Below are 72,089 nucleotides of genomic sequence, written 5' to 3' on the forward strand. Positions count from 1 at the left end.
TCATAGGTCAAACAAGGTCAAATGACCTTTTTGAAAAAAATTCAGAATTTTTGGACATTTAAAAATATTTTTAACCAATTAAAAACAAATGCAAAATCAATTAATTCATGAAAAATATTAATAAGGATCCAAAAAATAATTTTAATTCAGAATATGAAAGAGAAAAATATTTGAAATCTTTTGGTGAAAGTCCCATATTTTTTGGATCAATATTGAATTTAATATGAATTATTGAAAATAATGCAATTAAAATGAAAATTAAAATATAAAAAAACGTGGACCACTTGATCTCCCTCATTAATTAAGGTGGCAGATCAAGTGGCAAGAAACGCGCGTTCCACCGTGGTCTCAAGTCAGCGCGCAACAAGCATGGTATTTAAAATGCACGCTCCAGATTAAAACAAATTAACAAGATCATGTGGCTGGGAGACATGCCATCGCATGGTCGGAGTTGTAGCTCCGGTCATCTTCTCCGGTGGACCTCACCGGACTGGTCCACTATCAACCATCACCAAAATTAAAAACAAGGACATGATTTCAAAGTAAAAATGACATTGAGCTCGAATCTGGCCTCAATTCACTCTAACTCCAAGTATATTGAGAGATACATGGAGTTGAAATTTGAGGTACATGAACTGAGTTGCTTCGATTTGGCCTTAAAGCAACTCAATCTTCTTGACTACATTGGTAGGACTTCAGACAACCAAAGAATCAATAGAATTGAGCTAGAATTTGAGAGAATCGAAGAGTTCAAAATTTCTAGAAAATACCTTCAATGGAGGTCTGGATTCAACTGATCTTGATCTTGCTTGTGCTTGATCTCACCCCACTTGCTTGCAGAAGAAGGATTAGAAGCTTACAAGGCTGTGGATTCTTGGAGATTTGAATTTCAAAACAGTGGAAATTCAACCTCAAATTCAAAAGAATTTCTCAGGTTTATCCTTTGCAAAGTGAGGGTTTGAGATGGGGGATCAAAGCTGGCGCAAATGTCTGTGAAATTCTGAGCAATTGGAGCTCTATTTATAGCTGAAATCATCGATATTTGCACACTTGAAATCACTTTCCAAATTTGGTCATTGATGATGCATGGGTGCATGGGCGCGCATAGGCCCATAAAATCATTGCCATAAGTCCATAAATGAATGTTGGATAGTTTGAATTGAGCTTGGATTGCAAGGCAAGTGTGCATTTGGATTTGAAGTTTGATCCTTGCCAAGTGATGTCACCATGTTCATGCCATGCTCAGCCTATGCATTCCTTGTCCAAAATGAATTAATTTGAGCTCTTTGGAAAGGTGATATCAATAGGAGAAACTTTCATGTTCAACACTTTTTCATTTGGATCTTGGAACTTGAAGAAATTTGAGGTGGAAGTTTGGAAATTTTTGACATATCAAATTTTTTCTTAGTGTCAAGCCATATGTCTCAATATTCCACCTTGCTTAACTTTTTATATGAGCTTCAAATGAGAAACATGTCTTCATCAAAGTTGTAGCTCTCTAAAAGACCTTCAAAATTGTCACCAATTTCATGTCATTTGGAATTAAAATGATAGAGTTATGCATTTTTCGAAGTTTGGAAAAATCACTTGATCAATGGTATAGGTCAAAAGTGACCTATAATGTAACCTCATATCACATGCTCAAAAGAGTTGAATTATCTCCCACTCCAAACAAAAGTTTAAGTAGACATATTTAATTTTATTTTGAAACTTTTAAATCTTTCATCTCATAAAAATTGAACAAGTTATGGCTTTGGGAAGTTGACTCTCAAATTAGGGTTTAGACAAAATGACCTATAATGTTTCAATATAGAAAATGATTTTACAAGCAAAACTAGTTTTAGGTATCAACATGAAAGTTGTTTGAAATGTCATTTAGAGTAAGTTTTCTCTTAGAATTATTTTCATATGGTAAAAATTGTAGGAGATAGGGTCTCGGGAGACCCAGTTTTGATTAGATGAATCCATCTGGCCAACCACCATCAACCAACTTGCTAACTTCCAATTCTCTTGACTTTCTTGGCTCATGGTATATCATATATGCATAATATGATGAATTTTGAAGTGTCCCTTAAGAAATTTGATCAATTGGTGAGATAGCTTGTTGGAGAAGTTACTCAAGATACCTAGTCAAACTAGGGTTTCCAAGGCAAATCACCCTCAAACTCTTGAAGAAAACTTGATCAATATAACATGTATAGAACATTGGTACTCATATATTATGTTCATAACCATTCTTGAATCAATTCTTGGTTGTGCTCTTTGTTCATGAGGGTCTCAAACCCTAGATGTGAACTTGATGAATCAATGGAATCATGCCCTTCCTACAAAAGAGTTAGACAAATGCAAAGAAATATTTTTGGTATTTTGGTTAGTGAAATGATAAAATACAAGTATGATATAATCACAAAGTGGTTGGTGATCTCTCCCAAAGCAAACCCAATGAAAAGGGGTAAGGAGGATGCCAATGTATGATCCCAATGCTAATGCTTATGAGGAAATTGCATGAGGGATCTTAGGGTCAAAATTGGGGTCTTACACTGACCTTACAGTTGATGAACCTTTCAGGAATCCCAAATCGGTTCTGCCTCTGTTGTCGGAGACCTCTACCATGCGCCCCCACTGATCGACATTGCCTTCTTCCATAATCTTTTGAGCATCTTCCAACGAGGACATAGGTGCCCCAACTCTCTTTTCAGCAGCAATAGGTAAGGCTTGGAACAGAGTTCCAACCTCATCCTCAGCTTCTACGTAAGAGAAAGATGACAAGTGGCTAACCAACATCGCCTTCTCTCCTCCAACAATCACTAGCTTTCCATTCTTCAGAAATTTGAGTTTATGGTGTAATGTTGAAGTAACGGCTCCTGCCTCATGGATCCATGGCCTTCCCAGCAGACAACTGCAGGCCAGGTGGATATCCATTATTTGAAAAGTAATTTGAAAATCACTCGGACCTATCTTAACTAGAAGGTCCACTCCACCAATAACCATTTTGTGCGAACCATCAAAAGCTTTGACAATTACACCGCTATACCTCATGGGCGCTCCTTGGTAAGATAGCTTTGATAAAGTTGACTTTGGAAGCATATTCAGTGACGAACCGGTGTCAACAAGCACATTTAACAAAGCATCCTCTTTGCAATTCATCGAGATGTGCAAAGCCAAATTATGATTCCTGCTCTCCTCAGGGAGTTCTTCATCACAGAAGCTGAGATTATTGCAAGAAGTGATGTTAGCCACAATTTGATCGAATTGATGCACTGTAACATCATGTTCTACAAAAGCATGATCTAGAGCTCTCTGTGTGCTTCGAAATTCATGAGCAAAGACAATACTGAGATCTTTGAGGGGGTTTGGAGCAGCTGCTCCACCAGATTAAACTCACTTCTTTTAATTAACCGAAGTACCTCATCATCATCATTGGGTTTCAAGTTACTGGATTCACCAGACTTATCTTTTGAACAGCCAATTGGGTTTTCAACAGGCACTTCCAAGTTCTCACTCACAACTACTTCTTCTTTATCCTTTTGGAACACCGGCTCAAACACTCGACCACTGCGGGTTACCTTAGTAACATCAGCAATGCTCACCACTGAACTAGTGATAGGTAACGGGACCTCTTGACCATCATTCATCATTGTAGCATTATACTGATACGACACAGCTTTATCAGATGAATACGGGATTGGGCCCGCTAACCATATTACCAATGGAAATACTGATCTTTGACTGTTGTTGTTACTGGAGTCATACTGAATCACTAACTTCTCAGGCTGCTTGAAAACAACCACTATGACATTAACATCGTCATCTATATGACGGGATTGAAAAATTTAGATCATGCCTTCATCCATCAGTCGCTGGATGTCCTTTTTCATAACTTCACAACCCCTCGGGTTAACACTACAAACATCACAACCGTCATGGTCGTGCTCACACTCACTTACCAAACAAACATCCTTATGCATCTTCACTAAGGACCTCCTGATGAAATGCACATCAAAAACTTTAAATTCCCCAGGACAACCATCCACCATATTCACAGAAGAGTTCCCATGAGCGGGCAACGAGTTTGCTTTCACATTCAGTGCACGATCCTCAAAGGACACCATACCACTCTTCATCAATTTTTTAACCTCATACTTGAGCGGATAAAAATTTTCAATATCATGTCCGGGTGCTCCTTGATGAAAAGCACAACGGAGCTCAGGTTTATACCACCAAGGAAGTGGTTCTGGAATCTATGGCGGGTTTCTTGGTTGGATCAGGTTCTTGAGAACCAAGGATGGATAAAGCTCTGCGTAAGACATAGGAATCGGGTCAAAAGAGACCTTCTTCCTTTCAAAGTTTTGTTGCTGATGATTGTTGTTGGTATTTTTGTTGTTGTAGGTGTTCATTCATTGTTGCGGTTGTTGTTGTTGTTGACATTGGTGTTGTTGAACTGGTGTTGCTTGTTGATTCAAAAATACCTGGATAACAAAAAATACTTGATGATGATGATGTTGACGGGATGTTGGATTCCTTCTGATCTGAGGCCTCCTCTACCTCCCACTGCTGATTGCATTCGTCTCACTGTCTTTCTTCTTACCAAAGTTACTACCATACCTCTTGTTTGTTGATGCCTCATCTCTTGACAAACATCCCTCTCGGACTCCTTCCTCAAGCCTCATCCCCATGTTTACCATTTCAGTAAAGTCACCGGGGGCACTAGCAATCATTCGTTCATAGTAAAATGAACTCAGAGTTTTCAAGAAGATCTTTGTCATTTCTTTTTCCTCCAAAGGAGGAGTGATCTGGGAAACCACCTCCTTCCATCGCTCCACATACTCTTTGAATGTCTCTTTATCCTTCTAAGACATAGACCTCAACTGGTCTTTATCTGGCGCCATGTCCACATTATACTTATACTGCTTGACAAAAGCCTCCCCCAAGTCATTGAAAGTGCGAATGCTGGAACTGTCCAATCCCATGTACCAACGAAGCGCAACGCCGATCAGACTATCTTGGAAGTAGTGAATAAGCAATTGATCATTGTCAGTCTGAGTAGACATCTTGCGAGCATACATCACGAGATGACTGAGCGGACAAGAGTTCCCCTTATTCTTTTCAAAGTCAGGCACTTTGAATTTCACTGGGATCTTGATGTTGGGCACCAAACACAACTAGACAACACTCTTCCCAAATAAATCCTTACCTCTCAGCGTCTTCAATTCCTTGTGCAACTCAAGAAACTGATCCTTCATTTCATCCATTTTCGAATAGACATCCGGACCCTCAGACGGCTCGGAGTGATAGATGGTGTCCTCTACGCGAGGCAAGGTGTACACAACGGGAGGTGGCACGAACATGACCGGGCTAGATGCCAGCATGGAAGCAAAGGTAGGCGCAAAGCCTTCGGGCATAAAGTTGGACGACATTCCCCACGGGAATCCGACAGGCATAGTTGGCGCGAAATGGGCAGCAGCAGCAGGCACAGTAGAGGTAACCACCTCTAAAATAACAGTCCTCGCAGGAGGAGTTTCAGGCATTGGAGAAGATTGACTTTGAGTAGCAAGAACTGACTCCATCAAGGCAGTCAGGCGGGCGATCTCGTCCTTTAGCTCTCTGCTCTCTTGCTCTAGGTGCTCCATGATTCTCAGATGATTGGCTCGGGTATTGTACCAGTGAGTCAGCTTGGCTAAAGCACAGAAGAAACACCAATTAGACATCTGGCGAAAACCTGCTTATGCAAATGATGCATGAAATGCAATGCTTGGTTATTTTTATTTTTCAAGGCACTTACTATATTATTTGTAAATATATATATTTAAATGGCACTGGCAACAATTCGATATGACCAAAAATCTCTTTTTATTTATATAAATTGGAAGGATTACACTGAGTACAATTTCAGAAACCAAATGAAAAATACAAGAGAAGAGGAGACTAGTTATCCTAAGGATCCCTAACAACAATGTCAGAAGATCTGGATGTAGGCGTGTACTTCCTTCGAATGCGACAGATCTCGGTCTCAAAAGAAGCCTTCATCTGAGTCTTCTCGAGGACAAGATGGTCAACAATCTTCTTCCAAGCAACAAAAGGTTGAGGCATGCTAGAAGATGAAACCTCAGGCTCTCTCTATCTCTTCGTCACTCGGTCTTCTAGTAGCTCAATAAGTGCATATTTGTCCTTAGACTCCAACTGCAACTCTTCATGCTTCTTGCTCAAAGCACGGAAACACTCTTCCAACATATCCTTCTCCTGCTTCATCTTGATGAGTGTGTCTTCCAACTCCTCTAAATCTTGGTTAGGGAGAGTTAATGGCTCAACCACAACCATAGACATAGGTCTTTCACAAGGATAAGGCATCTTCAACTCCAAAGCTCTCTTCTTCACCCAACGAGTGTAAGCTTCCAAAGCTACACAATTATGCGGACCAAGCTCAGATCTTCCTTTCCTATGCACATTATGCCAAGCATGCACAATCTTCTGCTTCAAATGTTGGGTATCTTTCCCTCTTGATAGAAAAGACCTTCTAACAAAGTGTTATTAGGTTTGTCTCTCAATGGGAACCCAAGTTGACGACAACCCAAAGCAAGGTTGTAGTTAAGTCCTCCTTGTGTACCAATGAGATGCACATTAGAGAATTCACCACAACTATCAATAATCTCCAAACTGCTCAAAGACGGATCATACCAAAATATATCATCATCAGTGAGAGACATAAGTCTTTGAGACCACCGTAGACATTGTTTGTTCTCCACCAAAGCAGGTGTCTGAGGCAAGTGCGAAATAAACCACTTGTGCAGAAGAGAAATGCAACAGACAATCGTTCCACCACCTTTAGAATTCCTTAGATGCAAAGAGAAATACATATCACCCAATAAAGTAGGCACATGATTCCCAATCAAGAAAATTCTTATGGCGTTCACATCAACAAAACCATAAATGTTAGGGAACAAAGCTAATCCATAAATGAGCAACACAAAGATAGCTTCAAAAGCGTCCACACTACTGGCTTGAGCAAAAGCAGTAGCTTCCTTGATGAGGAAATCAGATGGCAACCCAAATAACCCTCCTTTCTTCACCCAATGAGCCTCTATCTCAGACTTCTTCAAGTGAAGAGCTTCAGCAATAATACTAGATCGGGGAATCTCCTCCAATCCACTAAAAGGCACTCTACTAGAAACAGGTATCCCCAAAAGATGAGAATACTCCTCCAATGTAGGCACAAGCTGAAAATCTGGGAAAGTGAAACAACGGTAGAGAGGATCGTAGAACTACACTAGCATACTCAAAAGTCATTCAACCACATCAGCAAACAAGATGGACAAAAGCTTCCCATGATGTTGTTTAAAGTCCAAGGGATCTAATACAAAAGATGCTAGCTTCCTTAACTCTTTCAAGTCGGGACATCTGAAAATATATTTCTTAGTGTTCCTCTGTCCATAGTCCATGGTCTGAAAATATTTGCAAATAATACCTCAGCTCCTTAAAATTTTGTGTGATGAATGTTATAATGCGCATGAATGCTTGAATGCAACAATCACAAATAAGGGATGAGTCAAGTCATTGTCAAGATCAATCATCCATTTTGGTGGATTATGGTTTACACCTTATCAACACCCATGTTCCATTAATATTGACAATACTTGATTGGATCAACCAAGAATCAAGGGTTTGTTGTAAGTCACGAGCATGGAGTCTGGGTAAGAACCATCCCAAAGGAGTCAACTAAGGATAAAAACCTGTAGATCATGTTCTAAAAATTTCCCAGAGTCTTAATTCCATCTATTAGATATTACAGGTTAAGATGACTGACTCATCGACCCATAATATTCTCAAGAGAAATTCGTCTGAGTGTAGTATCGCGTAACAACTGTTATCAAGTCTACACTTGAACAGTCTCCGCACTATGTCCTAAATAGGCCAAGAGGGGGTAAATGTTCTACGGTCCTCAGCTTTCAGACCCAAATTAGAGATATTAATGCCTAACCACAAATACTTGTGTGACATTTCCAAATCCAAAGGAGTCTCCACTGAGCGGATGGATCTCAAGCTAACTTGTTAAGGACTACTCCACACAAGTCGAACATGACTATACCATCATCCTATCTTAATTACACTTAAGTTCGGGTTAGAACTTATCTCACCACTCAGAGATCACCAAGCACAACAAGCATATTATATCACACATACATATATACAAACATCACATATATACAAATATATACACATAAAAAGTAGGCTAAACCCACTGGAGACTACTCCCCAGCAGAGTCGCCACTTAATTTCTGTAGTGGTAAATTCATGATCTTTAAGCTATGGATAAGCTAGAGATCAAATAACAAGAGTCGCCGCCGCGCTTTTATTGTTTCCAAAGAAAAAGGGAAAAAGTACGAACAAAACCCAAAAGTAAGAAGTTTTCAAATCAAAACTAATAAAAAGTCAGAGATCACAGGTAAGGGGGTTGGTTACACAGAGGTAAGGTGTTAGCACCCAAAGTGTCCTAGGGAGCCCTTTTTGTGTGCATATGTATTTGGTTCAAAGTGATGTTTACAAACAAATAGAATGAGGGGATGAGAAAAGAATTCATTAATTATATTTTTGTGTTTGGCAAGACCTTCGGTCTTGTGCCTACGTACCAACATAAAAAATGAGGGATCAAAACCTCGTAGTTTGTGATATAAATTTCAAAGTGGATGCATTACTTTTAACAAAAATTAAGTTTGAAAGGCACAAAGGCCAAAAAATGGTTTGAATGAGTTAGTTCTTTTTGGCTTTTTGAAAGTTTAAGTCAAGTATAGTTAAGTTTATTTACAAGTTTGATTTAGAAAAGAAGTTTGAAAATGCAATGGCATAAGGCCAAAGTTTCTATCTTTTTTTGCAAAAGTGGTCAAAGTTTAGAACAAAATAAGTTCAATCAAAGAAGGTTTTGAAAAAAGGAGGGAGATGCTTTGAAATTAAAGAAATGGGGAGAAGATGAAGAGACTAATCCTATGTACAAAATTAAAAGTTAAGAGTTGAAAAGATCTGACAAAATAGGTAGCAATCCAATACACAAGAATGTCAATAGAAACCCAGAATTCCCTTGGACTTTTAGAATTAAGCAACACACAAATGCACAATTATATTATCCTGAAGAGCAAGGCATCAAATAAATATGGCCATATCCAAGCTTATCCATTCCATGATCTTCTTCAAGGTACCCCATGTAACAGACGAATTCCACAAGTCATAGGTTCAAAATTACAGCTTCATAATGATCATGTTGCAGATGAACTTAGAGAGATCTTGAATGATGTATCATATGAAGTTTCAAATTGCAAGCACTTGGTTTCTGAATAAGTTGGCATTGGCCAAGTCCTTTAACATAGGAATTTTGCCTAAGTTCTAAGTCCATTTGTCCAAGATCAAGCCAACAGTCCACACAAAAGTTTTTTAGGGTTTTTGTTGTTATTATGTACATTAATGGTCAAAGACCACACAAACAAGCAAAGCACAAACAAAATATATCACGCAATATGGTCCAAGTGGACAAAGTGAAAATTGCATTAACATAAACAATTAGAATGATATGAACATTGGCAAATGTATAAAAGCTAGAATTAAATGACATTAAAGTAAAGGGCTTGAAATTAAAAGTTAGTAGTTAATAGGTTAGAAGTTAGTATTGTTTTGTTTTTGCTTTTCATTCTTAGACATTCTTTGGAGAACACTCAACCCACTTATCACAAGCATGGATCCTTGAACCAAGACATCTTCCAAAGGAAGAAAAAAAGGCCAAGTTTCCACACAATACCATGAAAGAGGGGAGACTTACAATCTCACTAACTAGAATGCTATGCCTTTTATGTCACAAATCTAGCGCTATGTTAAGCAATCGTAATTGGACTTATGCAGAAGCAACAATATTTGAGGTCGGGCAATAGAATTTTGGTGGTAATGCATGTTAGAGACATAGTATTATGAACTATGCTCATGAAACATACCATACACAAAGAGAATATGCAAAAGGTGTGGCCTAATCTCATTCATACTCATGTTAATTTTTTAATCAACTAGCTTTAGGACTTTGAGATATCATAGACCAAATGAGATGAATGCATAAAGAAGGGGAATGAGATGAAGAGGGAGGGGAATAGATGAAATCTCAAATTGATCGAAGGAGGACTTTTACCAAATTAATATCATTCATTCATTTTGGGAGATGAATGTACATTCCATCAATCCCCTAAATCCAATGATATTAATTTGACAAAGTCAAATCAACCTTGATCAAGGCCCAACAACAAGAGTCAAACATAAACAAGTCATCACAATTGGTCAACAAATTTATTTGGCATTTATTCCAATTAAAAGTACTAAAATAATGCATTTAAATTAAATATGGTTTGTCAAATTCCTAAAACCTCATCAAAACACCAAATAAATGGCCATCAGATTTATCATAGGTCAAACAAGGTCAAAGGACCTTGGAGAATTTTTTTTAGATTTTTTAAAGACTTAAAAGTATTTTTAAACAATTAAAAACAAATTAAAAATCAAATAAATCATGAAAAATATTAATAATGATCCAAAAAATAATTTTAATTCAGAATATGAAAGAGGAAAATATTTGAATTTTTTTGGTGAAACTCTCATATTTTTTGGATCAATATTAAAATTAATATGAATTAATGAAAATAAAGCAATTAAAATGAAATTCAAATAATCAGAAAAAATGTGGACCACTTGATCTCCCTCATTAATTGAGGTGGCAGATCAACTGGCCACCAACGCGCGTTCCATGGTGCGCCTGAGTCAAACGTCCACACGCTTGGTAATTAAAACGTACGCTCATGATTAATACAAATTGAACTCATCTAATGGCTCAGGACCACGCCACATCATTTTCGGAGCAAAGCGCCGATCGTCTTCTCAGGCGACCTTGGCCGGACTGGTCCATTCATCACCACATCATAAATGAAAAGGAGGGCATGATCTGAAAGGAAAAATGGTGTAGATAACGAATATCACCTAATTTTTAACTAACTCCTCACATATAGAAAGATATGAGGAGTTGAAATTTGAGGTATGTCAACTGAGTTGCTTCGATTTAACCTCTAAACAACTCAATCTTCTTGCCTACATTGGTAGGACTTCAGACAACCAAAGAATCAAGAGAATTGGGCAAGATTGAGAGAGAATCGAAGAGATGAAATTTTCTGGAAAATACCTTCAATGCAGGTTTGGATTCAATTGTTCTTGCCTTGGCTCGTGCTTGATCTCACTCAGAATGCTTGCAGGAGTAGAATGAAATGCACAAAAGGACTTGGATCCCTGGAGTTTTGAATCTTAAAACAGTGAGATTCAAACTCAATTTCAAGATGAAATTCTCAGGTTTATCCTCTCGAATGGAAGGGCTAGGGGTTTAGAATCAAAGATGGCGCGAATGTGTGTTCAATTCTGATGCTAGAGGTCTCTATTTATAGTTGTAGCTCATGATATTTGCACCTTCCAATTCACTTTCCAAAATTGGCAAATGATGATGCATGGGTGCATGGGCGTATACAGGCCCATGAGATAATTGCTTAAGGTCCACAAATGAATGTGAGAGATTCTGAAATCAACTTGGATTGCAAGGCAAGTGTGTGAAGATTTGAAGTTTGATCTTTGCCACATGATGATACCATGTTCATGCCATGCGCTACCCTAACAATTCTTGCCCAAAAATGGATGAACTTGGACTTTTTGGAAAGGTTAGATCAAGAGGAACAAATTTCATGTTCAACACTTTTCCATTTGGAGCTTGTATCATGATGAATATTGAGGTGGAAGTTTGGAAATTTCAACATGTTGAAATTTTTTCTAAGTGTCAAGCCATATATCTCAATATTCCACCTTGCTTAACTTTTTATGTGAGCATCAAATGAGAAAAGTGTCTTCATCAAAGTTGTAGTGCTTTCACAGACCTTCAAAATAGTCACCAATTTCATGTCATTTGGATTTGAAGTGATAGAGTTATGCATTTTTGAAGTTTGGAAAAATCACTTGTTCATTGGTATAGGTCAAAAGTGACCTATAATGTATCCTCATATCACATGCTCATAAAAGTTGAATTAGCTCTCACTCCCAACATCAAAGTTGAATTAGACATCTTGAATTGGATTGTGCAACTTGGATATCTTTCATCTCATAAAAATTGAGCAAGTTATGACCTTGGGAAGTTGACTTTCAAATTAGGGTTTAGACAAAATGACCTATAATGTTTCAACATATAAAATGATTTTCCAAGCAAAACTAGATCTAGGTCTCAACACGAAAGTTGTTTGTAATGTCATTTAGAGTAAGTTTTCTCTTGAAATCATTTTCATATGGTGAAAATTGTTGAAGATAGGGTCTACGGAGACTCAGCTTTGATCAAATGAATTCATCTGGCCAACCACCATCAACCAACTTTCTAACCTTCAATTCTCTTGACTTTATAGGCTCATGGTAGATCATATATGCATAAGATGATGAAATTTGAAGGGCTCCTTGAGAAATTTTATCAATTGGTGAGATAGCTTGTTGGAGAAGTTACTCAAGATAGCCAGTCAAACTAGGGTTTCCAAGGCAAATCACCCTCAAACTCTTGAAGAAAACTTGATCAATATGACATGTAGGAATCAATGGAACTCATATATGATTCCCATAACAATTCTTGTATCAATTCAATGGTTGTGCTCTTTGTCATGGGGGTCTCAAACCCTAGATGTGAACTTGATAAATCAATGGAGATCATGCCCCACCTACAAAAGAGTTAGGCAAATTGCAAAGACGTATTTTTGGTATTTTGGTTAGTAAAAATGATAATATACAAGTATGATACAATCACATAGTGCTTGGTGATCGCTCCTAAAACAAACCCAATGAAAGAAGGGTAAGGAGGATGCCAATGTATGATCCCAATGCTAATGCATATGATGAAATTGCATGAGGGATCTTAGGGTCAAAATTGGGGTCTTACAATGTGATATACCTATTATTTGAGCCAAAACGCTATATCTTTGTGCTCCATCTTGTACCCCTTTTTGTGAACCAAGAGAAGATTTGTTTGTCTTGTCATACCTTGTAGCTTAGACAAACATCTCCTTGCATACTTCGCAACCGTATTTAGGCAACCCTTTATTTTCGATTACTCCAATACAGTGATACCATGTCTTAGACTCCTCACTTGTTGGTTCATGCTAGTTTTACTCTTGGGTTCACATTTTTACCCCTTGTTGGAGTCCAAATCACATTATCCTTTGGTTTAAACCATATTCCTATCACAACTTATTTCCACCTCCTGCCTCTAGTTCCTTGAACTACGAAGCTCTGAGTTCCTTATTGCACTATGAGGATACGTAGGCATGAGGGCCCCAATCCTCACCGAGCACTCTATCTATTTCCTTTCCTTTCCCTTCATCCTTTTGCGAGTAATCTTTAGACATGACACCCATTCAAGCGAGAACAATCAAAACGGTTCCCATGGAGTACCATGGATGTTTGGAGTACCATGTATATCTCTTTCCCCGGGTTTTATCGATGTTTTCCCTTCCCTTTGGGGATAAATAAAGTTCGATGGTGACTATGTTGTATGTTCGAGCGTGTGATACGTTCGGGTATATTTCTGGTAGCTTCAGCTGACGACTCTGCTGGGGAGTACTTCGTTACTGGGAGTATTTTCCTAGTCTCTAAAAGGAGTCGAGCCTAGTTTAGGTTGTTCCCTCGCTAGTTTAGGTGCTTAACTCATAGTTATACTCGCTTTTATTTATCGAGTCCCTTATTCGCTTTATATTATGGATATATCTGTCATATTGTTGTTGGGATAGGTTAGACTACATGAGAGGAAAGCTCTATACCCGAGCTTAGTATACACATAGGTTAGACTCGTGGATAGTCGTGTACACATGCGTTTCACGCGTTGGGGGTCACGAGAACCACACCCAGACTAGATTCACTTGGAATTACTTTTGTCCTGTGAGTATTCACTACGGCAGGGTATTTTCATTTCGAGTCGATGACTCTGGGAGTCCTTCTAGGGACCACCTTGGAGCATAGTCCACACCTGTAAGGGGGATATGGGTTTTCATTGCTGGAAACCATAGACTCTACCTACCTTGACACTCATGCTACGTCGAACTTTGGAACTTGCAGCATGTGGCACTTACAGATTATCCAGAACTTGCTAGAATTCTGAGCCCATGTGACTTATTATCATCTTATCATGACCAATTTTTTTGCATATGCATGTCTTTTCCAGGAATCCGAGAGTCCAGTCTATTTACCAAGCAATTGAAGCGAAACATGAATCCCAAGAGAAAGAGCATCCACAATTACAAGTTTGTGGAACCTCCATTGGCTGTATTGAGAGGACTTGGGGCATGTTTGGACCTGACTCACAAAGACGCCTTCAAGGAAGCGTATGGTAACCTACTGGGTATTATGAACACCGAGGTCAACATCACCGCTATGCACACCTTGGTGCAGTTGTACGATCCACCACTAAGGTGCTTTACTTTCCAAGATTACCAGCTAGCGCCAACATTGGAAGAGTACTCTCATATTCTGGGTATTAGGATTAAGAACCAAGTGCCCTACATCCGCACTAAGGAACTTCCTGAATATCGAGAACTTGTCGAAGCTCTGCATATGGGAAAGAAGGAAATAGAATTGAACCTGAAACCAAAGGGTGGAATCCATGGCTTCACCTCTAAGTTTCTTGTAGACAAAGCTATCACCTTCGCCGAAGCTGGAAGCTGGACGACCTTCAACGCCCATCTAACTTTACTTATCTATGGGATTGTCTTGTTTCCGAATATGGAGGAGTTCGTAGACTTGGCTGCCATTCACATCTTCTTGACTCAGAACCCGATTCCTACTCTTCTTGCTGATACTTACTATTCCATCCACGTGAGAACCAAGAAGAAGAAAGGGAATATCGTCTGTTGCAACCCTTTACTGTATAGATGGTTTATTTCGCATCTACCCAGTGAAGGTCCCTTAGTTGAGAACAAAGATAACTTGAAATGGTCCTAGAGGATCATGTCCTTAAAAGCCGAAGACATTCCTTGGTATTCTCGAGTGTATGATGGTGTCAAGCTCATCCTCAATTGTGGGGATTTTCCTAATGTACCTCTTCTTGGTACAAAAGGAGGAACCAAATACAACCCAAGGTTAGCATTGCGATAACTTGGATATCCTATGGTGGACGAACCTGATCTCGAAAGTGTAGAGGGTTTTGTTTTATACGAAGGAGTCGAAGAGCCAGAGTTGATCAAGAAGATTGTTAAGGCTTAGGGGTCGATTTGTCCTCAAGGAAGAACAGAGATGGGTAAGAAGAACTGTATCGCCAAGAAAGCTTACACCAGTTGAGAGTTAGTGAGGTCCTGTTGCCGTTCCCGCCCGAACCATCCATGAACCTCCAACCTCCTGAGCCAGAGAACCAGTCAAATTCTGAGGTAGATGAATTGAAGAAGGTTATCAAGACTCTAGAGAAAGAAAATGCCGATCTCAAATCTAAGCTTGCTTAGATCTCATTGGAGAAAGAAACCTTGAAATTCAATCTGAATCATAAGAGAGACCGAGTTCGTCAAGAAGATGATGACGTACATACATAGGTTTTCAAAAGACTTAAAGTGGGTGACACCCTCAAAAGGACTTATGCCAGCCTGACAACCAAAAAGAAGCAGTTAGCTGAAGCCCAATACCGAGTTGGTAAAGTAGAACTAGAACACATGGAGCAAATGAAGAAACTTCAAAGCTTGCTAGAAGCTTCTAATAAAGAGTTGAAGGATGAGAAAAGCCGCAACAAGTAGCTAGAAGTCACCCTTCGCCAAAACCAGTACGAGCTGAATCAGAGACTAGAAGAGATCCAAGAGTTGAAGGAACAATCACATGGGAACCTGAAGGACATCACCATACAGTTGAACAAGCATCCTGAAGACCCCTCCGACCGAGGGAAGACAGTTTTGAACAACATTCCAAGCAAGCTATATCCTAATCCCCCACTTGAAGGGAGTGTAATGTTGCGAAAATGGGGCGCTTGCCTGTCCCCCAAATCTCAGGCTTACTACGAAAAGTTGTTATCCAATTACTTCTAGTCGCTTGTAATTCACTAGATTGAGGTCTGATAGGACTAATGTGATCTTCTTGTAGCTGATGGGCATTTCCATGATGTATTTGTATTCTGTTTTATTCACATTGAATGAAAGAGTTTCTCGATTATGGGCTTCATAAACTGTCTCTCTTTATCCGCTTCATAATTGCTTGTGTTAATTAAGCTCGTGGATTCCCTAGAATCGTTTCCTTTACAATAATAATAATAATAATGTTGAATGCACATATCAAATCTTTTTGCATACATACATGCATCCACGCATTTACTTGCCAAAAGCTGTCAGAAAACAAAATGCTTACACTCGCCGTTTGTTGCAGCAACAACGACGACTCGTCATCCGTACTACTCAAGTTCCAGCAAATCCAGAATCACAGCCGAATACGAAGCCGACAACGCTGCTGTCCGTGAATCCCTTGCCCAGGTGCAAGGAGAGATGAACCTGTTCAAGGGCAACATGGAGACCATCCTCGAGATCCTCCAGTCTCAGAGGAACCCTACCTCTGTTGCTGCCAACGTCACTCGTGCTGCTGGGGTGACCATTCTTGATACCGCTGCTGGCACTACCGTCGACCCTCCGGCGGAAGCTGTGGTGCCTAACTGTCAGGTGGTCCCCACTGACCCTGCTAGGCTTGCTGTTGCCCACCCGCGGGGCATGCCCCCGCACCTTGCTGCTAGTCTCGCTAGTGGGGGAGCTTTCTTCCCTCACCCGACTCTTGCTGCTGCTGCTGGAAATGCTGGTTAGGTCAGGTCAGGTTCCTGACGACCTCCCTAACGATGAAGAAGACTATCGAGGCCCGCGCCTCCACTTTCAACTTCCTAATCAGGCTTCTCAAGCTGCGAGCACTGGTCAGGTCCCAACCGTTCCTTTTGGCTACAAAGGGGAAAACTCTGTGCCCATGAAGACATACCCCGCATCTCAGTATGTGCAGACAGGGGAACCTCAGGCCCCCAATGCTCAGCCTGGAATGCAATACTTTCAACCTTCTACTGCCGCTTAGACCGTGCCATCGGATTTCTCCTACCCGCCAATGTGGTTCAACCCGAATATGCCCACACCGATCGCCCCCGAAGCCTCTCGACCGGCCAGTCAGGTTGCTCCTCCCACTGTTGATCCGGCTAGACCTACAGATTACCAGCTCTTGGACGACATAATAAGGGCCATTGAGGGCTTCTCTTCCTTTGGCATAGACGCTCGAGACCTCTGCTTGGTCCTGAACATGGTATTTCCCTAAAAATTCAAGGTGCCTGACTTACCCAAATACAAAGGCCTTAGCTGTCCCCGCAGTTACCTCACTATGTACTGCAGGAAGATGGCTTCGCACATTGATAACGACAACCTCTTGATTCATTGCTTCCAAGATAGCCTGACTAGGGCTTCCTTGGATTGGTACATGAGTTTGGAGCGCTCAAAGACTCGGTCATGGAGGGATCTCTCTGAGGAATTCTTGAAACAGTACAAGTACAACCTTGACATGGCTCCAACAAGGCTTCAATTACAGAACCATTCGTAAAGATCTAATGAAACCTTCAAGGAGTATGCCCAACGTTGGCACGAAATGGCGTCTAGGGTGCAACCAGCATTATCTGACAATGAGTTGGTCGACATCTTCATGGGTACGCTGTAAGGGCTGTATTTTGAAAAGATGATTGGCAGTTCATCAACAAATTTCGCTGACATGGTCACTATTGGGGAACGTGTTGAGAGTGGGCCGAAATCTGGGAAAATAACGGACACAACCACGCAACAGACAATCAACAAGAGGCCGCATGGGGGCTTCGCTAAAAAGAAGGAGGGGGAGGCAAACGCTGTAATGGCGAGGGCTCGCTCCCGATATCAGGTTCCGATGGCCCATATGACATACTATCCATATCCTTATGTCGCTGCAGCTCAATACCAACAACCACCTTTCCAGTATCAACCACATAGAAGTAATCAACAGTCAGTTCCTACTCAGAAAGATCAGAATCGACAATACAACGTGACAATAGAGGGCAGAGTCAGGGGCAGAATAACAGAGGAAATTATGGCAGACGCACTCAGTATGACAAGATCCCCGTACCATATACTAACTTGGTACCATATTTGATCCATGTGGGGGCTATTGTGCCAAAAGAAATCCCTCAGGCCATGCCACCTTACCATTATAAACATGATCCCAACGCCTCATGCGCCTACCATGTCGGACACGTGGGACATTCCACCGAAGACTGCTGGTCGTTAAAGAACAAAATACAAGACTTGATTGATAGAAAAATCTTGACCTTCTCGGAGGAAAAGTCGAATGTGAAGACAAACCCCCTACCTAATCATGATGGTCATACAGTCAATGTCGTCATTGAAGAAGAATCCGCAGAACCTGTGAAGTGGAATGATGAGGTGAAAACTCTGTTATCCATTGTGTTGAGAAAAATTGAAGAGTTTGGGTTTCTAGAAGGAGTGCATAACGATTGCTCAGTATGCGAGTCTGATCCGGATGGTTGCAAACAATTGAGAGAATGTGTGCAAGAATTGATGAATCAAGGGTTAATAGAATTCTCCAAGTCCAGGGCAGCAGAAGAGGTGGCAGTGATTGAACTGATAACAATTGTATATAGGAAGAAGAAGGTTGAAGCTCCCCCCAAGAGGATTCAACCGATTCATTTTCGTGTTCCAACTCTGTTTCCGTATCAGAATACTAGGGCATTGCCTTGGAATTATGAGACCACAACGTATTTGGGAGAAGGCAACTCCTACGCCAACTCCGCAGGCAGGGGCAACCATACTCGCCACTCCGACCGTGACGAATGCTCCAGTATTGATGAAAGTTATTGACAATGATAAAACTGCAGAGGCCGAAGCATCCAAGGGTAAAGGGGCGATGGTTGAAAAAGAACAGTCTGAGGATCACAAGAAGAGTATCACCTTTGAGGAAAGTCAAGAATTCCTCAAACCGATCAAGAAGAGTGACTTTAAGATTGTTGAACAGTTGAACCAAACGCCTTCCAAAATATCAATTTTGTCTTTGCTGTTGAGTTCTGAGGCTCACCACAAAGCATTGCTGAAAGTTCTAAATACCGCTCACCTGATGCAAGATATCACGGTCGATCAATTTGATGACGTGGTTGCCAACATCACCGCCAATAGGTATCTGGGATTTAATGAAGCAGAGTTACCTCCTTAGGGAAAGGCCCACAATAAAGCACTACATATTTAGGTCACATGTACTGACTCTCTCTTATCTTGAGTCCTTGTTAAAATTGGATCCTCGCTTAATGTACTGCCAAAGTCCACATTAAGTCAGTTACAGTTCAAGGGGCCTGAGATGAGGACCAGTGCTTTGATCGTTAGAGCTTTCGACGGTTCCCGAAGGCAGGTAATTCGGGAGGTCGATTTGCCTATCTGTGTTGGACCACACTAGTTCGATATCACATTCCAAGTCATGGACATCAACCCAACATACAGTTGTCTGTTGGGTAGACCATGGATTCATGCTATTGGGGCAGTCACTTCTACTTTGCACCAGAAGTTGAAGTACTTGACTGATGAAAAACTGGTAATTGTGTGTGGGGAAGAAGATTTGTTGGTCAGTGAATTCTCCTCCTTCAGATATGTTGAAACAGATGAGGGGATCATCGAGGTTCCGCTCCACTATTTAGAATTTGAAGACGTCAGTTTCGCCTCCGCCAACAACAATTAATCATCCGCTACCATCCTATCCTCAGCAAAGAGTCCCAAGCAGACATTGGAGAAGGGCCCGCTTCCCGGTTGGGGTAAGGTCGTCAATGTGGCAGAAAAGTGCGACAGGTTTGGTATCGGTTATCACCCGGCAACACACAAGGTGACTCCGAAGAAAAAGCAATTCAACCCGGTAAAGTTCAGCAGCATCGGCCATCAAAGTGAGCATACCGTGGCGGTCATTGGACGGCCACTGTGATCCCCATGGTGTACTCGGAAAAAACGTAATGCATTTTGTTTTCTCCGTCCCTCGTCCCTGCCCGAGACAAGAGGATAGCTTGTAAGGGCCCCCATGTTTAAAATTATTATGTGAATAAATAAAAAGTACTTTTTTTGCATGCAAAACTTGTGTTCCCTTTTCTTTCAGTTATTTTCCATTTTCACTAAAAACGACGAAATGGCAAAAGATTTCTTTTTCTTTTTTCCACTTTTTCTAAAAAAAAGAAGCATACTAATATAAGCTCATCATATGCAGAGCAAATAAAACCTTTGATTACGACATGGCTAAAATCAACTATGAATCTGGACTTCCAATCAACCAAGCTGAAGACGACAGTGAGGAAGATTGCGAATTACCAGCGGAACTAGCATAACTCCTTGAGCATGAAGAGAAAAAAATTCAGCCATACAAAGAACCAGTGAATGGCATTAACTTGGGTTCTGAAACTGACAAAAAAGAGGTAAAAGTTGGGGCATCTCTTGCCAAGCATGTACACTCCGAGTTGGTAGATTTGTTACATGAATATGTTGACGTCTTCGCTTGGTCGTATCAAGATATGCCAGGGTTAGACACCAGCATTGTTGAACATCACCTACCGCTAAAGCCCGAATGTCCTCCAGTAAAGCAGAAGCTCAGAAGGACCAGACCCGATATGGCACTCAAGATCAAGGAAGAGGTTAAAAAGCAGCTAGATGATGGCTTCTTAGCCATTTCTGAGTATCCACAGTGGGTTGCTAATATCGTTCCAGTTCCTAAGAAAGATGACAAAGTCATAATATGTGTAGACTATCGAGACCTCAATAGAGCCAGCCTAAAGGATGACTTCCATTTGCCTCATATTGATGTTTTGGTCGACAACACGACTCAATTCTCCGTCTTTTCTTTCATGGATGGGTTCTCCGATTACAATCAGATAAAGATGTCACCAGAGGATATGGAGAAGACAACCTTTATCATGCCTTGGGGAACTTACTGCTACAAAGTCATGCCATTTGTCATACCCTGATTTTGGTCCTGAAAAATGTTCCATCGATCATTCATTTTCTCTCCTCCTCATGACCATTTCATCTGGTCACAAATCTATCCACCTACACAGATTGTTTAGACATTGCCACTACTTGCCATTCCATGATCATTAGATTTTTTACCTCTCCATTTGGCTTCAGATGTTTGATACATTTTGATAGAATCAATTGGAATGTCATTCTCATGTCTAAATTCAATCCATGTTTTGTCTCTCATGGAACATCATTTTCCCTTTCAAGGAGATTTCCATCTATATACCATTTTTATTTTTATATATCATGTTCAAATTTGCATTCACATTTTTATTTTTATATTATAATGTTCAAATTTGCATTCACATTATTTCATTCACATTGTAAAGCTTCCATTCATCCGTACACATATTCATTCATATTTCAATTACGTCATTCATCCATTTACATGGCATGTGGATAAAGTATCTCATCACCAAAACACCGTTGAAGAAAAACACAATGAGTAAAGCAATGAAAACTTCTCTTCTTCTATCCTTTCTCATTATTTTCTCACACTTTGTGATTGGAATCCACGAAAAAACAAACAAGTTGGAACTCTTGACAGTCTTCACAAAGCAAAATACATAGGAAATTCAGAAATTGATAAGAGTGAATTTGAAGTACAAGAGATTGTGTAAGACATTGATGCCGTTGCTGATTCTCAAAAGGGTGTCAAAGAGAATGATAGAATCAAAAAGCTTTCCTGGTCAACCTTTTGTGAAATTCTCTCAATTTGAAGGATCCTGGAATATTTAATACATGGTGCAATATACTTAAACGTGTGCCCAACAGTGCACTTTGGCTCCTGAAATTTCCTGCAGCAGGAGAAATGAGACTGAGGGCATATGCTGCTGCACAAGGGGTGCAGCCCGATCAAATTATCTTCACAGATGTTGCGATGAAGAGCGAACACATTAGACGGAGTTCTTTAGCAGACCTATTTCTTGATACACCCTATCAATACTTTAATTTTTGATACCACATACTGCCATTCGTACTGTACAATTGGAAAAGGAAGGCTATCCTTGGAGGTTGCATGTTCGCTTCGCAAAAGAGGTTTACGTGGCTGTAGCCAAATCACGCCTTCTAAACGGTTCAAAATTTACTAAGAATGATATGCAGTGGTTTACTTCAAATGAGCATGGCAGCAGTATTCATGTTGTCCCTATGTGGACGCTCGCAAGCTGCAAAGGATTGGGGTTGGCGTGAATTTGTGACGCTTACTAGTCTATTTGATCAAGATTCAGGTTTTCTTGTCCAAGACACTGTCATTTTCCCAGCTGAAGTTCTTATATTGAAAGAGACATCAATAATGCAGGATTTTACTGAGTATGATTCTGAGTTAAACAGCAGCAGTTCCCTTCTTGATAGTTCTGGGAAGAGAAGTTCATTTTCATGGAAAGTGGAAAATTTCCTTTCTTTTAAGGAAATAATGGAGACTCGAAAAATCTACAGTAAATTCTTTCCGGCAAAATGGATGCAAATTCCAAGTTGTACAATGCCGTAATTTACCAATTCAGAAAAACACTTCCTCTCTCTGGTTATTACACTGCTGGATCTTTCTCATTGACCATCATCGTCAGCTTAAAAAAGGGTGCTTAAATGCTTCTTTATCTCCTGCAAAATCAGAGTATTACTTCTACACATTCATCATCTTCTAAGTTCTTAGAAGCGGAGATGACAAGTCGAGTAAAGGAAGATAAGAAAAAATGAACGAATCATTCAAGGTCTCCTCAAACTTACACAGAATCGAAGATGCATTCATTGCAATAGCTTGGGACCGCAATATGTATGCACAAATTTCTGGACGTTTGTTTGCACAAGCTGTAGTGGAATACACCGAGATTTTACTCATAGAATAAAATCAATTTCCATGTGTAGCGGTGTATTCGTCGCTATATGATTGATTGATTAAATCATAAGCAAAGCATACAATGAAATTTCGAGTCGCCACCGCACTTTTATTTATCCAAAGGATTGGCTAAAAAGCGAACAAAAGCCTAAGAAGTTTTACACGTAGAAAACTAATAAAAAGATCAGAGAATCTGGGTAAGGGGTAAATTACGCAATGGGAAGGTGTTAGGCACCCACTACGTCCTAGGTACTCCTAGGGAGCCCTTTTCACACTTGTTGTATAAGATTGTTATTTGTTATGACATAAATATTGTGCAAACATGATTGGGATGATGAGAAAAGAATATACAAGTTAGTTATTTTTGTGTTCGAACGGATGAACCCGCTGCCTACGTACCTTCCATCAAAGGTAAGGATCAAAACGCCGTAGTTCGGCTAAAAGATTTCCAAAAGTTGGTGGATTCAGTTTTAAACACAAGCACTGAGGCTTTTCATTATCAATGGGAGAACACTCGACCAAAACCAACATCCACCATGCGAGGATAGCTTCGACGTACTAGAGGGGTTAGCCCTGTTTTCAGTACGGAAGTCTTACTGTCGACTCACTAAGGATAGGCAAGATTTACATCAACCACAATGATAATTGAAACCTATGGCTAATGCATGAAAAGATTAACAATGGACAAAGCCAAAACAAGTGAATGAGTGAAGTTAATTGATTGTGATTATGAAAATGAAGTCAAAGTATGATTAAGATTGATTCGAAAGAAGTGTTATGAAATGGAGTTTGAAAAAAGTCAAGGACTTGAGTCCAGGTTTTTTAGTTAGAAAACATGAAGATGTTTGCACAATATCTATGTCAAGTTTGAAAGTAATGTGTGAAAAGGTTTAGGACACAATGAATGATGAATGGATGAAGGTGGAAAGTAAAACTTCTTAGAAGGTTCACTTCTTGAAATCATATAGAAGATGATTCAAGTGTGTCCTTTGGAATAAGCATTGGATAATAACAAACAAAGAAGAAAGTCAACAAAAGCGGATATCGGATGCCAATCACTGGGCTTATACCAATCTCCTAAAACAGAACTGGATATCAGAAGCCACTCAATGGTCTTACACTAATCTCCTCAAACAAAGAAATAAAAGGTGGATACCGGATACCAATAGATGGATTTACACCAGTCTCCTAAAACAGAAATGGATATCAGAGGCCACTCAATGGACTTACACTAATCTCCTAAAACAAAAAGAAACTTGGATACCGGATGCCAATCTGTCTGGGCTTACACCAATATCCAACATATGATCATAGGAAAGCAAATGCCAACTTGCAGGGACTTACAGTTGCAACCTCACATAAACAAAGAAAAACAAAACATGGAAGTCAGATGCCAATCTGTCTGGGCTTACTCTAACCTCCACAGTATGATCCTAGGAAAACAAATGCCGACTTGCAGGGACTTACAGTTGTATCCTCACATACAATCAAATGCATCAAGCAAAGATAAGATGAGTGGCCAAGGTGATGGTCTTATACTCACTTCCATATCATAGGAGCAATGGCCAATGAATGGTCTTACAATTGTCCTCAATGGGTAAACAACAATGATAATGTCATAAAGACAAATGAGATGGTTATGCATTAATGAGCAATAAATGATGATGAGTGCATACAGCAAATAAGCAAACATGTGCATATGAAGTAATCAATCAATCAATGAGAAACAAACAGCACACTCTATAGCCAAACAAGGAGGCTCATACAAGAGGGTTAGGCACTGAGGCCAACTGGAATAGGGTCAAAGAGTTGCTCTTAACCTTGCCATTGAGAGGCTAAGGTGAAGCAGATGAAAGGAGATGAGGGGTGTGCCTCATTGCTCTTATCCCTGATCAGGGAGAGCATTTCAGAAAGTGTGGGAGTTCAGAAAGTAGGAACTCTCTCCACATATTATTGACTCGATTGATCTTGGGTTTGGATCTCAATGCTACAACCATGTAATGGGAGCAAGGAGAAGACTCACTGAATAGTAGGGGATAGGTTGCTTATCCCTTTGATCTACCAATTGCCTTACTTGAAGGACTTTTCCTGCTTGGGACAAATATAAACACACACAAGCATTGCCTCTTAAGGAGGACTTCAGACAGTTTGCCCGGCCAAATAACAGGCCGGGTCTCCAGACTACATGAAGAAAGAGGGATTACCTCAAAGCAAATTGCTAAAAAGCAAAGCAAAGCAAGTTCAAAGAACTTAAGCAACTAAATGGTACCTGAAATAGTCAAACAAATCAGTACACAGTTCAACAGTTTAAATCAGAAGGAAACAGAAGTCAACAGTCAAACAGATAGACAAATGTGCAAAGCACAAGGCACAAGGCTTATGAGCCAAGCAACCTACAAAACAAAGGTTATCTCATGATATATAATCAAGCTCAATCAAATTTGTATGATCTTTGAGGCATTGTTGCTTAACCTGAAACATGAACTCAATCATAAGCCCAAAAGACCACTAGGACTAGCCTAGGGTCAAAAATAAATGAGAAAGTCAAAACAGCAAATGAAAGTCAACCAAAATCAAGTTTAAACATTCAAGAAGCAAACTCAATTGGTCCCACATGCATATCATTCATCATCATGATTTCATAAGCAAAGGAAGGCAAAGCATGGCAAATGAGGGCTTATAGAAGTCAACAGCAAGACTTGCATCAAAAGTCAACTCAAACATTTTCAAAAATCACCAAATAATTCATGATCAATCCTAACACTTATCATGGTAAGCATGTAAAATTTCATCACATTTGGACAAGTGGAAGGCAGTCAATGAAAATCATGAAGTCAAAGCAAATTTGAATATGCTCAATGAAGTCAACAGGAAGACTTAGCTCAAAAGCAATCATAATCAATTCCAAAAATTATCAAATAATTCAGGGTCAATCACAATCCATAGCATGGCATGCATATAAAATTTCAGCTCAATTGGATCATGGGAAGATGGTCAATTAAAATCAGGAAGTCAAAACAATTTCAAGCATGTACAAAGAAGTCAAACAAACATGTATCAACTTCAAAAAATCATAACTAAATGAAAACAGATGAGAAATGAATGGGATCAACACCAATGCAAAGCTTAAGATGTCTAGTATGCACATGTAAAATTTCATGATGATCCAATAAAATATGAGAATTTCACAAAGGCAACCAAATGTTTTGATTGGCTGATTCCCAATGGAACAGTAACAACACGCAGAAAATTCAAACCAACAGCAAATTGTGTTTCTGGAAAATGGATTAGGGTTTGTGAATAAAACAGTGCTCCATCTTCATCATCATCATCATAAAAACGAAATTCCAACAGCAATACACAAACAACATGGCAGTGATACTCATGCAACAACAGATAGCAACAAACCAAACATAATTTCATGCGAATTTTCTGGGCAGGTTTGAGGGTTTAAGCTACAGTACCCGTCATCATCAACAATCGATCATGAACAAATTCCCCAGAAAATAAAATCGAGCATGGCAATCGAATCTACAAACAACAAGCATCATATATCCAGCAAGCATAATCATTAAAACACACCAACATCCAAGAATCGAGCAAAGAACTCATGCATCCATAAACTTTAAAACAGCATATCTCAAGGAATACTTGACCATTTCATGCAATCCAAAGCTCATTAAAATCAGCATAACAAGAGCTATCTAAAACATAGCATGGCATAGTAAATGGTTAAGGTCGAAACCTTACTTGTTTTTGAAGAAAAATGAAAACAGTGATGGATTGATGTTGTTGTGCTGAAACAGCTGCAGGTCCAAGCTTGTAATGATGAATGGAGAGTGGCTTGTAGCTCAATAACCCTTGGAAATACTCAGATCGAGTTTTGCCATTGTTGGAGCTTGGTGAAAACAGAACATGAGATGTTGTTACAGCAGGAAAATGAAGCTTGGAAATGGCTCACAAGCGATGATATGTTGAGGGAATAGCAAAGCAGCTCGTGGTCCTTTGAGAGAGTATGAGAGAATTCTGTCTTGGTTGATGGCTGCTAGGGTTGAGAATGACAGAAAAATCACTTTATATTTGCTGTTTATCCTTGCTTAATGAAGTGGTAAACTTGTTTAACTCAAATCAACTAAAAATGCCATATTGCTAATTTTGCACCAAGGGCAAATGGAGGTATGGTTCTGCACGAATTTGGGCCTTTGGGCAAGTCACAAATGATGTTTCTGAACATTTCCAATTGGCCAAAGTGAGTGAAAACCCTTAATTCAAAAAGTCAACTTTTGGTCAAACTTGAATTTAAATGAAACAGGTCCAAAAATGCCATTTTGATCCATAGATTTTTGGTACATGAAATTTATATTTTTGGAAAGAGGAGATGAAATGTTGTTTGTAGGAAAAAACCCCACCAAAATTGGCCAAATGGTTCATGAGATATGGCCTTTTGAAGTTCAAGATTTTGTGAAAATGATTTGATCATATCTTGACAACCATACATGGGATTTGAGAGTTCTTGGACTTTTTGAAAATGGGAGAACAAGATCTTCAACTTTCATGTTGGGCAAAAATTCATTTGAAGCTTGTATCATGATGTAAGTTTAAGATCAAGAAGTTTCCATTTTTGGTAGTTGAAATTACAGGTCCACTTTCTATTTCTGGAAATTTCCTGTCTGACTTTATTTTCCTCCATGATGAGGTTTGACATGATATATGAGGCTTGTATAAGCATGAATGAACTCCTTCAAATCAATTCCATCCATCAAATCACTGATTAAATCCACAGTTGACCAAATTTGACTTCCTGTTGACTTTTCTAGGGTTTTGCATGATTGAACCACTTCTGATGAATTCCAAACCCTAATTCCTTGAGAACTTGATTTCAAATGATGTTCCAAGTTGTATGAGCTCTTGATTATTGATCATGGTGCCCAAATTCTGCAAGAATGGCCACCATCCATTGCTTTGACTGATCAATGATTGTCTTTGACCTAATTGCTGATGATTGCTTCAACTGCAAGCAACAAGGTTAGACTGACAATATTTTTGTACTTTTTGGTTAATAAACATATGAAAGGCAAAGATATACAAATGCAAGGCATTCTTGGTGATCAAGAATCAACTCACAAGGCAACCTACCCACTAGGAGGGAAACTAGGGCATGCAATGATCCTTGAGGCCATGATATGATATGATATGGGCCATGAGGGATCTTAGGGCCAAAATTGGGGTCTTACACCATGGTTAAATTTATTGCACAAGAAGTTAGTGCACTTCAAGAAGGAGGAAATCAACATGCAAAAGAAATATTCTTCAAAGAGTGGGATCCGCAAACTCATTCTTTACCTGATAGCAAACAGCGGACAAGCTGCTAATGGCTCAGGAATCACACAAAGAACGACGTCTTCCGGTAGTGTGGCATCCAGCAATGGAACCCAAACAGAAGTGAAGCTTGATACTATCAGGAGCCTTATTAATTTTGATGATATTCCTGAACCACCTTTTGCTCCAGCAATTCCTCAAATCACACTAGTTACCGTGGTTCAACTTGTGAATCCAACAAGTTCTGGTGATAGCAATTGGGCCTCCTTTGATGATAGACATGTGGTAAAAGCATATCGGGATCTTTCAAATGTAAATCCGCTTGAATCTATGCTGTCCCAGTTGTCTGTTCCATCATCCTTACCTGCTCACGTTTCTGGAGCCCAAGGGCCTTTGGCGGGATCAGCTCCAGCTGCGGGCAACTTCACAACTTTCCCAGCCAGTGTTGCTTCATTAACACCTCCTGGATTGACAACGGAATCACCTTTCAATAATGCAGGCCCGTGGCATAGTTTGCAGTATCAGCAACCGCAACCTTTGTTCACATCTACTATTGGCCAGCCTACTATTCAACAATCTACCCCACCAGTAAATGAAGCTTCCATATGATTGGGCTCCTTCAATACTCCCAATCCAGATCTTCCGAATTGGACAGTTTGTTATTCTTAGTGTACCAGGAGAATTTACAACAACGACTGGGAGACGGCTTCGTGATGCAGTGAAGACAGTGCTAAGTGGTGACAAAAGCTTTGGTAGCAACATTCATGTTGTTATAGCAGGGTTAAAATTTTTGCTTCTCAACTAGCTGCTGCTAGGCAAAGACATGGATCTCATGTTGTATTTACTAGAAACCGGTTCAGAATAAGACTTGATCATATTTTGGAAGACGCCTATAATCAAATGAGTCAATTGTCAGAAGATGATCTCCAAGGACTGATTCGTGTGACTTTTGTCAATGAGTTCGGAGTTGAAGAAGCTGGAATAGATGGAGGTGGAATATTCAAAGATTTCATGGAAAACATCACACGGGCTTCCTTTGATGTGTAGTATGGATTATTTAAGGAAACAGTGGATCATCTACTTTATCCAAATCCTAGATCTGGAATGATACATGAGCAACATCTCCAATTTTTCCACTTTCTTGGTACCCTTCTTGCAAAGGCTATGTTCGAAGGAATTCTTGGTGATTTACCATTTGCTACGTTCTTTTTGAGCAAATTGAAACAGAAGCACAACTATTTGAATGACTTGCCTTCCTTGGACCCTGAATTATATCGTCATCTTATCTTTCTAAAGCGTTATGAGGGTGACATTTCGGAATTGGAACTATACTTTGTTATACCAAATAATGAATATGGAGAGCAAACAGAAGAGGAGTTGCATCCAGGGGGAAAGAACATGCGCGTCACGAATGAGAATGTCATTACTTTTATCCATCTTGTAGCCAATCATCGTTTGAATTCTCATATACGCCAACAAAGTTCTCATTTCTTGAGAGGATTTCAGCAACTTATTCAGAAGGATTGGATTGATATGTTTAATGAGCATGAACTTCAGCTTCTGGTATCAGGATCACTTGACAGCTTGGACGTTGATGATTTGCGGCAACATACGAATTATGCAGGAAGCTACCATAGTGAGCATGATGTGATTGAGATGTTCTGGGAAATACTCAAAGGCTTTTCAATGGAAAACCGAAAAAAATTCTTAAAGTTTGTGACAGGTTGCTCTCGGAGACCGTTGCTTGGATCCCGATATCTTGAGCCTTTGTTCTGCATACAAAGGGCTGGTGGTAATGCTTCTGAAGATGCTCTAGATAGATTACCAACAGTAGCTACCTATATGAATCTGTTAAAACCTCCACCATATAGAAGTAAGGATCAACTCGAGTCCAAATTACTTTATGCCATGCTGTAACAGATGCGGACGGAAAGTTCTCATTCAATTCAATATCTTGTGAAAGTATATTCAAGCTCCAGGCTTTAGAAGCTATTTGGAGATATGGGTTATCACTTGTCTTCATTGAATTCGTACAAAGAGTATGACATCTACGAAAAATGCTTGTTGCGCCTTTCATGCTGGAAGGGTCTCTATGAGTGCCTAAATGAAGTTTCTGTGGACATTTCGAGCCACATATCACAGGCTGTAAGATGCTTAGGGAAGGCTCCACAGGGTTGGCTATTGGATTTCCTGAAGGTTTCACAAGAGGAGTTTGTTCAGAGTTCATGCAAATCTTTTGAAGTCCAAAAGAAGGTTCATGCTAAAATCAAGATTGTTAAAACCGGTTCTCTTCCTCTAATTGAACTAGGAAAAATGAAATTCTTACATATTGAGCTCCAAATCACAAGGAGTCTGGGATGTTCTCTTGGAAGTTGTGGCTGTCTTGTGTCATGCAGAGATAGGTTTTAAAAGACAACGACTTATGGATGCTCTTGAATTTAGTTGTGTGTCCAATTTTCCTTCTACGGCACTGCAGTTTATTAGTCTGCTATCTGTTACCTGCTGCAAATACATGCCTTTTATAAGTGTTGACCAACAAACCATGCTGAATGATCTACCAGTCACACTTGTGTCTCTTCTAGCAGATAAAAGCTAGAATGTTGTGGCAGAAACTGTTGTTTCCCATCTCTTTTCATCGACAGAACGCATATATGATTGGACAATGCAGCCTCAAACAACTACTCGAGTATGGATATTTCCATGCAGATCCACATCCTGGGAACCTTTTAGCAATGCCTTATGGGAGACTTACTTTTCTCGACTTCGGAATGATGAGTGAGACACCGGAAGATGCGCGATCTGCTATAATTGGTCATGTTGTTCACTTGGAGAACCGAGATATCGAAGTTATGGCTCGTGACTACTATGCTCTTGATTTCCTTTCATCGGACGTCGATGTTTCTCCAATTGTGCCAGCACTTAGAGATTTTTTTTTGATGACGCACTTAATTTTACTGTGAGTGAACTTAACTTCAAGACACTAGTGGATGGTCTTGGGAATGTTCTGTATCAATTTCCGTTTAATGTCCCAGCTTACTATGCTCTGATATTGAGGTCTCTAGCTGTTTTAGAAGGTTTAGCACCTAATGCCGATCCCACCTTCATGGTGCTTGCAGTTTCATACCTGTATTTCGCTAAGCGGCTTTTAACAGATTCAAATCCATATCTGAGAGATGCTCTTATTGAGTTGCTTTTCAAAGATGAGAAGCTTAGTGCAGGTGGAGTAGACTCGAAGACTTGCTAATCCAAGGCATAATGGACAGTGATTTCTCGGCTAAAGAGGCCCTACAACCTGTTGTAAAGGTACTATTGAGTCCCGACGGTGAAGTTATCAGGACTCTTGTTATCAAAGAGGTTGTTCGCGTATCAGAAGCTTTTACTCTCAGTTCAATTTCTGATACATACAAGTCAGTTTCCGATTTTATAAGGACTCTAGTTTTCAATGGCAATGCAAATGGCCCCCTAATGTTGTCAGAATCCGAAATGCCAAAGCATGAGTATATTGAATATTTTGGTCAAGATTATGCCCTTCATGTTGCCCCAAGTAACATGGAAAACGAAAGTACTCGACTTTTACTCGATAGTATCCGATCTAAGCTACTTGCGAATCTCTCAAAGCTGCAGCATGCTCCCAGTGTTAAACTTCAGGAAACACCACAAGTACCTGAAAACCAACAGAATTTAAAGAGAATGAGCGAAAATAACTAGCAGTGAATAACCATTTACCAGCAGTGAAAATACGCAGCAACAAAAGGGAATCAAAATATTTCCAAGGAGAAGGTACAAGGTACAAGCTACCTTTTTCAGAGCATACACCAAAATGGAGTAGACAACAGAGCAACACAAGAAAGCACTTCCAATTCTAATACTCTTTTGATCCCAGTGACCAATTCCAAACCCTAGCAGTGAGATTATAAAAAGAGCGGATACTGTTCACAGAAAAGGAGGAGAAGATTAGCGGCTACTGTTCAAGAGCTGAAAAACCCTAATTTTGGAGAGAAAGGCGGCTACCATTCAAAAAAGAAAAAGAGAGGATTCAAGAAAACTGTTCACACAGAAAAATAACCCTCTATACTCCACACATCAGCTGTAAAAACCACAAATCCCTTAAACTCTCCGCCGTCACCCTTGTTACAACCAGAAAGGCTACAATCAGAACCGTCGCATCACGACTCGACATTTTTCTGGCAACAATAACAACCTTCGAGCTCAATCTATTCTTCATTTTTCTAGCGTCAAACCTTGGCTATTGGGGTGAGGGCATCCTCGCCTAAGTCTCCACTATAGTCACCCAAATCCGATCTCTTTTGCATAGGTAATGGTTTGGTTACGTGTTTTTATTATTGTTTGTTTTTTAATATGCTTGTTGAGTTTCTTTACACTTGATGATTGTGTCACTTCAAGATATGTTTGGATTTCTGTTTGAAAGGCTTTGTGATTTCGGTTTTGTGCCGAAGAAACATGTTTCGTGGGATTTGCCGTTGTTTTAACATCACCATGAAGCAATCGTTTCCTGTTGGATAGCCTGTTGTTCCTCTGTTTAGCTTTTTTTTCACTTATGCATCTTTTTTCCCTTTTATTATTTTTCCTTGCCGATGTCATTATCAGTGGACCAGTGGTGGAGTTGGCCAGAGTGTTGGTTTGGTAGGCCCTTAGTCCTGGGTTCGACACCCATGTGTGTTATTTTGGTTTTTTCAACATTCCATTTTCTCAGTTTTGTTTTTACTCATGTTTATGTTTTATTATGATTTCTCCTACACTCATAGTTTCATTATCACTTAATAACACAAATTTGGTTCCCTTTAATTTCATCATCCATTCAAAACCGCTTTAAAAATATAAATAACCTAATTGTCGATTCAATGTCTAGCCTATTTCCATACCCTTGTAAGTCGATTTCTTTTAAGCATCGCCATCAACCTCACATGGCTTACTCTTGGGCTTTCTTACAATGAGCTCTTAAGCAACATCAACTTAACTTTCAATAATTTCAAACCTCTGTACTTTGATTATTTTACTCCAAATATTCAAATCTTTTTCCTAATAAAATTGGAAGAAAAAGATTACCTGGATGGAATATCCAGTCGTAATCCCGAATATTAGGCTCAAGCTGTAAGAGCTTGCAAGCCGTTAATATTCGTCTTCTCTTTAACACTCTAATATTCAAATCATTTTCCAAATAAAACGTGAAGAAAAAGATTATCCTTGAGGGAATATCCAGTCATAATCCCGAATATTAGGCTCAAGCTGTAAGAGCTTGCAAGCCATAAATATTCGTCTTCTCTTCCACACTCCAATATTCAAAACCTCTTCTTAATAAAGTTGGAAGAAAAAGATTACCTGGAGGGAATATCCAGTCGTAATCCCGAATATTAGGCTCAAGCTGTAAGAGCTTGTAAGCCATAAATATTCGTCTTCCCTCTAAAACATTCGTAAATATTCGAATCATTTTCTTAGCAATATTGGAAAGCAACAGACTGCCTGGGTGGAATGTCCAGCCGTAGTCCCGAGTATTAGACCCAAGTTGTAAGAGCTTGTAAGTCAAAGTACTCGTCTTTCAAACTTCAAAATACCTAATTCCTACCTTAATACTTTTTCAATAAAGATGGAAGTGGAACATGGTGTATACCGTGCACTCCTGAGACTAGGATTCGAGATGTATATCTCGCTCATCCAAGTTCTCGCCATTATTCAAAACACATCAAACCAATCAATTTCTTTTCTCGCCGCGGTGCGATTGACTCTTAAACGTTTTCTCAAACGAAAGGTACTTTGTTTCAAAACAATGCAAGGCAATGTTTTTCCACCTATTTTGGGTAGTCCAACAATGTTTTTGTCGATTTGACACAAAGTAGCTTTCGTTAAAATCGACCAACAAACAAACATTTTCTACCCAGAACTACGTAAGCCTTGATTTCTCTCTAGAGATACGTAGGAGCAGGATTTTTAAATCTTGTCAGGCCCACTAATAAAAAACTTAGGTTTAAGTTGTTGAAAATTCTATGGATGTTCCAGCATTGTCAGGTCATGTATGAACCCGTTGCTGTTGAGCTTTTATTCCGATATTCCCAGGTCATGTCTGAACCTGTTTTTGAAGAATCTTTCCAATGTTGTCAAGTCATGTATGAACTTGTTGTGGAAATTTTCTCAATGTATTCAAGTTTGTCATCAGTTCATGTATGAACCTGTTGATATACTCTTTTTGAATTGTTCCGAGTTTGTTAGGTCATGTCTGAACCTGCTGTCAGAAATTCTTGATATTCCCCAACATTGTCAGGTCATGTATGAACCTGTTGTTGAGCTTTCATTCCAGTATTACCAGGTCATGTCTGAACTTGTTTTGGAAAATCTTTCTCTATGATTATTTCAGTATTCTCAGGTCATGTATGAACTGTTGATATACTCTTTTTGAACTTTTTCTGAGTTGTCAAGTCATGTTTGAACTTACTGTCAGAACCGTTCTTGGTGTTCCAGCATTGTCAGGTCATGTATGAACCCGTTGCTGTTGAGTTTTTATTCCAATATTCCCAGGTCATGTCTGAACCTGTTTTGGAGAATATTTCTCTTTGATTATTCCAGTGTTGTCAAGTTATGTATGAACTTGTGGAAATTTTCTCAAAGTATTCAAGTTTGTCATCAGGTCATGTATGAACCTGTTGATATACTCTTTTTGAATTTTTTTTGAGTTTGTCAAGTCATGTTTGAACTTGCTGTCAGAACCATTCTGGATAGTCCCCAGCATTGTCAGGTCATGTATGAACCTGTTGTTGAGCCTTTATTTCAGTGTTACCAGGTCATGTATGAACCTGTTTTTAAGAATATTTCTCTATGATTGTTTCAGTGTTATCAGGTCATGTATGAACCTGTTGTAGAAATTTTTCTTATTCTGGTTTAGTAAGTCATGTGTGAACTTACTGCCGAAATCTCTTGTATTCTAAGTGTCGTTCATCGAATTTCACTTTGGGTACTCTTCGGTGTGTGTCTGACTCTCCAACAGAATTGTTATCCCCAGCGAGTTGTTTTACCCTTTTGTCTGTTTCCCTGTGGACCATCAGTATTCCCCACAGATTGGTCTGTCCGGTAGCATCTTCGTATCCCTAACATATAAAATTCAAAAAAAATCACGCATCCATGCATATCATATCATAATATTTGCATTTTTCTGGATCAAAATCTGGGTCTCCATAGTATTTAACCATCCCCCACTGCGATCCGATGAAAAGTGCTGCTTAATTTTCCTCTGGTGGAGGATGTTTAAATAGGGGCAACTGTCATACCCTGATTTTGGTCCTGAAAAATGTTCCATCGATCATTCATTTTCTCTCCTCCTCATGACCGTTTCATCTGGTCACAAATCTATCCACCTACACAGATTGTTTAGACATTGCCACTACTTGCCATTCCATGATCATCAGATTTTTTACCTCTCCATTTGGCTTCAGATGTTTGATACATTTTGATAGAATCAATTGGAATGTCATTCTCATGTCTAAATTCAATCCATGTTTTGTCTCTCATGGAACATCATTTTCCCTTTCAAGGAGATTTCCATCTATATACCATTTTTATTTTTATATATCATGTTCAAATTTGCATTCACATTTTTATTTTTATATTATAATGTTCAAATTTGCATTCACATTATTTCATTCACATTGTAAAGCTTCCATTCATCCGTACACATATTCATTCATATTTCAATTACGTCATTCATCCATTTACATGGCATGTGGATAAAGTATCTCATCACCAAAACACCGTTGAAGAAAAACACAATGAGTAAAGCAATGAAAACTTCTCTTCTTCTATCCTTTCTCATTATTTTCTCACACTTTGTGATTGGAATCCACGAAAAAACAAACAAGTTGGAACTCTTGATAGTCTTCACAAAGCAAAATACATAGGAAATTTAGAAATTGATAAGAGTGAATTTGAAGTACAAGAGATTGTGTAAGACATTGATGCCGTTGCTGATTCTCAAAAGGGTGTCAAAGAGAATGATAGAATCAAAAAGCTTCCTGATCAACCTTTTGTGAAATTCTCTCAATTTAAAGGATCCTGGAATATTTAATACATGGTGCAATATACTTAAACGTGTGCCCAACAGTGCACTTTGGCTCCTGAAATTTCCTGCAGCAGGAGAAATGAGACTGAGGGCATATGCTGCTGCACAAGGGGTGCAGCCCGATCAAATTATCTTCACAGATGTTGCGATGAAGAGCGAACACATTAGACGGAGATCTTTAGCAGACCTATTTCTTGATACGCCCTATCAATACTTTAACTTTTGATACCACATACTGCCATCCGTACCGTACAATTGGAAAAGGAAGGCTATCCTTGGAGGTTGCATGTTCGCTTCGCAAAAGAGGTTTACGTGACTGTAGCCAAATCACGCCTTCTAAACGGTTCAGAATTTACTAAGAATGATATGCAGTGGTTTACTTCAAATGAGCATGGAAGTAGTATTCATGTCGCCCCTATGTGGACGCTCGCAAGTTGCAAAGGATTGGGGTTGGCGTGAATTTGTGACGCTTACTAGTCTATTTGATCAAGATTCAGGTTTTCTTGTCCAAGACACTGTCATTTTCCCAACTGAAGTTCTTATATTGAAAGAGACATCAATAATGCAGGATTTTACTGAGCCTGATTCTGAGTTAAACAGCAGCAGTTCCCTTCTTGATAGTTCTGGGAAGAGAAGTTCATTTTCATGGAAAGTGGAAAATTTCCTTTCTTTTAAGGAAATAATGGAGACTCGAAAAATCTACAGTAAATTCTTTCCGGCAAAATGGATGCAAATTCCAAGTTGTACAATGCCGTAATTTACCAATTCAGAAAATCACTTCCTCTCTCTGGTTATTACACTGCTGGATCTTTCTCATTGACCGTCATCGTCAGCTTAAAAAAGGGTGCTTAAATGCTTCTTTATCTCCTGCAAAATCAGAGTATTACTTCTGCACATTCATCATCTTCTAAGTTCTTAGAAGCGGAGATGACAAGTCGAGTAAAGGAAGATAAGAAAAAATGAACGAATCATTCAAGGTCTCCTCAAACTTACACATAATCGAAGATGCATTAATTGCAATAGCTTAGGACCGCAATATGTATGCACAAATTTTTGGACGTTTGTTTGCACAATCTGTACTGGAATACACCGAGATTTTACTCATAGAATAAAATCAATTTCCATGGTTAAATTTACTGCACAAGAAGTTAGTGCACTTCAAGAAGGAGGAAATCAGCATGCAAAAGAAATATTCTTCAAAGAGTGGGATCCGCAAACTCATTCTTTACCTGATAGCAAACAGTGGACAAACTGCTAATGGCTCAGGATTCACACAAAAAACGACGTCTTCCGGTAGTGTGGCATCCATCAATGGAACCCAAACAGAAGTGAAGCTTGAGACTATCAGGAGCCTTATTGATTTTGATGATATTCCTGAACCACCTTTTGCTCCAGCAATTCCTCAAATCACACCAGTTACCGTGGTTCAACTTGCGAATCCAACAAGTTCTGGTGATAGCAATTGGGCCTCCTTTGATGTTAGACCTGTGGTAAAAGCATATCGGGATCTTTCAAATGTAAATCCGCTTGAATTTATGATGTCCCAGTTGTCTGTTCCATCATCCTTACCTGCTCACGTTTCTGGAGCCCAAGGGCCTTTGGCGGGATCAGCTCCAGCTGCGGGCAACTTCACAACTTTCCCAGCCAGTGTTGCTTCATTAACACCTCCTGGATTGACAACGGAATCACCTTTCAATAATGCAGGCCCGTGGCATAGTTTGCAGTATCAGCAACCGTAACCTTTGTTCACATCTACTGTTGGCCAGCCTACTATTCAACAATCTACCCCACCAGTAAATGAAGCTTCCATATGATTGGGCTCCTTCAATACTCCCAATCCAGACATTCCGAATTGGACAATTTGTTATTCTTAGTGTACCAGGAGAATTTACAACAACGGCTGGGAGACGGCTTCGTGATGCAGTGAAGACAGTGCTAAGTGGTGACAAAAGCTTTGGTAGCAACATTCATGTTGTTATAGCAGGGTTAAAACTTTCACTTCTCAACTAGCTGCTGCTAGGCAAAAACATGGATCTCATGTTGTATTTACTAGAAACCGATTCAAAATAAGACTTGATCATATTTTGGAAGACGCCTATAATCAAATGAGTTAGTTGTCAGAAGATGATCTCTGAGGACTGATTCGTGTGACTTTTGTCAATGAGTTCGGAGTTGAAGAAGCTGGAATAGATGGAGGTGGAATATTCAAAGATTTCATGGAAAACATCACACGGGCTTCCTTTGATGTGCAGTATGGATTATTTAAGGAAACAGCGGATCATTTGCTTTATCCAAATCCTGGATCTGGAATGATACATGAGCAACATCTCCAATTTTTCCACTTTCTTGGTACTCTTCTTGCAAAGGCTATGTTCGAAGGAATTCTTGGTGATTTACCATTTGCTACGTTCTTTTTGAGCAAATTGAAACAGAAGCACAACTATTTGAATGACTTGCCTTCCTTGGACCCTGAATTATACCGTCATCTTATCTTTCTAAAGCGTTATGAGGGTGACATTTCGGAATTGGAACTATACTTTGTTATACCAAATAATGAATATGGAGAGCAAACAGAAGAGGAGCTGCTTCCAGGGGGAAAGAACTTGCGCGTCACGAATGAGAATGTCATTACTTTTATCCATCTTGTAGCCAATCATCGTTTGAATTCTCAGATACGCCAACAAAGTTCTCATTTCTTGAGAGGATTTCAGCAACTTATTCAAAAGGATTGGATTGATATGTTTAATGAGCATGAGCTTCAGCTTCTAATATCAGGATCACTTGACAGCTTGGACGTTGATGATTTGCGGCAACATACGAATTATGCAGGAAGCTACCATAGTGAGCATGATGTGATTGAGATGTTCTGGGAAATACTCAAAGGCTTTTCAATGGAAAACCGAAAAAAAATCTTAAAGTTTGTGACAGGTTGCTCTCGGGGACCGTTGCTTGGATCCCGATATCTTGAGCCTTTGTTCTGCATACAAATGGCTGGTGGTAATGCTTCTGAAGATGCTCTGGAAAGATTACCAACAGCAGCTACCTATATGAATCTGTTAAAACCTCAACCATATAGAAGTAAGGATCAACTCGAGTCCAAATTACTTTATTCCATGCTGTAACAGATGCGGACGGAAAGTTCTCATTCAATTCAATACCTTGTGAAAGTATATTCAAGCTCCAGGCTTTAGAAGCTATTTGGAGATGTGGGTTATCACTTGTCTTCATTGAATTCGTACAAAGAGTATGACCTCTACAAAAAATGCTTGTTGCACCTTTCATGCTGGAAGGGTCTCTATGAGTGCCTAAATGAAGTTTCTGTGGACATTTCGAGCCACATATCACAGGTTGTAAGATGCTTAGGGAAGGCTCCACAGGGTTGGCTATTGGATTTCCTGAAGGTTTCACAAGAGGAGTTTGTTCAGAGTTCATGCAAATCTTTTGAAATCCAAAAGAAGGTTCATGCTAAAATCAAGATTGTTAAAACCGGTTCTCTTCCTCTAATTGAACTAGGAAAAATGAAATTCTTACATATTGAGCTCCAAATCACAAGGAGTCTGGGATGTTCTCTTGGAAGTTGTGGCTGTTTTGTGTCATGCAGAGATAGGTTTTAAAAGACAACGGCTTATGGATGCTCTTGAATTTAGTTGTGTCCAATTTTCCTTCTACGACACTGCAGTTTATTGGTCTGCTATCTGTTACCTGCTGCAAATACATGCCTTTTATAAATGTTGACCAACAAACCGTGCTGAATGATCTACCAGTCACACTTGTGTCTCTTCTAGCAGATAAAAGCTGGAATGTTGTGGCAGAAACTGTTGTTTCCCATCTCTTTTCATCGACAGAACGCATATATGATTGGACAATACAGCCTCAAACAACTACTCGAGTATGGATATTTCCATGCAGATCCAAATCCTGGGAACCTTTTAGCAATGCCTTATGGGAGACTTACTTTTCTCGACTTCGGAATGATGAGTGAGACACCGGAAGATGCGCGATCTGCTATAATTGGTCATGTTGTTCACTTGGTTAACCGAGATAACGAAGCTATGGCTCGTGACTACTATGCTCTTGATTTCCTTTCACCGGACGTCGATGTTTCTCCAATTGTGCCAGCACTTAGAGATTTTTTTTTGATGACGCACTTAATTTTACTGTGAGTGAACTTAACTTCAAGACACTAGTGGATGGTCTTGGGAATGTTCTGTATCAATTTCCGTTTAATGCCCCAGCTTACTATGCTCTGATATTGAGGTCTCTAGCTGTTTTAGAAGGTTTAGCACCTAATGCCGATCCCACCTTCATGGTGCTTGCAGTTTCATACCTGTATTTCGCTAAGCGGCTTTTAACAGATTCAAATCCATATCTAAGAGATGCTCTTATTGAGTTGCTTTTCAAAGATGAGAAGTTTAGTGCAGGTGGAGTAGACTCGAAGACTTGCTAATCCAAGGCATAATGGACAGTGATTTCTCGGCTAAAGAGGCCCTACAACCTATTGTAATGGACAGTTTCCGATTTTATAAGGACTCTAGTTTTCAATGGCAAAGCAAATAGCCCCCTTATGTTGTCAGAATACGAAATGCCAAAGCATGAGTATATTGAATATTTTGGTCAAGATTATGCCCTTCATGTTGCCCCAAGTAACATGGAAAACGAAAGTACTCGACTTTTACTCGATAGTATCCGATCTAAGCTACTTGAGAATCTCTCAAAGCTACAGCATGCTCCCAGTGTTAAACTTCAGGAAACACCACAAGTACCTGAAAACCAACAGAATTTAAAGAGAATGAGCGAAAATAACTAGCAGTGAATAACCATTTACCAGCAGTGAAAATACGCAGCAACAAAAGGGAATCAAAATATTTCCAAGGAGAAGGTACAAGGTACAAGCTACCTTTTTCAGAGCATACACCAAAATGGAGTAGACAACAGAGCAACACAAGAAAGCACTTCCAATTCTAATACTCTTTTGATCCCAGTGACCAATTCCAAACCCTAGCAGTGAGATTATAAAAAGAGCGGATACTGTTCACAGAAAAGGAGGAGAAGATTAGCGGCTACTGTTCAAGAGCTGAAAAACCCTAATTTTGGAGAGAAAGGCGGCTACCATTCAAAAAAAGAAAAAGAGAGGATTCAAGAAAACTGTTCACACAGAAAAATAACCCTCTATACTCCACACATCAGCTGTAAAAACCACAAATCCCTTAAACTCTCCGCCGTCACCCTTGTTACAACCAGAAAGGCTACAATCAGAACCGTCGCATCACGACTCGACATTTTTCTGGCAACAATAACAACCTTCGAGCTCAATCTATTCTTCATTTTTCTAGCGTCAAACCTTGGCTATTGGGGTGAGGGCATCCTCGCCTAAGTCTCCACTATAGTCACCCAAATCCGATCTCTTTTGCATAGGTAATGGTTTGGTTACGTGTTTTTATTATTGTTTGTTTTTTAATATGCTTGTTGAGTTTCTTTACACTTGATGATTGTGTCACTTCAAGATATGTTTGGATTTCTGTTTGAAAGGCTTTGTGATTTCGGTTTTGTGCCGAAGAAACATGTTTCGTGGGATTTGCCGTTGTTTTAACATCACCATGAAGCAATCGTTTCCTGCTGGATAGCCTGTTGTTCCTCTGTTTAGCTTTTTTTTCACTTATGCATCTTTTTTCCCTTTTATTATTTTTCCTTGCCGATGTCATTATCAGTGGACCAGTGGTGGAGTTGGCCAGAGTGTTGGTTTGGTAGGCCCTTAGTCCTGGGTTCGACACCCATGTGTGTTATTTTGGTTTTTTCAACATTCCATTTTCTCAGTTTTGTTTTTACTCATGTTTATGTTTTATTATGATTTCTCCTACACTCATAGTTTCATTATCACTTAATAACACAAATTTGGTTCCCTTTAATTTCATCATCCATTCAAAACCGCTTTAAAAATATAAATAACCTAATTGTCGATTCAATGTCTAGCCTATTTCCATACCCTTGTAAGTCGATTTCTTTTAAGCATCGCCATCAACCTCACATGGCTTACTCTTGGGCTTTCTTACAATGAGCTCTTAAGCAACATCAACTTAACTTTCAATAATTTCAAACCTCTGTACTTTGATTATTTTACTCCAAATATTCAAATCTTTTTCCTAATAAAATTGGAAGAAAAAGATTACCTGGATGGAATATCCAGTCGTAATCCCGAATATTAGGCTCAAGCTGTAAGAACTTACAAGCCGTTAATATTCGTCTTCTCTTTAACACTCTAATATTCAAATCATTTTCCAAATAAAACGTGAAGAAAAAGATTATCCTGGAGGGAATATCCAATCATAATCCCGAATATTAGGCTCAAGCTGTAAGAGCTTGCAAGCCATAAATATTCGTCTTCTCTTCCACACTCCAATATTCAAAACCTCTTCTTAATAAAGTTGGAAGAAAAAGATTACCTGGAGGGAATATCCAGTCGTAATCCCGAATATTAGGCTCAAGCTGTAAGAGCTTGTAAGCCATAAATATTCGTCTTCCCTCTAAAACATTCGTAAATATTCGAATCATTTTCTTAGCAATATTGGAAAGCAACAGACTGCCTGGGTGGAATGTCCAGCCGTAGTCCCGAGTATTAGACCCAAGTTGTAAGAGCTTGTAAGTCAAAGTACTCGTCTTTCAAACTTCAAAATACCTAATTCCTACCTTAATACTTTTTCAATAAAGATGGAAGTGGAACATGGTGTATACCGTGCACTCCTGAGACTAGGATTCGAGATGTATATCTCGCTCATCCAAGTTCTCGCCATTATTCAAAACACATCAAACCAATCAATTTCTTTTCTCGTCGCGGTGCGATTGACTCTTAAACGTTTTCTCAAACGAAAGGTACTTTGTTTCAAAACAATGCAAGGCAATGTTTTTCCACCTATTTTGGGTAGTCCAACAATGTTTTTGTCGATTTGACACAAAGTAGCTTTCGTTAAAATCGACCAACAAACAAACATTTTCTACCCAGAACTACGTAAGCCTTGATTTCTCTTTTGAGATACGTAGGAGCATGATTTTTAAATCTTGTCAGGCCCACTAATAAAAAACTTAGGTTTAAGTTGTTGAAAATTCTATGGATGTTCCAGCATTGTCAGGTCATGTATGAACCCGTTGTTGTTGAGCTTTTATTCCGATATTCCCAGGTCATGTCTGAACCTGTTTTTGAAGAATCTTTCCAATGTTGTCAAGTCATGTATGAACTTGTTGTGGAAATTTTCTCAATGTATTCAAGTTTGTCATCAGTTCATGTATGAACCTGTTGATATACTCTTTTTGAATTGTTCCGAGTTTGTTAGGTCATGTCTGAACCTGCTGTCAGAAATTCTTGATATTCCCCAACATTGTCAGGTCATGTATGAACCTGTTGTTGAGCTTTCATTCCAGTATTACCAGGTCATGTCTGAACTTGTTTTGGAAAATCTTTCTCTATGATTATTTCAGTATTCTCAGGTCATGTATGAACTGTTGATATACTCTTTTTGAACTTTTTCTGAGTTGTCAAGTCATGTTTGAACTTACTGTCAGAACCGTTCTTGGTGTTCCAGCATTGTCAGGTCATGTATGAACCCGTTGCTGTTGAGTTTTTATTCCAATATTCCCAGGTCATGTCTGAACCTGTTTTGGAGAATATTTCTCTTTGATTATTCCAGTGTTGTCAAGTTATGTATGAACTTGTGGAAATTTTCTCAAAGTATTCAAGTTTGTCATCAGGTCATGTATGAACCTGTTGATATACTCTTTTTGAATTTTTTTTGAGTTTGTCAAGTCATGTTTGAACTTGCTGTCAGAACCATTCTGGATAGTCCCCAGCATTGTCAGGTCATGTATGAACCTGTTGTTGAGCCTTTATTTCAGTGTTACCAGGTCATGTATGAACCTGTTTTTAAGAATATTTCTCTATGATTGTTTCAGTGTTATCAGGTCATGTATGAACCTGTTGTAGAAATTTTTCTTATTCTGGTTTAGTAAGTCATGTGTGAACTTACTGCCGAAATCTCTTGTATTCTAAGTGTCGTTCATCGAATTTCACTTTGGGTACTCTTCGGTGTGTGTCTGACTCTCCAACAGAATTGTTATCCCCAGCGAGTTGTTTTACCCTTTTGTCTGTTTCCCTGTGGACCATCAGTATTCCCCACAGATTGGTCTGTCCGGTAGCATCTTCGTATCCCTAACATATAAAATTCAAAAAAAATCACGCATCCATGCATATCATATCATAATATTTGCATTTTTCTGGATCAAAATCTGGGTCTCCATAGTATTTAACCATCCCCCACTGCGATCCGATGAAAAGTGCTGCTTAATTTTCCTCTGGTGGAGGATGTTTAAATAGGGGCAACTGTCATACCCTGATTTTGGTCCTGAAAAATGTTCCATCGATCATTCATTTTCTCTCCTCCTCATGACCGTTTCATCTGGTCACAAATCTATCCACCTACACAGATTGTTTAGACATTGCCACTACTTGCCATTCCATGATCATCAGATTTTTTACCTCTCCATTTGGCTTCAGATGTTTGATACATTTTGATAGAATCAATTGGAATGTCATTCTCATGTCTAAATTCAATCCATGTTTTGTCTCTCATGGAACATCATTTTCCCTTTCAAGGAGATTTCCATCTATATACCATTTTTATTTTTATATATCATGTTCAAATTTGCATTCACATTTTTATTTTTATATTATAATGTTCAAATTTGCATTCACATTATTTCATTCACATTGTAAAGCTTCCATTCATCCGTACACATATTCATTCATATTTCAATTACGTCATTCATCCATTTACATGGCATGTGGATAAAGTATCTCATCACCAAAACACCGTTGAAGAAAAACACAATGAGTAAAGCAATGAAAACTTCTCTTCTTCTATCCTTTCTCATTATTTTCTCACACTTTGTGATTGGAATCCACGAAAAAACAAACAAGTTGGAACTCTTGATAGTCTTCACAAAGCAAAATACATAGGAAATTTAGAAATTGATAAGAGTGAATTTGAAGTACAAGAGATTGTGTAAGACATTGATGCCGTTGCTGATTCTCAAAAGGGTGTCAAAGAGAATGATAGAATCAAAAAGCTTCCTGATCAACCTTTTGTGAAATTCTCTCAATTTAAAGGATCCTGGAATATTTAATACATGGTGCAATATACTTAAACGTGTGCCCAACAGTGCACTTTGGCTCCTGAAATTTCCTGCAGCAGGAGAAATGAGACTGAGGGCATATGCTGCTGCACAAGGGGTGCAGCCCGATCAAATTATCTTCACAGATGTTGCGATGAAGAGCGAACACATTAGACGGAGTTCTTTAGCAGACCTATTTCTTGATACGCCCTATCAATACTTTAACTTTTGATACCACATACTGCCATCCGTACCGTACAATTGGAAAAGGAAGGCTATCCTTGGAGGTTGCATGTTCGCTTCGCAAAAGAGGTTTACGTGACTGTAGCCAAATCACGCCTTCTAAACGGTTCAGAATTTACTAAGAATGATATGCAGTGGTTTACTTCAAATGAGCATGGAAGTAGTATTCATGTCGCCCCTATGTGGACGCTCGCAAGCTGCAAAGGATTGGGGTTGGCGTGAATTTGTGACGCTTACTAGTCTATTTGATCAAGATTCAGGTTTTCTTGTCCAAGACACTGTCATTTTCCCAACTGAAGTTCTTATATTGAAAGAGACATCAATAATGCAGGATTTTACTGAGCCTGATTCTGAGTTAAACAGCAGCAGTTCCCTTCTTGATAGTTCTGGGAAGAGAAGTTCATTTTCATGGAAAGTGGAAAATTTCCTTTCTTTTAAGGAAATAATGGAGACTCGAAAAATCTACAGTAAATTCTTTCCGGCAAAATGGATGCAAATTCCAAGTTGTACAATGCCGTAATTTACCAATTCAGAAAATCACTTCCTCTCTCTGGTTATTACACTGCTGGATCTTTCTCATTGACCGTCATCGTCAGCTTAAAAAAGGGTGCTTAAATGCTTCTTTATCTCCTGCAAAATCAGAGTATTACTTCTGCACATTCATCATCTTCTAAGTTCTTAGAAGCGGAGATGACAAGTCGAGTAAAGGAAGATAAGAAAAAATGAACGAATCATTCAAGGTCTCCTCAAACTTACACATAATCGAAGATGCATTAATTGCAATAGCTTAGGACCGCAATATGTATGCACAAATTTTTGGACGTTTGTTTGCACAATCTGTACTGGAATACACCGAGATTTTACTCATAGAATAAAATCAATTTCCATGGTTAAATTTACTGCACAAGAAGTTAGTGCACTTCAAGAAGGAGGAAATCAGCATGCAAAAGAAATATTCTTCAAAGAGTGGGATCCGCAAACTCATTCTTTACCTGATAGCAAACAGTGGACAAACTGCTAATGGCTCAGGATTCACACAAAAAACGACGTCTTCCGGTAGTGTGGCATCCATCAATGAAACCCAAACAGAAGTGAAGCTTGAGACTATCAGGAGCCTTATTGATTTTGATGATATTCCTGAACCACCTTTTGCTCCAGCAATTCCTCAAATCACACCAGTTACCGTGGTTCAACTTGCGAATCCAACAAGTTCTGGTGATAGCAATTGGGCCTCCTTTGATGTTAGACCTGTGGTAAAAGCATATCGGGATCTTTCAAATGTAAATCCGCTTGAATTTATGATGTCCCAGTTGTCTGTTCCATCATCCTTACCTGCTCACGTTTCTGGAGCCCAAGGGCCTTTGGCGGGATCAGCTCCAGCTGCGGGCAACTTCACAACTTTCCCAGCCAGTGTTGCTTCATTAACACCTCCTGGATTGACAACGGAATCACCTTTCAATAATGCAGGCCCGTGGCATAGTTTGCAGTATCAGCAACCGTAACCTTTGTTCACATCTACTGTTGGCCAGCCTACTATTCAACAATCTACCCCACCAGTAAATGAAGCTTCCATATGATTGGGCTCCTTCAATACTCCCAATCCAGACATTCCGAATTGGACAATTTGTTATTCTTAGTGTACCAGGAGAATTTACAACAACGGCTGGGAGACGGCTTCGTGATGCAGTGAAGACAGTGCTAAGTGGTGACAAAAGCTTTGGTAGCAACATTCATGTTGTTATAGCAGGGTTAAAACTTTCACTTCTCAACTAGCTGCTGCTAGGCAAAAACATGGATCTCATGTTGTATTTACTAGAAACCGATTCAAAATAAGACTTGATCATATTTTGGAAGACGCCTATAATCAAATGAGTTAGTTGTCAGAAGATGATCTCTGAGGACTGATTCGTGTGACTTTTGTCAATGAGTTCGGAGTTGAAGAAGCTGGAATAGATGGAGGTGGAATATTCAAAGATTTCATGGAAAACATCACACGGGCTTCCTTTGATGTGCAGTATGGATTATTTAAGGAAACAGCGGATCATTTGCTTTATCCAAATCCTGGATCTGGAATGATACATGAGCAACATCTCCAATTTTTCCACTTTCTTGGTACTCTTCTTGCAAAGGCTATGTTCGAAGGAATTCTTGGTGATTTACCATTTGCTACGTTCTTTTTGAGCAAATTGAAACAGAAGCACAACTATTTGAATGACTTGCCTTCCTTGGACCCTGAATTATACCGTCATCTTATCTTTCTAAAGCGTTATGAGGGTGACATTTCGGAATTGGAACTATACTTTGTTATACCAAATAATGAATATGGAGAGCAAACAGAAGAGGAGCTGCTTCCAGGGGGAAAGAACTTGCGCGTCACGAATGAGAATGTCATTACTTTTATCCATCTTGTAGCCAATCATCGTTTGAATTCTCAGATACGCCAACAAAGTTCTCATTTCTTGAGAGGATTTCAGCAACTTATTCAAAAGGATTGGATTGATATGTTTAATGAGCATGAGCTTCAGCTTCTAATATCAGGATCACTTGACAGCTTGGACGTTGATGATTTGCGGCAACATACGAATTATGCAGGAAGCTACCATAGTGAGCATGATGTGATTGAGATGTTCTGGGAAATACTCAAAGGCTTTTCAATGGAAAACCGAAAAAAAATCTTAAAGTTTGTGACAGGTTGCTCTCGGGGACCGTTGCTTGGATCCCGATATCTTGAGCCTTTGTTCTGCATACAAATGGCTGGTGGTAATGCTTCTGAAGATGCTCTGGAAAGATTACCAACAGCAGCTACCTATATGAATCTGTTAAAACCTCAACCATATAGAAGTAAGGATCAACTCGAGTCCAAATTACTTTATTCCATGCTGTAACAGATGCGGACGGAAAGTTCTCATTCAATTCAATACCTTGTGAAAGTATATTCAAGCTCCAGGCTTTAGAAGCTATTTGGAGATGTGGGTTATCACTTGTCTTCATTGAATTCGTACAAAGAGTATGACCTCTACAAAAAATGCTTGTTGCACCTTTCATGCTGGAAGGGTCTCTATGAGTGCCTAAATGAAGTTTCTGTGGACATTTCGAGCCACATATCACAGGTTGTAAGATGCTTAGGGAAGGCTCCACAGGGTTGGCTATTGGATTTCCTGAAGGTTTCACAAGAGGAGTTTGTTCAGAGTTCATGCAAATCTTTTGAAATCCAAAAGAAGGTTCATGCTAAAATCAAGATTGTTAAAACCGGTTCTCTTCCTCTAATTGAACTAGGAAAAATGAAATTCTTACATATTGAGCTCCAAATCACAAGGAGTCTGGGATGTTCTCTTGGAAGTTGTGGCTGTTTTGTGTCATGCAGAGATAGGTTTTAAAAGACAACGGCTTATGGATGCTCTTGAATTTAGTTGTGTCCAATTTTCCTTCTACGACACTGCAGTTTATTGGTCTGCTATCTGTTACCTGCTGCAAATACATGCCTTTTATAAATGTTGACCAACAAACCGTGCTGAATGATCTACCAGTCACACTTGTGTCTCTTCTAGCAGATAAAAGCTGGAATGTTGTGGCAGAAACTGTTGTTTCCCATCTCTTTTCATCGACAGAACGCATATATGATTGGACAATACAGCCTCAAACAACTACTCGAGTATGGATATTTCCATGCAGATCCAAATCCTGGGAACCTTTTAGCAATGCCTTATGGGAGACTTACTTTTCTCGACTTCGGAATGATGAGTGAGACACCGGAAGATGCGCGATCTGCTATAATTGGTCATGTTGTTCACTTGGTTAACCGAGATAACGAAGCTATGGCTCGTGACTACTATGCTCTTGATTTCCTTTCACCGGACGTCGATGTTTCTCCAATTGTGCCAGCACTTAGAGATTTTTTTTTGATGACGCACTTAATTTTACTGTGAGTGAACTTAACTTCAAGACACTAGTGGATGGTCTTGGGAATGTTCTGTATCAATTTCCGTTTAATGTCCCAGCTTACTATGCTCTGATATTGAGGTCTCTAGCTGTTTTAGAAGGTTTAGCACCTAATGCCGATCCCACCTTCATGGTGCTTGCAGTTTCATACCTGTATTTCGCTAAGCGGCTTTTAACAGATTCAAATCCATATCTGAGAGATGCTCTTATTGAGTTGCTTTTCAAAGATGAGAAGTTTAGTGCAGGTGGAGTAGACTCGAAGACTTGCTAATCCAAGGCATAATGGACAGTGATTTCTCGGCTAAAGAGGCCCTACAACCTATTGTAATGGACAGTTTCCGATTTTATAAGGACTCTAGTTTTCAATGGCAAAGCAAATAGCCCCCTTATGTTGTCAGAATACGAAATGCCAAAGCATGAGTATATTGAATATTTTGGTCAAGATTATGCCCTTCATGTTGCCCCAAGTAACATGGAAAACGAAAGTACTCGACTTTTACTCGATAGTATCCGATCTAAGCTACTTGAGAATCTCTCAAAGCTACAGCATGCTCCCAGTGTTAAACTTCAGGAAACACCACAAGTACCTGAAAACCAACAGAATTTAAAGAGAATGAGCGAAAATAACTAGCAGTGAATAACCATTTACCAGCAGTGAAAATACGCAGCAACAAAAGGGAATCAAAATATTTCCAAGGAGAAGGTACAAGGTACAAGCTACCTTTTTCAGAGCATACACCAAAATGGAGTAGACAACAGAGCAACACAAGAAAGCACTTCCAATTCTAATACTCTTTTGATCCCAGTGACCAATTCCAAACCCTAGCAGTGAGATTATAAAAAGAGCGGATACTGTTCACAGAAAAGGAGGAGAAGATTAGCGGCTACTGTTCAAGAGCTGAAAAACCCTAATTTTGGAGAGAAAGGCGGCTACCATTCAAAAAAAGAAAAGAGAGGATTCAAGAAAACTGTTCACACAGAAAAATAACCCTCTATACTCCACACATCAGCTGTAAAAACCACAAATCCCTTAAACTCTCCGCCGTCACCCTTGTTACAACCAGAAAGGCTACAATCAGAACCGTCGCATCACGACTCGACATTTTTCTGGCAACAATAACAACCTTCGAGCTCAATCTATTCTTCATTTTTCTAGCGTCAAACCTTGGCTATTGGGGTGAGGGCATCCTCGCCTAAGTCTCCACTATAGTCACCCAAATCCGATCTCTTTTGCATAGGTAATGGTTTGGTTACGTGTTTTTATTATTGTTTGTTTTTTAATATGCTTGTTGAGTTTCTTTACACTTGATGATTGTGTCACTTCAAGATATGTTTGGATTTCTGTTTGAAAGGCTTTGTGATTTCGGTTTTGTGCCGAAGAAACATGTTTCGTGGGATTTGCCGTTGTTTTAACATCACCATGAAGCAATCGTTTTCTGCTGGATAGCCTGTTGTTCCTCTGTTTAGCTTTTTTTTCACTTATGCATCTTTTTTCCCTTTTATTATTTTTCCTTGCCGATGTCATTATCAGTGGACCAGTGGTGGAGTTGGCCAGAGTGTTGGTTTGGTAGGCCCTTAGTCCTGGGTTCGACACCCATGTGTGTTATTTTGGTTTTTTCAACATTCCATTTTCTCAGTTTTGTTTTTACTCATGTTTATGTTTTATTATGATTTCTCCTACACTCATAGTTTCATTATCACTTAATAACACAAATTTGGTTCCCTTTAATTTCATCATCCATTCAAAACCGCTTTAAAAATATAAATAACCTAATTGTCGATTCAATGTCTAGCCTATTTCCATACCCTTGTAAGTCGATTTCTTTTAAGCATCGCCATCAACCTCACATGGCTTACTCTTGGGCTTTCTTACAATGAGCTCTTAAGCAACATCAACTTAACTTTCAATAATTTCAAACCTCTGTACTTTGATTATTTTACTCCAAATATTCAAATCTTTTTCCTAATAAAATTGGAAGAAAAAGATTACCTGGATGGAATATCCAGTCGTAATCCCGAATATTAGGCTCAAGCTGTAAGAACTTACAAGCCGTTAATATTCGTCTTCTCTTTAACACTCTAATATTCAAATCATTTTCCAAATAAAACGTGAAGAAAAAGATTATCCTGGAGGGAATATCCAATCATAATCCCGAATATTAGGCTCAAGCTGTAAGAGCTTGCAAGCCATAAATATTCGTCTTCTCTTCCACACTCCAATATTCAAAACCTCTTCTTAATAAAGTTGGAAGAAAAAGATTACCTGGAGGGAATATCCAGTCGTAATCCCGAATATTAGGCTCAAGCTGTAAGAGCTTGTAAGCCATAAATATTCGTCTTCCCTCTAAAACATTCGTAAATATTCGAATCATTTTCTTAGCAATATTGGAAAGCAACAGACTGCCTGGGTGGAATGTCCAGCCGTAGTCCCGAGTATTAGACCCAAGTTGTAAGAGCTTGTAAGTCAAAGTACTCGTCTTTCAAACTTCAAAATACCTAATTCCTACCTTAATACTTTTTCAATAAAGATGGAAATGGAATATGGTGTATACCATGCACTCCTGAGACTAGGATTCGAGATGTATATCTCGCTCATCCAAGTTCTCGCCATTATTCAAAACACATCAAACCAATCAATTTCTTTTCTCGCCGTCGTGCGATTGACTCTTAAACCTTTTCTCAAACGAAAGGTACTTTGTTTCAAAACAATGCAAGGCAATGTTTTTCCACCTGTTTTGGGTAGTCCAACAATGTTTTTGTCGATTTGACACAAAGTAGCTTTCGCTAAAATCGACCAACAAACAAACATTTTCTACCCAGAACTACGTAAGCCTTGATTTCTCTTTTGAGATACGTAGGAGCATGATTTTTAAATCTTGTCAGGCCCACTAATAAAAAACTTAGGTTTAAGTTGTTGAAAATTCTATGGATGTTCCAGCATTGTCAGGTCATGTATGAACCCGTTGTTGTTGAGCTTTTATTCCGATATTCCCAGGTCATGTCTGAACCTGTTTTTGAAGAATCTTTCCAATGTTGTCAAGTCATGTATGAACTTGTTGTGGAAATTTTCTCAATGTATTCAAGTTTGTCATCAGTTCATGTATGAACCTGTTGATATACTCTTTTTGAATTGTTCCGAGTTTGTTAGGTCATGTCTGAACCTGCTGTCAGAAATTCTTGATATTCCCCAACATTGTCAGGTCATGTATGAACCTGTTGTTGAGCTTTCATTCCAGTATTACCAGGTCATGTCTGAACTTGTTTTGGAAAATCTTTCTCTATGATTATTTCAGTATTCTCAGGTCATGTATGAACTGTTGATATACTCTTTTTGAACTTTTTCTGAGTTGTCAAGTCATGTTTGAACTTACTGTCAGAACCGTTCTTGGTGTTCCAGCATTGTCAGGTCATGTATGAACCCGTTGCTGTTGAGTTTTATTCCAATATTCCCAGGTCATGTCTGAACCTGTTTTGGAGAATATTTCTCTTTGATTATTCCAGTGTTGTCAAGTTATGTATGAACTTGTGGAATTTTCTCAAAGTATTCAAGTTTGTCATCAGGTCATGTATGAACCTGTTGATATACTCTTTTTGAATTTTTTTTGAGTTTGTCAAGTCATGTTTGAACTTGCTGTCAGAACCATTCTGGATAGTCCCCAGCATTGTCAGGTCATGTATGAACCTGTTGTTGAGCCTCTTATATTGAAAGAGACATCAATAATGCAGGATTTTACTGAGCCTGATTCTGAGTTAAACAGCAGCAGTTCCCTTCTTGATAGTTCTGGGAAGAGAAGTTCATTTTCATGGAAAGTGGAAAATTTCCTTTCTTTTAAGGAAATAATGGAGACTCGAAAAATCTACAGTAAATTCTTTCCGGCAAAATGGATGCAAATTCCAAGTTGTACAATGCCGTAATTTACCAATTCAGAAAATCACTTCCTCTCTCTGGTTATTACACTGCTGGATCTTTCTCATTGACCGTCATCGTCAGCTTAAAAAAGGGTGCTTAAATGCTTCTTTATCTCCTGCAAAATCAGAGTATTACTTCTGCACATTCATCATCTTCTAAGTTCTTAGAAGCGGAGATGACAAGTCGAGTAAAGGAAGATAAGAAAAAATGAACGAATCATTCAAGGTCTCCTCAAACTTACACATAATCGAAGATGCATTAATTGCAATAGCTTAGGACCGCAATATGTATGCACAAATTTTTGGACGTTTGTTTGCACAATCTGTACTGGAATACACCGAGATTTTACTCATAGAATAAAATCAATTTCCATGGTTAAATTTACTGCACAAGAAGTTAGTGCACTTCAAGAAGGAGGAAATCAGCATGCAAAAGAAATATTCTTCAAAGAGTGGGATCCGCAAACTCATTCTTTACCTGATAGCAAACAGTGGACAAACTGCTAATGGCTCAGGATTCACACAAAAAACGACGTCTTCCGGTAGTGTGGCATCCATCAATGAAACCCAAACAGAAGTGAAGCTTGAGACTATCAGGAGCCTTATTGATTTTGATGATATTCCTGAACCACCTTTTGCTCCAGCAATTCCTCAAATCACACCAGTTACCGTGGTTCAACTTGCGAATCCAACAAGTTCTGGTGATAGCAATTGGGCCTCCTTTGATGTTAGACCTGTGGTAAAAGCATATCGGGATCTTTCAAATGTAAATCCGCTTGAATTTATGATGTCCCAGTTGTCTGTTCCATCATCCTTACCTGCTCACGTTTCTGGAGCCCAAGGGCCTTTGGCGGGATCAGCTCCAGCTGCGGGCAACTTCACAACTTTCCCAGCCAGTGTTGCTTCATTAACACCTCCTGGATTGACAACGGAATCACCTTTCAATAATGCAGGCCCGTGGCATAGTTTGCAGTATCAGCAACCGTAACCTTTGTTCACATCTACTGTTGGCCAGCCTACTATTCAACAATCTACCCCACCAGTAAATGAAGCTTCCATATGATTGGGCTCCTTCAATACTCCCAATCCAGACATTCCGAATTGGACAATTTGTTATTCTTAGTGTACCAGGAGAATTTACAACAACGGCTGGGAGACGGCTTCGTGATGCAGTGAAGACAGTGCTAAGTGGTGACAAAAGCTTTGGTAGCAACATTCATGTTGTTATAGCAGGGTTAAAACTTTCACTTCTCAACTAGCTGCTGCTAGGCAAAAACATGGATCTCATGTTGTATTTACTAGAAACCGATTCAAAATAAGACTTGATCATATTTTGGAAGACGCCTATAATCAAATGAGTTAGTTGTCAGAAGATGATCTCTGAGGACTGATTCGTGTGACTTTTGTCAATGAGTTCGGAGTTGAAGAAGCTGGAATAGATGGAGGTGGAATATTCAAAGATTTCATGGAAAACATCACACGGGCTTCCTTTGATGTGCAGTATGGATTATTTAAGGAAACAGCGGATCATTTGCTTTATCCAAATCCTGGATCTGGAATGATACATGAGCAACATCTCCAATTTTTCCACTTTCTTGGTACTCTTCTTGCAAAGGCTATGTTCGAAGGAATTCTTGGTGATTTACCATTTGCTACGTTCTTTTTGAGCAAATTGAAACAGAAGCACAACTATTTGAATGACTTGCCTTCCTTGGACCCTGAATTATACCGTCATCTTATCTTTCTAAAGCGTTATGAGGGTGACATTTCGGAATTGGAACTATACTTTGTTATACCAAATAATGAATATGGAGAGCAAACAGAAGAGGAGCTGCTTCCAGGGGGAAAGAACTTGCGCGTCACGAATGAGAATGTCATTACTTTTATCCATCTTGTAGCCAATCATCGTTTGAATTCTCAGATACGCCAACAAAGTTCTCATTTCTTGAGAGGATTTCAGCAACTTATTCAAAAGGATTGGATTGATATGTTTAATGAGCATGAGCTTCAGCTTCTAATATCAGGATCACTTGACAGCTTGGACGTTGATGATTTGCGGCAACATACGAATTATGCAGGAAGCTACCATAGTGAGCATGATGTGATTGAGATGTTCTGGGAAATACTCAAAGGCTTTTCAATGGAAAACCGAAAAAAAATCTTAAAGTTTGTGACAGGTTGCTCTCGGGGACCGTTGCTTGGATCCCGATATCTTGAGCCTTTGTTCTGCATACAAATGGCTGGTGGTAATGCTTCTGAAGATGCTCTGGAAAGATTACCAACAGCAGCTACCTATATGAATCTGTTAAAACCTCAACCATATAGAAGTAAGGATCAACTCGAGTCCAAATTACTTTATTCCATGTTGTAACAGATGCGGACGGAAAGTTCTCATTCAATTCAATACCTTGTGAAAGTATATTCAAGCTCCAGGCTTTAGAAGCTATTTGGAGATGTGGGTTATCACTTGTCTTCATTGAATTCGTACAAAGAGTATGACCTCTACAAAAAATGCTTGTTGCACCTTTCATGCTGGAAGGGTCTCTATGAGTGCCTAAATGAAGTTTCTGTGGACATTTCGAGCCACATATCACAGGTTGTAAGATGCTTAGGGAAGGCTCCACAGGGTTGGCTATTGGATTTCCTGAAGGTTTCACAAGAGGAGTTTGTTCAGAGTTCATGCAAATCTTTTGAAATCCAAAAGAAGGTTCATGCTAAAATCAAGATTGTTAAAACCGGTTCTCTTCCTCTAATTGAACTAGGAAAAATGAAATTCTTACATATTGAGCTCCAAATCACAAGGAGTCTGGGATGTTCTCTTGGAAGTTGTGGCTGTTTTGTGTCATGCAGAGATAGGTTTTAAAAGACAACGGCTTATGGATGCTCTTGAATTTAGTTGTGTCCAATTTTCCTTCTACGACACTGCAGTTTATTGGTCTGCTATCTGTTACCTGCTGCAAATACATGCCTTTTATAAATGTTGACCAACAAACCGTGCTGAATGATCTACCAGTCACACTTGTGTCTCTTCTAGCAGATAAAAGCTGGAATGTTGTGGCAGAAACTGTTGTTTCCCATCTCTTTTCATCGACAGAACGCATATATGATTGGACAATACAGCCTCAAACAACTACTCGAGTATGGATATTTCCATGCAGATCCAAATCCTGGGAACCTTTTAGCAATGCCTTATGGGAGACTTACTTTTCTCGACTTCGGAATGATGAGTGAGACACCGGAAGATGCGCGATCTGCTATAATTGGTCATGTTGTTCACTTGGTTAACCGAGATAACGAAGCTATGGCTCGTGACTACTATGCTCTTGATTTCCTTTCACCGGACGTCGATGTTTCTCCAATTGTGCCAGCACTTAGAGATTTTTTTTTGATGACGCACTTAATTTTACTGTGAGTGAACTTAACTTCAAGACACTAGTGGATGGTCTTGGGAATGTTCTGTATCAATTTCCGTTTAATGTCCCAGCTTACTATGCTCTGATATTGAGGTCTCTAGCTGTTTTAGAAGGTTTAGCACCTAATGCCGATCCCACCTTCATGGTGCTTGCAGTTTCATACCTGTATTTCGCTAAGCGGCTTTTAACAGATTCAAATCCATATCTGAGAGATGCTCTTATTGAGTTGCTTTTCAAAGATGAGAAGTTTAGTGCAGGTGGAGTAGACTCGAAGACTTGCTAATCCAAGGCATAATGGACAGTGATTTCTCGGCTAAAGAGGCCCTACAACCTATTGTAATGGACAGTTTCCGATTTTATAAGGACTCTAGTTTTCAATGGCAAAGCAAATAGCCCCCTTATGTTGTCAGAATACGAAATGCCAAAGCATGAGTATATTGAATATTTTGGTCAAGATTATGCCCTTCATGTTGCCCCAAGTAACATGGAAAACGAAAGTACTCGACTTTTACTCGATAGTATCCGATCTAAGCTACTTGAGAATCTCTCAAAGCTACAGCATGCTCCCAGTGTTAAACTTCAGGAAACACCACAAGTACCTGAAAACCAACAGAATTTAAAGAGAATGAGCGAAAATAACTAGCAGTGAATAACCATTTACCAGCAGTGAAAATACGCAGCAACAAAAGGGAATCAAAATATTTCCAAGGAGAAGGTACAAGGTACAAGCTACCTTTTTCAGAGCATACACCAAAATGGAGTAGACAACAGAGCAACACAAGAAAGCACTTCCAATTCTAATACTCTTTTGATCCCAGTGACCAATTCCAAACCCTAGCAGTGAGATTATAAAAAGAGCGGATACTGTTCACAGAAAAGGAGGAGAAGATTAGCGGCTACTGTTCAAGAGCTGAAAAACCCTAATTTTGGAGAGAAAGGCGGCTACCATTCAAAAAAAGAAAAAGAGAGGATTCAAGAAAACTGTTCACACAGAAAAATAACCCTCTATACTCCACACATCAGCTGTAAAAACCACAAATCCCTTAAACTCTCCGCCGTCACCCTTGTTACAACCAGAAAGGCTACAATCAGAACCGTCGCATCACGACTCGACATTTTTCTGGCAACAATAACAACCTTCGAGCTCAATCTATTCTTCATTTTTCTAGCGTCAAACCTTGGCTATTGGGGTGAGGGCATCCTCGCCTAAGTCTCCACTATAGTCACCCAAATCCGATCTCTTTTGCATAGGTAATGGTTTGGTTACGTGTTTTTATTATTGTTTGTTTTTTAATATGCTTGTTGAGTTTCTTTACACTTGATGATTGTGTCACTTCAAGATATGTTTGGATTTCTGTTTGAAAGGCTTTGTGATTTCGGTTTTGTGCCGAAGAAACATGTTTCGTGGGATTTGCCGTTGTTTTAACATCACCATGAAGCAATCGTTTCCTGCTGGATAGCCTGTTGTTCCTCTGTTTAGCTTTTTTTTCACTTATGCATCTTTTTTCCCTTTTATTATTTTTCCTTGCCGATGTCATTATCAGTGGACCAGTGGTGGAGTTGGCCAGAGTGTTGGTTTGGTAGGCCCTTAGTCCTGGGTTCGACACCCATGTGTGTTATTTTGGTTTTTTCAACATTCCATTTTCTCAGTTTTGTTTTTACTCATGTTTATGTTTTATTATGATTTCTCCTACACTCATAGTTTCATTATCACTTAATAACACAAATTTGGTTCCCTTTAATTTCATCATCCATTCAAAACCGCTTTAAAAATATAAATAACCTAATTGTCGATTCAATGTCTAGCCTATTTCCATACCCTTGTAAGTCGATTTCTTTTAAGCATCGCCATCAACCTCACATGGCTTACTCTTGGGCTTTCTTACAATGAGCTCTTAAGCAACATCAACTTAACTTTCAATAATTTCAAACCTCTGTACTTTGATTATTTTACTCCAAATATTCAAATCTTTTTCCTAATAAAATTGGAAGAAAAAGATTACCTGGATGGAATATCCAGTCGTAATCCCGAATATTAGGCTCAAGCTGTAAGAACTTACAAGCCGTTAATATTCGTCTTCTCTTTAACACTCTAATATTCAAATCATTTTCCAAATAAAACGTGAAGAAAAAGATTATCCTGGAGGGAATATCCAATCATAATCCCGAATATTAGGCTCAAGCTGTAAGAGCTTGCAAGCCATAAATATTCGTCTTCTCTTCCACACTCCAATATTCAAAACCTCTTCTTAATAAAGTTGGAAGAAAAAGATTACCTGGAGGGAATATCCAGTCGTAATCCCGAATATTAGGCTCAAGCTGTAAGAGCTTGTAAGCCATAAATATTCGTCTTCCCTCTAAAACATTCGTAAATATTCGAATCATTTTCTTAGCAATATTGGAAAGCAACAGACTGCCTGGGTGGAATGTCCAGCCGTAGTCCCGAGTATTAGACCCAAGTTGTAAGAGCTTGTAAGTCAAAGTACTCGTCTTTCAAACTTCAAAATACCTAATTCCTACCTTAATACTTTTTCAATAAAGATGGAAATGGAATATGGTGTATACCATGCACTCCTGAGACTAGGATTCGAGATGTATATCTCGCTCATCCAAGTTCTCGCCATTATTCAAAACACATCAAACCAATCAATTTCTTTTCTCGCCGTCGTGCGATTGACTCTTAAACCTTTTCTCAAACGAAAGGTACTTTGTTTCAAAACAATGCAAGGCAATGTTTTTCCACCTGTTTTGGGTAGTCCAACAATGTTTTTGTCGATTTGACACAAAGTAGCTTTCGCTAAAATCGACCAACAAACAAACATTTTCTACCCAGAACTACGTAAGCCTTGATTTCTCTTTTGAGATACGTAGGAGCATGATTTTTAAATCTTGTCAGGCCCACTAATAAAAAACTTAGGTTTAGTCCTTCGTCAAAAATCCAAAAAAAATTCTCTTCTCATTCTTTCTTTCTTTCCCACCTAATAATTCGAAAAGCCTAATATTTCAACTAACACTAACGCACACAACTAACCTAATGGTTCCCGTTGAGTACAACGGACGTGAGGGGTGCTAATACCTTCCCCTTGCGTAATCGACTCCCGAACCCTGATTTGGTTGCAACGACCAATAATCATTGTCATTTTGTCTTGGGTTTTATGGATATTTCCCCTTTCTTTTTTAGGAATAAATAAAGTTCGGTGGCGACTTTGTTCAGTCCATTATTGCGAGTGTGCAATTGCACTTCGCTTTAAAGTCGTATCCCCATTTTTCGAGGTGCGACACCATTCGGCTTGAAGAATGCAGGGGCAACATATCAGCGCGCCATTGTAACACTCTTTCACGACATGATTCATGAAGAGATCGAGGTTTTGGTAAATCTGAGAAAGTTATTTGTCAGACTCCGAAAGTTTAAATTGCGTCTGAATTCGGCAAAATGTACCTTTGGGGTCCGATCAGGTAAACTTTTGGGTTTCATAGTCAGACAGAAGGGTATCGAGGTTGATCCCGACAAAGTTCGAGCCATCAAAGATATGCCAGCTCCCTGAACAGAAAAAGAAGTTTGAGGCTTCCTTGGGCGGCTTAATTACATCTCCAAATTCATATCTCACCTGACAGCTACCTGCGAACCGATTTTCAAATTGTTGAGAAAGAACCAATCGATTGTGTGGAACGACGATTGCCAAGGGGTATTCGATAAAATAAAAAAGTACTTGCAAGAACCACCAATCTTAGTACCACCGGTTCCGGGTAGGCCGCTCATTATGTATCTCACAGTGCTGGATGAATCCATGGGTTCCAGTTTGGGTCAACACGACGACACAGGCAAGAAAGAACATGCTATTTACTATCTCAACAAGAAATTCACTGAATGTGAGACCCGATACTCACTTTTAGAGAAGACTTGTTGTGCCTTGACTTGGGTTTCTCGATGCCTGAGACAATATATGATTTGCCACACTACTTTATTGATATCCAAGATGGATCCAATAAAGTATATATTTGAAAAGCCTGTTGTTACTAGAAGAATTGCGCAGTGGCAAATGCTGCTAACCGAGTATGATATACAGTATGTGACCCAACAAGTAATAAAAGGGAGTGTTTTATCTGACTATCTTGCTCACCTGCCTGTCGAAGGTTACCAACCGTTGAGGTTTGACTTTCTAGACGAAGACATCATGTTTATCAGAGACTTTACTATGCCAGGCTTCGAGGTAAGCCCTGAAGAAGGCCCCGAACCAGGATCGCGATGGACGCTCGTGTTCGATGGTACTTCCAATGCCCGAGGTCATGGTATAGGTTGTTGTTATCACTTCTCCAACCGGTTTCCACATTCCCTTTACCGCTAGATTGTGTTTTGACTGCACCAACAACATGGCAGAATATGAAGCATGTATCTAGGTTTTAGAGGCGACAATCGACTTGAGAATCAAAATTCTTGAGGTGTTCGGTGATTCAGCTCTGGTAATCAGTCAGGTGAAAGGCGATTGGGAGACTCGGGATAGTAAGTTGATACCTTATAAAAAGCATATCAGAAAACTGATACCATATTTTGATGAAATCTCCTTTCGTCATATTTCTAGGGAAGAAAATCAGTTAGCAGACGCTCTAGCCACGCTGACATCTATGTTCAAAGTCAAATGGAAGAATGAAGCACCATCCATCCAGATTGACCACTTAGATGAACCAACACATTGTCTAGTAATTGAGGTTGATCCTGACGATAAGCCTTGGTTCTACGACATAAAGACGTTTCTGGAGAAACAACAAGTCTCGAGGGTATATCCATTACCGATAAGAAAGCTATGAGAAGACTCTCTTCTAAGTTCTTCCTAAACGGTGATGTACTATATAAGAGGAATTATGACTCCGTACTGCTCAGATGTATGGATAGACACGAAGCTAGTACAATCATAAGGTCCATACACGAGGGTTGTAGGGGTGTACATGTGAAGGGTCCTTCTATGGCAAAAAAGATCCTCCAGGCTGGTTATTATTGGACGACAGTGTAGGTTGATTGCTACAACTTTGTGAAAAGATTCCATAAGTGCCAGATATATGGTGATAAAATCTTTGTGCCACCAACTCCGTTGAATGTTCTAACTTCTCCATGTCCCTTTTCTATGTGGGGCATCGACATGATTGGGATGATAGAACCCAAAGCTTCCAATGGACATCGATTCATCCTAGTCTCTATTGATTACTTCACGAAATGGGTTGAGGTTGCTTCATATGCTAATGTCACTCGACAAGTGGTTACCCGATTTATCAAGAAAGAGATAATCTCTCGCTATGGGATACCTAGTAAGATCATCACTGAAAATTCCAGTAACCTTAAAAACACTATGATGAGGGAGTTGTGCGAAGAATTTGAGATCGAGCACCACAACTCTTCACCATACCGGCCCAAGATGAATGGCGCCGTAGAAGCAGCTAACAAGAACATCAAGAGGATCGTCCAGAAGATGGTCAAGACATACAAGAACTGGCATAAGATATTACCTTTCACTTTGCATGGTTACAGAACCTCAGTCTGCACATCCACTGGGGCAACTCCATACTCTCTGGTTTATGGAATGGAGGTCGTCCTACCGATCGAAGTCGAGATTCCTTCACTCAGGGTCATCATGGAAGCAGATCTGGATGAAGCTGAATTGGTTCAATCTCGGTATGACCAGTTGAATCTAATTGAAGAGAAGCGTTTGACGACCATCTGTCATGGTCAGTTATACCAAAGACGTCGCAAACAAGCTTTTGATAAGAAGGTTCTTCCTCGTGCGTAGCACGTTGGAGACCTCGTGCTCAAGAGGTATTCTGCCATTCACTCAGACCCGCGAGGCAAATGGACTCCCAACTATGAGGGACCTTTCGTAGTCAAAAAGGCCTTCTCAGGTGGGTCTCTAATCCTCACAACAATGGATGGGGAAGATTTACCCTCGCCAGTGAATGCATACATAGTCAAAAAATATTATGCCTAAAAAGAAATGATGAAAGCCCGCTAGATTAACCCCCACAAGGTGAATCTAGGCAAAAATGGCTATCCCGATGGACCAAAAAATGATTTGTCCATGCAAAAGTTAGGGAATACATATTAAGCTCGCTAAGCCAAAAACTCGAAAGGGCGGTTTAGGTAATAAGGAGTATCCCGGTGGACAAAAAGAACTGAAAGATCCAGGCAAAAGTTAGGGATAAAGGCATTGACTATGATCCTTGAGTCTACACGCTACAAGCTAGATATCAGAGGGTCAAGGACCGATCCAATCACCGTCAACCGAAGCAAGGTCTTGGGATTTAGATTATATGGTAGACTAAGGCCAATGTTGTAATCAATGGATAAAATCATACAAAAATATTTCCCATTGCCATTTCAATTATTTTTCAATTTTGGCAACGTCCTCTTTAAGGGCGTTTGCATCCTTGTACTCACAATATGTACAAATTCTACATCAATAAAATTCAGTTTATTCCATCAAACGTGTTTGTTCTATGTTTTGTATGCAAAATAATTGGCTTGTCTTACTTACATAATGCTTTAAAATTCTGGGGAATAATAAAAAGCTACATTAAAGAGAAACAATTTGCATTACCGTTGAAATCCGATAAACCTAATAGGTGATTGGTGACTCAATAATTGTGTTACTTGGATACCGGTGACATTCAATCGACTGGGGCACCATGGGGACTCCATCCTTTCAATGTTCCTTAACAGGCAAGGGATTTCATGATGGTAGCATTGACACCAATTAAAACTTCTCTGCGATCATGCTCTAATCCTCGATGACGAGTCAGAGTTCACACCACAATAAAGACTCATCCCTACATACGACAAGCAAGAAGAAAACATGCATCATAAAAAATAATAAGCATACATCATGCACTGCATAAAACATATCCTCCACACCGGTAATAAAGCCAATCACATGGTCTGGCAAATTTCGGGCACGTAGGTATTTAATCCTCTTTTACCGTGAATACCTGAAAAGCTTCCGCTATTCCTGTATTCAGGTCCAAGAAGATTAAATAGGGGCAACTGTTGTACCCCTAAATTTTCCCTCCCCTTTCTCACCTCTGTATCCAATCATTGGATCAGGAAATGACTTGCATACATTCATAATTCATCCAGATGCATCATCCATCATGGATTCAGAAGAAACTTAGGCTCATAAAGCTAGGGTTTACACAGATATCAAAGTCCAAAGGCATGGTTTGATCACATCATCAGCATAAGGGATGTGAAACCCTAAGGAGGATGGTGAAGGTTTGATTTCAACAAAGGTGAGACCAGACAATCTAGGGCCTTCAAAACCCTAATTCCTCAAGGGGTGACTTCATGAAGCTTCCCCAGGCCTTATCTTGGTCTCCAAAACCCTAATCAAGGAGATGATGAATCTGATGGAGTTGGTGGCTTGACTTTTCATCTAGTGACATCCATAACTCTAAATGTCACTCACTTTTTTCATCTATTGGCAATGCACTTGATCTTGAATACATATTGGTCTCAATGTCCTATTGTTTGCTCCATCTGAGTGTTGGTGCATCTTTCGCCTTGATCATCCAAACAACCAAACCTATTTGTGATGCAATCAAGGTGTAGGTCATGCCTAATGACTCATGATGGATATCCCATTCAAACCCTAATCTTATACCATCATTTCATGGCCTTGTTAGCATATATTGTCAGTCAAGTTATGTTCTTTTTCAAAGTCTAACATTCAAGTCATAAAAAATCTTTCGTAAAACCAATTTGAAATCATTTTTCAAACCATTTCAATCCATTTCACATCATTCTAAACCATCACATTTGATTCTACATAAAAAAAGTACAAGTCTTGGCATTTTTGACCAATTGTTGACTTTGGTCGACAGTTGACTTTTTGGTCAACTTTGACCAAAGTCAACCCAAATCCCAAAAACCCTAAGTTTCACCCTAACCATTTATTCATTGTCCATTTACAAATAAAATACAAAGAAAATGCAATTTTGACCATTTGTTGACTTTGGTCAACAATTGACTTTTTGGTCAACTTTGACCAAAGTCAAATTTCACTTGCTCTTGCCCATCCAAACTTGTCTTGACCCTTTGCTTCAATGTGTCATCTAATCCTCGTGCTTATTGATGTTTTGTTCTTGGTAGCTTCCATTGCAAGTAACACATGTGGTGTACCATGTCATTTTGGGTTTTTTGAACCATTGGCCTTCGCCATTAGCCTGCCCCTAATCAGGACCAAAGAGTCCTCTAGAAGTACAATCATGTCCTTGGCTCATTACCCTTGGCTTGGATCTAAAACCACACAACAAAAACCTTGGAAACACTTGTTGATAACTAGTTGAATGGAGGTTGCAACTTGGAAACCTGTGTCCTGTAGCAACAAACCAACACAATCACATCCAGTCATGACACATGAGCCTAATGCCAGCTGCTACACCATATTTCCTTGCCTACCCTAACTCTACACTACTAAACTGGTCCTGCAGCAGCCATCACCTTGTCATCATCCTGTAGATTCATGCGAATCATGGCCAAAATAGCAGGTATACAACATCAAAACCTTGGTCCTGTACCATACCATATCATGACATTGGATTGGCAAGATCATACATACATGACATTGGCTTGCAAGATCAGTATATTACCATAGGGTCTTGAATAGAAATAAACAAAGGATGCATAGGCTGCTAACCACATGGCATTTGGTGTTGACCATCTCAACTAGTATCAATCCTGCAAGCATCACACATGAAAACTGTAATCACAAACCTTGGCTTGAGTCAATGCAGCAACCAATAGCATGTACACATACCTCAATGGACATTTGTTCTGCCAAGTGGAGTACTCCACAACAACCTCCAAACCCTTGCTATTTCCAGCTTAACTTTAGCCTTACCTGCATCATATGAGGAGAGTCAAACCATAACGGGAACTAGATGTGCACAACATACCTTGATAGGAACCAATAATTGACAAATCCATACCTTGCATCAAGAATAGTTCAACACATTGGTTCAGTCTTGCCAACAAAACCAATGCTAGGTACAACATGAACCAGGGTAATGCCTTCTGTAGCATCACGAACAATCATGTCCTGTAGCATACAACAACATCCCAAGTCACAATGCAACTCATACCCTGTCCAACAATCCAAGGCAATTCAGTGGAAAACAGACATCTGCAAACCCTGTTTCCATTACCATACTACTATGGTCTTTTGTTTTGGATCCTCATTGCCTTGCATCATGGAGAAACACTGCAGTCCAAATCCATTAGCCTGCAGCATGAAACACCATTAATGTCTAGGATCAAAGCACTCTACTGCATTAAGCCAAAAGCCAGGTCGCAACCATGTTGCAAGTTGGTTTTGCTGGAAACAAATGCCCAGCCTCATCAAACCACAACCCTGCAGTGAGTATACACCAACACCCCACCATTTTGTCAACACCATGGGCAAGTACAACAACTTGCAATGAACAGTGTGGCACAAGGCCAGGTCAACATGAAGGAAATAATCACATAAACCAGTTGCATAATCCTCCTGCAACATTGGGAGAACCACAACATTACCTAATTAGATTGACATACCTTGGTACCAAAGCTTAACAGGGAGCTAACATGGTCCTGCAGCAAACAACACAGGAAAACATCAAGCTAAGCCACAAAAGCTTGGCTCCAAGCAATTCACAATAGGACTCATCATTGACCAAGCTCAAAGCCAAAACCTGCAGTCAACATGGAAATGAATAAGGTAAAGGCAACAAACATCAAGCTATTAAGCAAGCACCTCACAAGTCATGACCAAGTTGTACCATGTGGTTCAATGATTTTGCTTAAAACCTGCAGCAACATGGAAATGAATAAGTGAACCCAGTAGGGGTCATATGAAAGACAAAGGGAAATCAGAGTTTGCAAGGCATTGGTACACATAACATAATTCTTCTCATGAATCACTAACATCCAATCCAGGCTAAGTCATTTAAATCCACCTGCAACTTTGATAACAGGTCATCACTTGAACCGACAAACTTGCTCCACTTAAAAGCCACCTGCAATAGCCAATCCAAATTGTTTCTTCACTCATCCATTAACCAACATTAACTCACATAACTAGCTGAGTCATTTCTAACTAACTGAGGTTTTCAATTAACTCAGTGAGTTGTGTCTAACTAACTCCAAACCATGTTTAACTAATTCCATACCTCAATCCAAGCCTAACCTAATTCCAAACCTAAGCCTTATTTAAGCATTTCATAGCTCTCACTTTCAGGACCCTTAGAATCTTGCGAATTTGTCCACACTCTCTCTGCAACCTCTTTCATCACCCTCACCAAAGCTCTCTTATTCTCTCACAGAAAAGCCATTGAAGCTTCACCTTGAAGCTTCAATTTCTCTTGAGCTAAGCCACATCAGTTATATTTTTCCATTATTCCGGTTCAGAAGAAGGAGAAAGAGCAGAAGAAAGAATCAAGACTAGGAAGCTTACCGGTAGATTCTCCGATCATCTTCTCTCGTAAGTAATTTATAATTCAGTGTCGTTTTCTTACTCTGATTGCACCAAGGCGTAGCACTTAGGCTAGGGAACGGAACCCCCATAATATTAGGGATTGATCTCCATGGAGCACCATTTAATTTGAGTTTTGGATGCGAGGGTTCCTCTATGTTTAGGCTCGATTCTCCCAATTCTATGATTGGTGTCCATTTCCTTTGCCATATCCGTTTTTAGCACACAGCGGCGCATTCTTTGGTGGTAATATATGGTGGTTAGTCAACATCGGCGCCGGCGACGGACGCCGACGCGACGATCCTAATGAACGGACGGTGAGAGAGCACGTGGTGAAGGAGTTTGAACTCTGTTGACTTAGACAAGTCAACAGAGGTAAGGGTACTGGGCTTAAGTGATAGGACCCATGAGAATTTCTTTTCATACACCAGATGTTCTTGATACAACCCCCTGTAGTCTTCAAAGGAATTGAAAACGGGCTTCATGAGGCCCATTAGTGTTTTCACTGATTCACCATCTTTCACTACTACACCCCCAGTGTCTGTGAGAAAGAAAGTGTTTGGGCTTCCACAGGCCCATTGAGACTTTGCTTGTTTCCACTCCTGAACTTCTGGTGCACCCCCCCCCCCCCTCAGGAATGGACATTGTTTCGCGTTGGGCTCAGAGGCCCATCTTCGATTATTACTTGCACCCTCTGTTTGGAGAGCTGGGAGTTGTTTGGACCCAAGAGGCCCATTCATACTCATACAGTTCGCACCCCCCAGTTTTTGATTATGTTGCTGAGCAAAAACTGTGTTGGGCTCTCCTACAGCCCATCAACCCAATTCAGTGTTTACACCTCCATTTCCAGTTCTATACCTCCTTTTATTTTGTTTTCTTAATTGTTTTTCTTGCAACATAATTAGGATATAATTAGTATTAATTCACATAATTATGATTAGTTCATATTTTTAGAATATAATTAGGGTTAATTCACATTTTTTAGAATTTAATTAGGATTTAATTAGGACTTTTCATTAGAATTTTAATTAGGACTTTTAATTAGATTTTAATTAGAGACACTTAGGTTTGATTAAATTTATAATGACCTCATTTTCTCAACAACTTTAGGCCATGAATAAAATTAGACATATTTTAGGAAATGACCATTTTGCCCCTTATGGGTTTATTTTGATATTTTGTGTTGAAATTGCATGCTCCTATTAGGATTAGAATTCAACCATTTCCTAATAATTGTAGGACTTAATATAGAATTTTAATCATGATTTTGATCAATATTTTGACATGCTCCCTTAAGATTTCTAACTTCTAACTTAGAATATTCAATCAACTTCTAATGCATGATCCCTTAGGATAGTTTCTAACAATTACTAACTCTAACTAGATCCAAAATTAGTTCCCCTCAAAACTAAAACAAAAACCCCCGATTAGATTGATCAAAAGCAATTTTGATTAATTAAATCCTTTGAACTTGTATAATCCCACAGTCTAAATTGAGTGACCAAAAGACCTTTGGTCACTTAATAATACTTTTCTTTCAAGTTGTGGAGTTCAAGGCCTCAAGACAATATCTTCAATCAAGGCATCCCCAGTCATATCAAGCAGCGGATTATTCAAGCACATCAAAGGTGACATCTTCAACACTTGTTAAATCAAAGTTAGAAGAGTGTGAAACGAGCCTTAAGTAATAGAGAAGGAGTGGGACTGGAGCATTCCTACCCCCATTCTGAGTATCTTTGGGTATGGGACGTATGACCCAACGCTCATCGTATTCGCTTCTATTCATATACTTTAGCACAATTCTAATCATGCGATTAACAAGTCTATCTTCACAAAGCAAAAACAAGCAAAAACAAGGATGACGTCCACAGCTTATCAACCATGAATCAAGTTGTACGATATGAGCCTTAAGTAACGGAGAAGGAGTGGGACTGGAGTATTCCTGCCCCCATTCTGAGTATCTTTGGGTATGGGACGTATGACCCAACGCTCATCGTATTCACCTCCATTCATAGACTTTAGTACGATTTGAATCGAACCATTGATAAAGTCTTCATCTTCCGTGCAAGAAACAACTACAAAGACTCTTCTCTCTCCAATTGAAAGTTAGTGTGATTCTCATCATCCAGTAACTATCAAGTCTATCCATTCCTCATTCTATTCAATTCTCAATCATTCCATTCAAATCATTTCAATCTCAATCATCCATTTCCTTTTTCCTCCAATCCCTATTTCTTTTCGGTCCTAGTGAGTTGAACTATGATTGCTCTGATTTTCTCGTTGCACTATGCGAATACGTAGGCACGAGGATGCGAATCCTTGGCGAGCATACTTCTAATTATTTCTCCTTCGCCTTAGGGAACCATCCATATCTTTCACTATCCATTATCTACCTTCGATCATAAACCGTTCACCCTAGTGACATACTGTCTCTTTTACATCGAAATACACTTTCTTTGGAATTCCATATACATCCTTTTAGAACACTTAATGGAAAGTTCGCTTTTGTGCCAAGAGTTGTTTGGCTTGTACCTAGACATTTAATCCCTTCTTTTTCGGCCAACCATATAGTGACACCATGTCTTAGACCCCTCACTTATGGTTCATGCCACCTTTCCCTCTATGGTACAAATTTCATTTTTCCTATGGATTCCAATACACTTTCACCTTTCGATTTCAAACAATACTTCTTCAGTCACTTATCACCAGATACTCTATTCTATGACTTCACTCACTTCACTCCATTCATTTCCATGATTCATCCATATGCTACCTTCATTCGCTTCATGTGATATACCTATTATTTGAGCCAAAAACACTATATCTTTGTGCTCCATCTTGTAACCCTTTTTGTGAACCAAGAGAAGATTTGTTTGTTATGTCAGACCTTGTAGCTTAGACAAACATATTCTTACGTACTTCACAACTGTATTTAGGCAACCCTTTCTTTTCGGTTATTCCAATACAGTGATACCATGTCTTAGACCCCACACTTGTTGGTTCTTGTCAATTTTACTCTCGGGTTCACATTTTTACCCCTTGTTGGAGTCCAAATCACATTATTCTTTGGTTCAGACCATATTCCTATCACAACTTCTTTTCACCTTCTTCCTCTAGTTCCTTGAACTACGAATCTCTGAATTCCTTATTGCACTATGAGGATACGTAGGCATGAGGGCCCCAATCCTCACCTAGCACTCTATCTATTTCCTTTCCTTTCCCTTCATCCTTTTGCAAGTAATCTTTAGACATGACACCTATTCAAGCGAGAACAATCAAAACGGTTCCCATGGAGTACCATGGATGTTTGGGGTGCTAATACCTTCCCCTTGCATAACCGACTTCCTTACCCAGTATATCTCTTTCCCCGGGTTTTATCGATGTTTTCCCTCCCTTTGGGGATAAATAAAGTTTGATGACGACTATGTTGTATGTTCGAGCGTGCGATACGTTTGGGTATATTTCTGCTAGCTTCAGTGGACTGTTGGCTTGATCTTGGACAAATGGACTTAGAACTTAGGAAACATTCCTATGCTAAAGGACTTGGACAATGCCAACTTTTTGTGAAACCAAGTGCTTGCAATTTGGAACTTCATCTGATAAATCATTCAAGATCCCTCTGAGTTCATCTGCAACATGATCATTGTGAAGTTTTTATTTTGAACCTATGACTTATGGAATTCATTTGTTACATGGGCTAATCTGAAGAAGATCCTGGAGTGACTAAGCTTGGATATGGCTATCTTTATTTGATGCCTTTGCTCTTCAAGACTGATATAATTGTGCATTTATGTGTTGCTTAATTCTAAATGTCCAAGGGAATTATGGGTTTCTATTGACATTCTTGTCTATTGGATTTCTACCCATCGGTCAGATCTCTTCAACTCTTAAATTTTAATTTTGTACATAGGATTAGTCTCTCCATCTTCTCCCCATTTCTTTAATTTCAAAATCTCTCCCCCCTTTTTCAAAATCTTCTTTGATTGAACTTATCTTATTCTAAACTTTGACCACTTTGTAAAAAGATAGAAACTTTGGCCTTATGCCATTGCATTTTCAAACTTCTTTTCTTAAATCAAAATTTTTAAATAAACTTAACTATACTTGACTTAAAATTTCAGAAAAGGAAAAAAAAAACTAACTCATTCAAACCATTTTCAGGCCTTTTGTGCCTTTCAAACTTAATTTTTGTTAAAAGCAATGCATCCACTTTGAAATTTGTATCACGAACTACGAGGTTTTGATCCCTCATTTTTATGTTGGTACGTAGGCACAAGTCCGAAGGTCTTGTCAAACACAAAAATATAATTAATGAATTCTTTTCTCATCCCCCCATTCTATTTGTTTGTAAACATCATTTTTGTACCAAATCCATATGCACACAAAAAGGACTCCCTAGGAGTACCTAGGACACTTTGGGTGCTAACACCTTCCCTCTGTGTAACCAACCCCCTTACCTGTAATCTCTGACATTTTATTAGTTTTGATTTGAAAACTTCTTACTTCTGGGTTTTGTTCGTACTTTTTCCCTTTTCCCTTGGAAACAATAAAAGCGCGGTGACGACTCTTGTTATTTGATGTCTAACTTATCCATAGCTTGATGATCATGAATTTACCGCT

General features: G+C 39.3%; 4 protein-coding genes, 1 long non-coding RNA gene and 1 pseudogene across 5 annotated transcripts; 5 read left to right on the plus strand and 1 right to left on the minus strand.

The window, feature by feature from the left end:
- The first annotated feature begins 14,292 nt into the window (after positions 1-14,292).
- LOC127103929 (uncharacterized) lies at positions 14,293-15,024 on the plus strand. Its single transcript, XM_051041158.1, has one exon. It carries the CDS (start codon positions 14,293-14,295, stop codon positions 15,022-15,024), a length of 732 nt encoding a protein of 243 aa, XP_050897115.1.
- Positions 15,025-28,224: 13,200 nt separating this feature from the next.
- LOC127103930 (E3 ubiquitin-protein ligase UPL6-like) lies at positions 28,225-39,438 on the plus strand (annotated as a pseudogene).
- On the minus strand, positions 36,758-37,630 carry LOC127108200 (uncharacterized). The gene is made up of 3 exons (XR_007795978.1): positions 37,546-37,630; positions 37,310-37,452; positions 36,758-37,183 (listed from the first exon to the last, which is right to left on the minus strand). It is a non-coding gene; the product is annotated as an uncharacterized LOC127108200 (long non-coding RNA).
- A 7,221-nt stretch (positions 39,439-46,659) lies between the features above and the next one.
- LOC127103931 (E3 ubiquitin-protein ligase UPL6-like) lies at positions 46,660-48,603 on the plus strand. Its single transcript, XM_051041159.1, is given in 2 exon segments — positions 46,660-47,216; positions 47,466-48,603. Coding segments are annotated over 2 exon segments (1,695 nt in total).
- A 732-nt stretch (positions 48,604-49,335) lies between these two features.
- Positions 49,336-50,288, plus strand: LOC127103933 (protein ACTIVITY OF BC1 COMPLEX KINASE 3, chloroplastic). Its single transcript, XM_051041163.1, has 3 exons — positions 49,336-49,593; positions 49,662-49,902; positions 49,993-50,288. Exons 1-3 carry the CDS (start codon positions 49,336-49,338, stop codon positions 50,286-50,288), a joined length of 795 nt encoding a protein of 264 aa, XP_050897120.1.
- A 3,705-nt stretch (positions 50,289-53,993) lies between these two features.
- Positions 53,994-55,937, plus strand: LOC127103934 (E3 ubiquitin-protein ligase UPL6-like). The gene is given in 2 exon segments (XM_051041164.1): positions 53,994-54,550; positions 54,800-55,937. Coding segments are annotated over 2 exon segments (1,695 nt in total).
- Positions 55,938-72,089: the final 16,152 nt, after the last annotated feature.

Source organism: Lathyrus oleraceus, chromosome 7 (assembly GCF_024323335.1).
Source record: "Lathyrus oleraceus cultivar Zhongwan6 chromosome 7, CAAS_Psat_ZW6_1.0, whole genome shotgun sequence".
NCBI lineage: Eukaryota > Viridiplantae > Streptophyta > Magnoliopsida > Fabales > Fabaceae > Lathyrus > Lathyrus oleraceus.

Coding starts and splice junctions, on each gene's coding strand:
- LOC127103929 (XM_051041158.1), top strand. CDS start 14,293: ATGAATCCCAAGAGAAAGAGCATCCACAATTACAAGTTTGTGGAACCT.
- LOC127103933 (XM_051041163.1), top strand. CDS start 49,336: ATGATTGGACAATACAGCCTCAAACAACTACTCGAGTATGGATATTTC. Junction 49,594..49,661: donor ACGTCGATGTTTCTCCAATT/GTGCCAGCACTT, acceptor CTTAACTTCAAG/ACACTAGTGGATGGTCTTGG. Junction 49,903..49,992: donor AGATGAGAAGTTTAGTGCAG/GTGGAGTAGACT, acceptor TGTAATGGACAG/TTTCCGATTTTATAAGGACT.